This window comes from Leptonotus elevatus, chromosome 2, assembly GCF_054856555.1.
Source record: "Leptonotus elevatus isolate MCC_2025b chromosome 2, RoL_Lele_1.0, whole genome shotgun sequence".
Classification (NCBI taxonomy): domain Eukaryota; kingdom Metazoa; phylum Chordata; class Actinopteri; order Syngnathiformes; family Syngnathidae; genus Leptonotus; species Leptonotus elevatus.
The window spans coordinates 42271926-42340214 of record NC_141240.1 but is presented as its reverse complement, the minus strand read 5'-3'; the positions used below and the strand labels follow the sequence as shown (position 1 = coordinate 42340214).

Genomic DNA, 68289 nt, shown 5'->3' with positions numbered 1-68289 from the left:
CGTATTTGGCTTCCAGAAGCGCCAAATCGATTTTCTCCGCCCTCAGCACAGTGATGACCTCATCTCTGGCCTGCCGAGAACATCATGTACGTTATTGTTTTTGTTGCTGGGGAAAAAGGTGTCCTTGTGTTCGCGCCCACTGACCTGCAGCTCTCCCTCCAGCAAGCTCAGCAGGAAGACCATGTCGTCACGCGAAAGGTCTCTGGCCTTGTCTTTGCGGTCCCCCTTTGCAGCAGCGCTGCCGGCGTTCTTGCTGCTCTTGTGGTTCCGCTGGACGGTGCCGGTGTCGTCGGGCGGCTCGCGGTGGCGGCCGCGGCGCTCGGGACGGCCGCAGGCTTCTTCTTTGGCCAGCTCGACCTCGGTGACGTCCTCCAGGCTGCTGCTGCGCGAGCGCATGTTGCTTCCTTGAAAGGACAGCGTTGGGATGTCACACTTGGACGTGCGCGTGTGCGTGTGCAGCATCTCGCAAAGGTGAGTGGACATTTTTTGTAAATCATTGATTGCTGTACATCTTTTCATGGGAAAACACTGAAGACACGACATTTTGCGCCATTGTAGTCATTATGCAACTTGTATAATAGTGTCAATTTACCGTTCCCTCAAAATAGCTCCACACGTGGCAATTCATGTCTAAACTGCTGGTAACAAAAATGAGTACACCCACACAAGTGAAAATAAAAATAACGTTAACTCATTTGCTCCCAAAAACGTATAAATGCGTTCTATTTTAAATGTTTGAAGTGTCCCAAAGACGGGGGGTTATGCTAGAGCATACAGAAGGCTTTGATGCAACCTCTCAACTGCAAAGAACGGTTGAAGAAATGGTAGTCATTACAAAAACGGCCAGCAGGTGGCAGCAGAGTATAAGAGATCAACCAGGGCTATGTTGCAAAAAGCTCTTTCCTTACTGTGTTGAACAGATTTGTAAATAAACTATATTCTAATGCTGCAAAACAGAAACGGATACAAATATACTTTTTTCCTGATGAAAGAAGACACTCTAATCTTTCTTTTGGTAGCTTCCATGTTTTTATAGCAATAAACACAATAATCTGTGGGCCTTGCAAAATCAGTCCAAATTAATAATAATAATAAACATTATTTGTATAGCACCTTTAAAAACCAAGTGGTTAATGTGTGACAATAATTTGGCCAAGGGGCAGCATGTAAATGGAGAATAAAATTGGGCCTAAAACCACACCTGGCGGTACACCACAGGTAAGGGCGGAAGTTTCATAGCAGTGGAAAACGTCCATATTGTGCCTAAAGTGTGTCGTAAAATATATTCTTATCCAGCACTGCCTTAACCCGAGCTCCGCAGGTTCGACTCTTCATGCCACCTCCTCCATGACATTGCGCAGGTGGTGGATGTCTAACATGTCACAGTTCGTTTTCACTTAGGCATGTACTCGCTTTTGTTGTGTAGACGCATGCAAGCTTCACAGCGAAAAGAGCAAAATGCCATCATGTGAAGAACTCTCACAATGGATTGCAGCAAATCGTCCCGAGTGCATAAAGTTGGTAGCGTAATATGCGGCCCTGTTTTTGTGCACGCCGTCTTGCCGTCGCGGCCTTCCGAGCTCTTTTCAGCCTCGCGGCGGGACGGAGTCGTCAGAGGCCTAAAATGAGCCGACGCTTCAAATGACGAACGACATCCACAACGTTGTTGGACCGTCCAAACCAAACGCGCTTCTCGCTCCAGCCAATGACAAAAAACACAAAACAGTGGCCGTGTTTGATGCGTTTTGGCCGGCGAGTGTGAAAAATGAGCAACTTCAGCAAAAGACAACTGTGGAAAAAGAAAAAGCATTTTCTGGCGGGAAGATGTCGAACCCAGCTGTGATAAACGGATGGGACGAGTAAATGAAGCGTAAGCACACAATTTATAACATTTTTCTTAGCACAAACCAAATCTCAAGGATGCCAAAAGCATTGCATCATCTTTAAGGGGCGGAGTTGGGACCACATTTGCATGAAGGATTAGAAAACCATTAGTAGGCAATGAATCATCCTAATTGCTCAAGTGGGAGATTTCTTTGAATCCAAGTCATTTGATTCGATCCGACCGCCGGATGATCTCGCCAGACAAACGGCAGCGTTTTGGCGGCGTGCCGCTTATTGAGGCTTTCTGACGCTCGGTCACGTCAGACGAATGAAACCGGAGGTGAGACGTCACATGACCGCGAGCTGAGGTCACCCCAGCAGTCGGCGACAGACTCCGCCTCCGCCGACGCTTACGACTTGGCGGACGTGCGCGGCCGGCAGCTCGGCATGTGCAAGTTTCACATATCTGCCAAAACTGGGAGAGCGATCGCAAATATCGCACATGGTTAGAAGCTGAAAAGGGTCACGCGGGGGACAAGGAAGTCCATTGGTGGCGAGTTTAACGGATGCGAATGTCGCACATTGCTGAAAAAATGCGCTCGGGGAAATTCCGGGCCAATGCCAAATGCTCCGTTACCAGAAGTGAACCTGCAACTCATTTTCACATCATTAAGCCTCTGCGAAGACAATAATGAGAACTTTTGCTTCATGTTGTTTTTACCTGCAGAAGCCCGTTTCTGACGGGGGGTTTTTTTTGTTTTAAATTGTCACAACACCTCCATTTTGCACCCAACGGAAGTTGACCGTCGAGCACAGGGGTGGGCAAAGTCGGTCCTCGGGGGCCGGAGTCTTGCAGGTTTTCCAGGTTCCATTCCAATGAGCAGCATCGTTTGCTTGCTGATGAGCGGATCATTAATCGGCTGCGTTGGAGGAGGGAAACCTCCAAAACCTGCAGGACTCGGACCCTCGAGGACCGACTTTGCCCGCCCCTGCTCGCGCCCCTTTCCAAACATAGCGTTGGTGCTTTTTGTTTTTTTCTATTTATTTTCTTTTCCTAAACACACAGTTTGCGCCAGGAGGGAAACGGCAGAAACAGGCTTCTGACATCAAATCCAATAAATGGATGAATACATAAATAAATAAATAAATACATCCACTGGCAGAAGCGTGAAATTAAAAGAAAACACATGAATGGATGAATAATTAAACAAAATAAAAAATAAATAAATGAATTCAATTAAATAAATCAACAAATAAATAATACATCCACTGGTGGAAAAAAAATTGTTATACGAAAGATACAATGCAGTAAAAAGAGAAACGTCGTCGAAGAGGAGAACCCGGGCTAACGTTTACGCTCTTTTGACGGTCGTAACGGTCTCTGCGGCCAAAAGTGGCTGGAAACAGTTGTCAGTTTGAATCCTTTCTGTGACCGCTTTTGTCAAAATGTAGGACGTGGCAAGCCCGAGAGCCTCGCATGGGCACCATTGAACCCTGAACACTGAATGACCACAAATTGGGTTGGGAAAAATCAAATACCTCCACTTTTTCATTTGTCCGTTCAAGTTGCCAGGGTCAAAAGGTGAGGAAGCGGGTGCGACGCAGAGGAAATAAGGCCGGTCCGTCCCCCGCGCAAGGAGGACGTACGCTCGCAAACGCGCGTTAGCGAGGACATTCCGACCGGCTGACATCACGGCCCGCCGACGTGATTGAGGGTCGAGGGATGCGAGATCAAATGCGAGCGAGGAGCAGACGGAGGGCGACATCCGACGCTTTTCTGCCTTGTGTACACAAAAAAGTGGCTGCCAGGTCCAGATTGGCTTTGGACTTCGTCATTTCCTTATTTGGTTTCTTTCGTATTTTGACGATGCGGCTTCATAGAGGACGCTCGTGCCTGTAAAATACCGCAGGAACTTAACACTTGTTGTTTTGTTTGCTTTTTCCAACTGCAGCTAATAAGCCTGTAATAACAGCAGCCTTTCCTTCTGCGGTTGAAATGACGGAGCCAAAAAAAAGGAGTGGAGTGTTTACAAACAGGGCAGATAGTTGTCGTAGCAACAGGCGGCACCCTTAAGTTGAGGGTTCCATGTAAGAGGGACGCGCTTCCTGCCAGCGTTAGCGAGCGCATGCAAAATTGGGAACGTCATGAAGTTGCCGCCAACAACTCAGAAAAAATACATACATCAAATTTAAAAAAAAAAGTTGTCCCCAGCACGGGATACAGGAACTTAAAAACGCATGCTGATGTTGACGTATTGTTTGGGATTGGTGCGTGACGTGACAGCGCTTTAGAAAGGATGCATTATGGGAAATTAAGTCTTGAATTGTCTGTTTCGACGAATCCAGTTCTCTGAAGTGCCGTCTCATCCATCACAAGTCTTAACCCGTGGGCGTTATTTGTCCATTTTCTGGCTTTTTTCTGTTTTTCAGTTTTTTTATCAAAGAAAAAGCATTTGAAAAAAATACACTAGGGACCTGACATTTTACCAGGATTGTTTAAAAATGCAGAAGTTCAAATTGGCGCCATGCTGTAATTTATAATTATTACCAAACAGGAGGGAGAGATTCACACTAAATTGTTGTAATAATGGCCGATTTTGGCTCATTGACTCCCATTATAAACAGTTTTTGATATGCAGTAAACCTGATGTGTTATAATGCATTTTCCGTGATTACTGATGCAATCGCTTCTTTGACGAGTCATAAACATGAAAATAGAGGAATTTGTGTGTTGAGAGTGTTAACACAAAAATCCACTAGGTGGCGCCAAAGGCTAATAAATGTATACAAAATGCATGCATAAAAAAATTCTATTGTTATGACTTATGGACTTGTTTGAGCCTCTAACTATGTCATATGAAATATTCAAATTATTATTTTATTTTATATATATACAGCATAGTTAGTCTTGCTATTAGCATAATACTGCTATTGTTGTCCATAGGGGGCATTAAAAAAAAAAAAAAAAAAATTATATATGTGTAGATAGGTCTGATGCCACTGAACATTTTGAGCGGTTGAAAGTGAAAAAAATATTCATAAATGACTAAGTTATCTCACTTCAAAGGAAATGCCTGATTTTGGCAAAATTACAAGAGTTTTGTGCTATTCAGAAAAAAGCCATTGTGAAAAACTGGGCATGCATAAAAAAATTATATTGTTATGACTTATGACCTTATTTTGAGCCTCTAACTATGTCATATGAAATATTCAAATTAGTATTTTATTTTATATATGTATACAGCATAGTTAATCTTTCTATTAGCATAATACTGCTATTATTGTCCATAGGGGGCATTAAAAAAAATTAATTAAATAAAAACTATATATGTATAGATAGGTCTGATGCCACTGAACATTTTGAGCGGTTGAAAGTGAAAAAAATATTCATAAATGACTAAGTTATCTCACTTCAAAGGAAATGCCTGATTTTGGCAAAATTACAAGAGTTTTGTGCTATTCAGAAAAAAGCCATTGTGAAAAACTGGGCATGCATAAAAAAATTATATTGTTATGACTTATGACCTTATTTTGAGCCTCTAACTATGTCATATGAAATATTCAAATTAGTATTTTATTTTATATATATATACAGCATAGTTAATCTTTCTATTAGCATAATACTGCTATTATTGTCCATAGGGGGCATTAAAAAAAATTAATTAAATAAAAACTATATATGTATAGATAGGTCTGATGCCACTGAACATTTTGAGCGGTTGAAAGTGAAAAAAATATTCATAAATGACTAAGTTATCTCACTTCAAAGAAAATGCCTGATTTTGGCAAAATTACAAGAGTTTTGAAAAATGCCATTGTGTAAAAACTGGGCATGCATAAAAAAATTATATTGTTATGACTTATGACCTTGTTTGAGCCTCTAACTATGTCATATGAAATATTCAAATTAGTCTTTTATTTTATATATATATACAGCATAGTTAGTCTTGCTATTAGCAAAATACTGCTATTATTGTCCATAGGGGGCATTAAAAAAATAAAATAAAATAAAAACTATATATGTATAGATAGGTCTATAATTTAATTCAAATTAGACCTTTATTTTACATATATATATATATATATATATATATATATATATATATATATATATATATATATATATATATATATATATATATATATATATATATATATATATATATATATACAGCATAGTTAATTTTGCTGTTAGTATAATACTGCTATTATTGTCCATAGAGGGCATTAAAAAAAATTTTTTGATGAAGATCGGTAACGGCCTTTTTCAAAATCTGGCGGAGGTTTAAGGTCAATCTAAAACCATTTTCATCTTAGGAAAGTATTTAAGTTTTGCGAACCTTCGGAACCTTTTTTTTTCTTTGACATTGAAACAAAGAAATGTGAACGTTTAAGATTTGGGCTACAATATTTTTAATATTTACTGCAGAAAACTATAGACAGCTATGGTATTTAAGTTTCCATTTAAATTTTTAAGACATACTGATGACATTTTGGTAGAGATTTAAAAAGATGTCTATTGTCTAAGATAACTTTTACATTTTGAAAAGTCTGAAAAGTTGTTCAATAAACATATTTTAAGACAATACAACAAACAGATGCATTTGTATTTTTCTTTTTTTTTAGGCCAATACAACCCGCCCCCTTTTTTTTATTGAAAATTAAGTTAAAGTACCACTGATTGTCACACACACACAAGTGAGGCGAAATTGGTTCTCCGCGGTGAGCAGCAGCAGGGATTGCGCTCGGAGATCATTTGGTGATCGAACCCCTTAATGCTGAGTGTCAAGCAGAACGCCAAATGGGTCCCAGCCTTTGGTATGACCCGGCCAGGGATTGAACCCACAACCTTCCAGCCTCAGGGCGGACACTCTACCACTAGGCCACTGAACTGGAAAAAGAATTTTGGCTCAAAATAAAGGTTGTGGGCTACTAATAATCGGTATCGACCCTGAAAACAACATGTCGGTCCATCTGCGGTGCGGCTAATTTGCATAATCCCGCCCCACACGCCAGACATTTTCCCGCCACGACTGACACCAGATTTGTTTGTTTTTCAAAATGTCGCCCGTCCTGCTGCATGAAGTCAAACGTCAACGAGCGGAACATGACGCACAAGAGGTCAACCTCCTCCGATTGCCGCGGGACTGTACGCGCTATGTTTAGCCCCGAGAATCCCCGTTCGGCGGTCAGCGCGTGTTCCAACACACAATTGCGTTGATGGTCCCGGCTGGCTTTTCCTCTCTTGGCGCGAGCTGCAGGCTGCAAACAGTTGCGCTGTAACCGGGTCTGTTTTGGAACAGCTGATTATGGGAACCAGAAGCCAGAAGTCCTGCTGGGTCGTAGTAATAATATCAGTGACGGACGGGGGTCATCGGGTTCAGACGCGCTGTGACACGGCAGGTCTTTCAAGACCAGATGATGTTTGTAAAGCCAGTGGTGGGCAGTCACTAGTTACGAGAAACGCATTACTCTGACTTAGTTACTTTTGACATTACTTTTTTAAAATACAGTAACTCAGTTACAGTTACAATATGGTGCGTTAGTCAGTTACTTGATAAATCATTTCCTTTAAGAATAGAATTGTGCGACACTCGTGAGGATAAACGGTTCAGAATCAAATAATGAACGGATGGCCGCTACTTCCTGTTTACAATGGATTGCCGCCGCCGTCCCGATGAAGAAGACGCATTGTGGGCGGGCGTCGGATTCGGAGTCGTGGAAATACGCTCGTTACTTTAGTTGAGCATAAAGAAACAGTTGCGTATGTTCTTTTAATAGTAACGCATTACTGTTTTGTTTAAATAATCATCCGAGGAATTGAGTTACTTTTCAAATGAAGTTACTGTAACTAGTTACTTTTTTAATTGAGTAACAAGCACAACACTGTGTCAATCATTGCTGTTGCTTTTTTAGGGGTTGTTGACCAAATGACTACCTGCCTGATCAAAATACGTGACAAGTGTCAGATTTTAGCACCAACACATGAAGTGGACCCGCCGTTTGCTTGATGGGCCCCATAAAAGGATGCGGCCGCTCGGATCCCGATCAGGCGCTAAACTTTCCCCTCCTTTGGTTCTGTTGAAGCAGCACCGCACAAATGAGACGGGAGGAAATTAGGAACGCGTGTGCAGATGGAAGCGCGCACCTCAGCCAACCGCCCAGCAGAGGGCAGCATATGATCAATTTAAGCCTGAAGTGGCCAGAACCTGTTGAACGGAGCGTGCTTGTTTCAAGCATACTTCAAGAGGAAGTCCAATCAAAAACCTTCTTTACAATAGCATTTGGTATGCGCCCCCACCAGTTTATGCGTAGAGCAATGAGTCGGGGTCCTTGTCGGGACCATAAGGACTCTTTGTGCGGATTAAATTGTACGCTTCCTACTTTATGGGCTTTAACCCCCAATTAAGGTCTGACAGTAGATTAGGCAGGACTTGGCTTTATGCGACAGTCAGCAATCTGTCACCTCATCTGCCGGACTTGCTTCCATGCGTGCGTGCGCGCGTGCGTGCGCAGGATGAGGATGACAAGGTCACGCCATCCTTGAGCCGCTCGCCATGAACACGTTTCATTTCACACAGGAAGTGTCTGGCTTGTTAGCGGCTGTTAGCTGTTAGCGATGTTCTGAAAGACTGCAGCTCAACTTCATGAAGGCGGCACCGCACGCCATCCCAAGCGGCACTGGTCATAGAGAAACAGCCCGGGGACCGTTTGTGGCCTGTCGTCCATTTTCTTTTAGCGGCCATTGCTATATATCAAAAATAAGTTGTAACGTTTGTCAATCCAACAACCCCCACAACTAATATCCATCTACAAAAGGTCACTGTGAGCCTGTCGGAGGCCGAATCTGAGCGCGCGGCGGCGTGCGCCCGGGACTGGTCGCCAGCCGGTTGGAGCTACGACTGATTCGGCGTTTACACAATCTGCGTTTTTTGTTGTTGTTTTTTTACTGACCGCCATTCTCCGAGGAACGAAAAAAAGATGTCATTTGACTGCTGCCCGAGCCGTAAACCACCCCAAAATGTTGACAAATTGCAAAGAAATTTTGCTTTATCATAAACTGTGATGCAGCAGCTCATCAAAATAGCCGCCATGTCGCTTGATGAATTGTTTTGAGTTCAATTTCGTCCAATTTGAGTCGAAGCTCATCTGAAAAGTCTTGGAACCAGAGGAGGGCGGCAGTTCATACCGCAGTGGACAAAATGGAAACAAAAATGGAAACAAAATGCTCATCTGCTTCATGGGGACTGCCGAGGCGCCCTTGAGCAAACTCCCTCCCAACTCAGGAGCGGCACTGTTGGCGCTTCCCATTCAAACTGACATCACTGAGTTGTTACATGTCGCCGTGTGTGTGATTTGTGATTTGTGATTTGTGATGTGCAACACAAAATATAAACAGCAGAATGAAAGTTGAAAATCTTTCTTGCACGGGAGATTAGAGTCCGTATAATAAATGCATTCATTCCTTCCAAAATGTAAAGTCTTAGTTGCCTCCAGTCAACTCTGCTCTATAAGAGAGACACGCGCACCTTTGGTCTTCGTCAGGGGCGTCTCCATGACAACCATCAACACACCGCGAGGCAACAATGCCAGTCCAAAAAAAGAGGAGTGGCCGCTCCCCCCCCCCACCCCCCCACCCCCCACTTGTGTGGTTGTAGCTAATCATGTTACATATGCTGGGAATTTCACGGGAAAAGTTGCATCGCTCTCGACTGCAAAAATAGCTGCCAGATACGGAATGTGGATCTCGCTGAGGATTTTATAGCCTTGACGATTTGTGCCGCATCATGGAAAGCCCCCCCCCCCCCCCCCACCCCCGTCAAGTTCAACCTGCCGCGCACGTACAAAAGCGAGTGAGGGCAAATGTGAGCCGTGCAGCTGATGGCCTCAATGGAAGGCCATTTTGAAAAAGACGTTGCCTTCAGCGTTGCCTTCAATTAGCGTTGACTTTATTCCTGTTCGAATGAAAGACGCTCATCGCGGCGTTTGCTCTTGCTTTGGTTCCATCTGATTAAATGTTCGATTTTTTTTTTTTTTACAAACGGTCGGCCATGATGTGTGTGAGAACGCAAACAACCCCAACATATTGCATACAATAATTGCCCGCATTTGGTTATTGACATTTTCACGGCTTGAATTGTGAGAATTCTCACTTTATAAAGTCCGAATCTTTTTTCTTTCTTTCTCTTCACTGATCTTAATCCTCTTCTGAAAATGACAAACACTTTTACGTCACAACATTTAGAATGGCTCTCTCACATTTTCACAAATTGACAGCAAAGAAAAGAAAAAATGGTTTGACATCATTCAAGATTTCCTCTCGCATTTCCTTATTAAAGCTGCAACTGACGACTTTTACAAATTGCGAATGAGCCACAAGTTGTCCGTGAACGCGATGACAACTTTGTGCGTTGGTAGCATTTCGACTCCAGTGTTGTTGTGGTGCCAATTGCGATTCCCGCCGACGACGCGGCCCGCCTTTCGCGAGTGCCGATCGCCGCGGAAGAAAAAGCGCGGACCGAAGCGGGTTTACGTGCGTTGATCGGGATGCGCGCAGACGACGGCCCTTCTCGTTGCGATTGACGCAACTTTCCCGCCTGGCAATCCCGGCATGCAAATTTGTTCATGCCTGCAATGCAAATATATGAAAATGTATTTTGCTGCTGGTTTGATCCTGCTTGAACTTCGTTCTTAAATCTGCCGTACTCTTTTGCCCTTTTCTAAACTGAAGCACAGAGCGTGAGCGCTTTTGTCACCTCTCGAAATAGCCCGCCCCTAATCCTGATTGGCTTGACTGCGAGATGCGTCTTATTATCGTTCGGCAACTACGATCCATTTGAACGTTGCCGAGTTGCATCCTGAAGTCCAGCGCGATGGCCGCTAACTTCATTGGACTTATTTGGACTGCTCGGACCGCAGGTCAAGTTGGGAGCAAAAGCTAATGTTGGACAACACCGGCCGGGTATAAATAGCGCTCTTTTCCCAGAGCTCCGAGTAGCAGCTATTTTGTGAGTGAAACCGGATCCGGGGAGGCCGAACACGTCGGCGTGTACCATCTGGCCCTCGCGCCGCACTCGGACTTGGACCGGTCGACCTCGCCGTCGCCTCATCGCCGTCGCCTCATCGCCTCAACAAATGAGTGTTTGTTTGGCAAATGTTGCGTCGCATGGTCTGACGAACGCAATCGTGCGCCCCAATCAGCAAATGCAATCTGAGAATTTTTTGGTCCGGGTCCACATTTCTATTGTCGCAAAATCAGCCGCAGCCCGAGCGCAACATTTTGACCATCCCATTCAATTGCTAAATCCAAGACAAAAGCTCTTAAGCAGGCAGGCCTTGTAATCCGCCGTCCAAGCACTCGAACGCAACCTGTGCCGCGCCACCCCCGAAGTGTCCCTCAGCAGCGAGGTGCGCTTTTGGCCCGCACGCCTTTCAGCACTTGACACGTCATCTCTTAAGAGCATTTCCTCCAAAGGACTCGAGTCCGTCTTCACGCGGCAGCGGCGTCCGCTCGGGGTCCGCCCGAATACGCAACGTTTCGTTATGACGGCGAGGCCGGGAGACGTTTGGCGCGCTGAGGCAATAAGTCATGCGTCGCTCATCGATGTGTCACACGTTGAAAACACGCCTCCAGCATTCAAATCGTCTTCGCGGCGATCCGTACAACTCGCCGGCGTTCACGTGTTAAAGTGACTCAATCCATCTGTTGCTGCAGATTCGAGGCACCAAAAGGCGCTGGCTCGCGTCCATTATCAGACGCGCTTCATTAGATCAAACCCTCACTTGTCGTCATCAAGCAAATGCACCCAAATATTGCTAACATTGCTTGCATGGTTTTCAAACCGTCACGACTGTAAAAAATGATGCTTATTTTTACTTATCATTTGATTACTTATACACATTTGTCGTTATTGGATATATGTTAATAAGAAATTGAGTTTGAGGTAAGAAATGAAAAATAGTGACACACAAATGAATACTATTGTTGGATTTGTTAAAAAAAAAATTTAAACAAAAATAAATTATTTGATCAAAATGATAGCAATAAATAAAAAAGCCAATGCAATTCATGTGCAGGTTTTCTGCCAAGATGAAAAGAACCAATCCATTTAGGAAAAACCACAACGTAGCCCCCCCCCAAAAAAAAAAAAATATGGTGGCCCCGAGTTTGACCCCAGTGCTTTAACGCTGCATCCCTTTTTATGCCTTTTCTTCTTTTTCTTTTTCAAGGAGTAAAGTTCTTGAACTGTAAAAGCACAAATGCCAATCGGGCTGCATAAAGAGAAGTTTGTTTGGGAAATGCAGCCTCACTGACTGCCTGCAATCATTTCAAAAAGCAAGCCGAACCTGTGCCGATCCGCATCACGCCAACATGGTCAAGAGGCCGCCGGCGGAAAAATACAAAGTGAAAGTTTGCTGGCGGGTGCAGCCGGCATCCGTCAGCTGCTTTGACGGGAGCTGCCAGTGCGAGATCTCCTTCCGCTGTCGTCGGCACCGCGAGTCCAAAGGTGACGATTTCATTCCCTCAATTTGGACCTCGCTGCGTTCTAATCTCATTACAGGACAACATTTTTAAAAAAATCTAATGTGTCTCTCGTGCGGCCCGCAATCCATCGAAGCGACTTAAGGTGTCCAGCAGTCAAAGCGTTTCCCGTGGCCGGATCCCGCGCGCGCGCGCACGCACGCCCCTCCGGTCTTACCTCTCGTAGCTAAGCGACCGAGCGCTAACTGTGCTGCTGTGATGCTGCAGAGGCGGATTCCCGGGCTGCGGCGCGTTTGCCCTCAATGTTGAAGGTGAGAGTCTCTCGTCCGCTACGTCCTCGGCCGCCCCCTTTGTACAATCCAGGTGGTCCCGAGGAGGAAGTCTGCCACTGAACGTGGCGTGCACGACGCTGTCCAAGGCGAAGTCTGTCTGTGAGCGCGATGCCGTCTGGGCATGTGTGTGCGTGTGTGCGTGCGTGTGTGCGTGTGTGTGTCCGCGTGAGAGCGGCAGAGGGAGAGGAGGACCGGCCATGCAGATATCAGCCAGTTAAATTTAAACCAGGCTGCCTTCTGACACCTTCAGCCATGGCTGCCCCCCCCCCCCCCCCCCTCAACACGCACACACTTGGGTGCTTGTGTGTCACACGCACGGCTATGACGCTACCAGATGGCTTTGACTGACTCTCAATGCCTCAGCAGTCCCCGAGGAGAGGCAAGACCTGGTCTGATGCTTGGGTCCGAGGGCATGGACGAGTATATTCAGTGGGGACGCGTTTTGGGGGGGAAAACGTAAATGAGCATTTTTCACTTCGAACATTGTGGCGTATCGATCACACGAGTGGCAAAACCATCCAGCTAAAAAGTTGAGTCGGGCCCACGGGATGAATTTGAAAGCGAAACACGTACGATAGTCCTCAGGCTGAAGGCAAAAAAAGTGGAAAACTGGAAAATAATAACAAGTCAATGATGTCATCAATGAAATGTCGTCGGTCACGAGAGCACTGAAGGCAGAAAACCTAAAGGCGTTCAACTCTTGGATTTTTGCTCGATGCCTTCCTTCTGTGCAGATCTTTTAGAACGATCTTTTGTATTTGGCGTGTTAATTATTCCCGTTAATATTTTGCCGTCATTTTTCCTTTAGTTTCTCACGTGACATTCTGTTTGATTGCGTTTTGAGGTTTGACCCATTTCAAGCTGGCGCCGACTTTCCTCAACGTCACAGCTGCGATGCCGAAACGCTAAAGCACCTCACCCTGTCCCAAACCCAATCAAACATCTCAGACCTCTCAAGGAGTCCGGACTTCGTGTCAACGCGTCTCCGTCCTTTCAGGGTTCGTGCGCGCGCTGCAGCGGCGGCCCTCGTGCACGATTGCGATGCTCGCGCGAAAACGTGATCACGGTCCGATTTTACGGAGTAGCGAGCACGAAGGAGGCGTTTCTCTCGTCCTCTCCGCTGCAGCGTGACGCGAGTGCGGAGTTTAAAAGCAGAAGTATTTACGACGCCGCGCTCGCCTTTCAAGTTCCTGGAGTGCCACAAAACACGCGGGACTGGCCGGTTAAAGATAGTTAGCGGGCCAACACCTGCGCTGCGCGGCGAGCAGGCTGCCTTTCGGGAAGTCAACTTGATGCACTCCCAGATTTGTATTTATTATTATTTTCTATTATTGTTCAGCTTGTTCCCAAAAAGTCATCAGTCACATCTTTTAAATGTGACGTCTACTCGCTGCATGATGACACGTTTGCGTTTTGGAACGCAACCTGAGTCATTCATAAATTGAATAGGAAAGACTTTTTTCTTGGGATGCTCGTTTCATTGCACATAGTATAGATTTCACAGTCAAATGATATTTGCAAAATGGTGTCCTTTTGAGTGTAAAATGTTAGTGATCTTTGTCTTATTCACGATGGCAGTGACGTCATCGTATGACCTTGGGCTCGATGTGCCTGCTTGCTTATGAGAGTGTTGACGTTAACGTGTGATGCAACGAGGAAGTGTCCTACGGGCCATATTTGGCCCGTATGCAGGTGGACACAAGATTCCGTGGCACCTCAGATCAGTTGAGTCAGCCGTGTCGGAGGAGAGAGACGTGGAAAACGGGCAGGACGGATGGACGGATGGACGGATGGACGGATGGACGGATGGCTTTTAAATGCAGAAATACAATAAAAATCCCAATTCCAGTGCAGTCCGGAAGACGGTGCATGCGAAAAGTTGTTGAGCGCACAGTATCAAGTTGATTGAGGAATGAATATGACATGAGTCATTTCTGCCGGCTCGGCATGAGGGAGGAGAGATTTCCTCAATCTGCCAGTGGCGCCTTGCAATGACAGCCGCCATTGAGATCTAACCGTTATTATGAATCTGTTAACATTCCAGTGTTTTTAACAGTTCACAATACCATGATACAAACAAGTGTGTCGTTTTTTGGGGTGCTTCTTAGCCACAGTACCTTTTAACAGTAACTTTTTTCTTCCATTGCTAATCATTTTTTTCTCCTGTCAGCAGAGGGCGCTCCCTCCCCCTTTTTTAAACTAAAATGGAGTTCTTCTCCATGTTGAGCAGAAAAGATCAAACTTGCCTCATTCATTTTCAACATTGGAGTTCAATAAGCCATTAAATCCTTCTTTTGGAAACTAAAAATACCACATGAAATTGCTCCAAATGTTGGAAATGAAAAAATACACAAAACATTCAAGCCACCCAACACGGAATGTTCCATTTTCAATCGCGACTTTTTCGTTCAAAAATGGTCAAAGCCTATCGTAAAGAATTCATTAGGCAAATTGTTACAGAGAGCAGCTTCCAGAACGATGCAAATTTCATCCACATTTTCAATCCCGTCAATATCAAGGATATTGAATTAACCAGCAGGAGTTGGCGGCAAAGTGTATCAACAAGCAAGCCATCGATCAGCTTTCAAAACGATACTTTGTTGCTTTATGGAGGTGAAAAAGAAAAAAGAAAAAGTTGAGTGTTTGCGCTGGCAAAATGTGAAACTGCTTAAAATGTCTTGTGACTGTCAGTTTTCCACCTGCTGAAGCTGCGCGTCCGCCCGGAGAAGAGAAGAGAAGAGATGTGCAGTGGATCCTTCTTGCAGCTGACAACGTCAAACAAACGTCTTCAATGCGGACGCGGAATGTCTTGCTTTTCTCAATCTCTTTCCGTTGTCTTCCTCCGTGTCACTTTGACCCTTTTCGGCCTGCGACCCTCAAACGCAAGCGGAACCATCGGGACCTTTTATTTTACGGAGAATGTTTGACAAAGTTGGAACGCAGTCCTCTCAAGCTTGGCAGTGGCCATCGGGTGACGTTTTGGTGCCTTTAATGGGAAGTGACATCACTTTATGCAAATATCATTTTCTTCTCTTTTATCTTGAGCTCACTGTTGCCAGCTCAAATGAATGGATTTGCACTTAAGGGGTCTGAATCAAATATTTGTCGTAACAAGCCTACTGTGCAGCGGACGGCGGCAAGTAAGGCAAGTCGTAGTCCGGAACGCACCCAAACATGCTCATGAGACGTTCCTGAAGCACAAAATGCCACAGCGGTGTCGCCCCCTAGTGGCCGGCAGGCAGAGTTGCGCCCCCCAGGTGCAGCCAATCGCGCCATTAGAGTGGCAGGAGGGGACGAGGCCAACTTTTAGCAGGAGGTCCAAAACGCCCTGAAACGTCCGTCATGGCTGCCGATGACTTGAAAATGTTGAGCGGGTCTTTGCACGTCATCCCAAGCGGCCGGCAACTGCCGAGGACGCCACCTTTGACCGCAGTGAAGAAACGCTTGGACTTCTCCATCAAGGAGGAAGAAAGTCCCGTTGCGGCATCCCGTCCGAACGCGGAGGTTCGTGCATTTCTGGCTCGGTTTGCAGCTCGGGCGGTGACCTCGTGACCTGTGTGTGACTTTGATCCCAAGGGGGACAGCGGGGATCCTTCTGCGACAAACTTGTTTACGTTCAACGCTTCGGACACAAAACCAGGTGCGTCGTTTTCGAGCACGCTCCTCAAGACGTGCGCGTTTGTCTTTGGCATCCCAAAAAATACAAAATACAAATAATCGTAAAACGACCAAACACAAATGTCATTGTAAATCGGGTTATTCCACAATTGGAGTACAGAAACATTTGCTGTTAAATTAATATTTCTTTGTTGTTAAAAATAATAATCGTAGTTGTTCTGAGAGCAAATTGACCACTTTGACTTGAAATGTGTTTTTTCCCAAAATGTTGACGTCCTCCAATTTTGGCACGAGGCAGCATCATTAATGATCTGGTCTCATTTTCAGACCTATTGGCGTAAATGACGTTGAATAACTTCCGGCAGAAGTTGCTCATGCTTGTAATAGTTCTAAGCACATTTTTCCAAAGGTGTCAAAGGTCACAACAACATGCGTCACGTTCAGTATTTTAATGTCTTTATTGTAATGCAGTCAATTGTTTTGATTAGTTGCTGCTTTTAATAGATACAATCATCCTTTTCTTTTTTACTAAATCATGCATGTTTCTTGAGGGTTTGTCCAAATAAGACAAATATGGATACCATGGAATTTGAACTTGATACTTATTGAGACGTTTATAAACTACAACTGTTGTTGCTGCGCTGACATTCTATTGTTATGTCAATTGTTTTATGTCTCGTGGTGCAGGTTTTTGTTTTACTTTACATTGTAAGGATGTAATTGTCCTTATTTCTTGTTTTAACTTGTTTTTAAAAAAAGGGGGCGGGGGCAGTGCGGGAAAAGCTGGCACCAAATGTGAGATTTCTGATTTTCCATTTCCAGTGATTAATATTATTATGAAATCTGTTGGATGCATGTTTGGACATCTTAGTGGGTGCGATGCTCAAACGCGGGCCTTCTTTCAAGGTTTTGCCGGTTACGCTGGCTCGCTGGTGAATGGCATGAAGGGCTATCGGTTAACAGAGGCTGACCTGGACTTCATGAGAATGATGCAAGTGGGAAAACGCGTCAAGCAGCTCCAGGTGGGTTTTCGGTCAAGCGGTTCCGGATGCACAAGTCGGGGAAAGCAATTTGTCTGTGCGCTCTTCAGGGAATGCTGGACGTCCTGCAAAAAGATGTCAAGGTCCTGGAGAACGTGCAAGCTGATCTTAAGGAGGTGAGCTGACCACACGCTATGCTAACTCGACATTGCATACAGATTGATTGATTGATTGATTGATTGATTGATTTTTTCCACACTGGCTGCTCTGAATACGTCGACTCGACCAAAAGCCTCGTTTAATTATGATTTTTATTATTATTTTTACTACAGCTTATTCATGACCATTTATGATTTTGGTTTGTTTCTCTCAAATTGCATAATATTTTTAACCATCACTTCTTGTCATAAAGATCAATCTAACCGTTATTATGAATCTGTTAACATTCCAGTGTTTTTAACAGTTCACAATACCATGATACAAACAAGTGTGTCGTTTTTTGGGGTGCTTCTTAGCCACAGTACCTTTTAACAGTAACTTTTTTCTTCCATTGCTAATCATTTTTTTCTCCTGTCAGCAGAGGGCGCTCCCTCCCCCTTTTTTAAACTAAAATGGAGTTCTTCTCCATGGTGAGCAGAAAATATCAAACTTGCCTCATTTTCAACATTGGAGTTCTATAAGCCATTAAATCCCTCTTTTGGAAACTAAAAATACAACATGAAATTGCTCCAAATGTTGGAAATGAAAAAATACACAAAACATTCAAGCCACCCAACACAGAATGTTCTATTTTCAATCGCGACTTTTTCGTTCAAAAATGGTCAAAGCCTATCGTAAAGAATTTATTAGGCAAATTGTTACAGAGAGCAGCTTCCAGAACGATGCAAATTTTCAATCCCGTCAATATCAAGGATATTGAATTAACCAGCAGGAGTTGGCGGCAAAGTGTATCAACAAGCAAGCCATCGATCAGCTTTCAAAACGATACTTTGTTGCTTTATGGAGGTGAAAAAGAAAAAAGAAAAAGTTGAGTGTTTGTGCTGGGAAAATGTGAAACTGCTTAAAATGTCTTGTGACTGTCAGTTTTCCACATGCTTGGAGCTTATAAAGCACCAACAGCAGTTGTTTGGAGCGCTGACGTCTTCGGTCAAAGGGTTTGAGCTGGAGTTCAAGTCGCTGCTGGCCGCGGTGACCGAAGACGCAGATAAGCAGCAGGCAGCCAATCGTAAGAAGACGACGAAGACGACCCATCGGTATGTTTGGACCTCATCTCGTGCTGCGCTCGTTACATGTCATTATTTATGGGAAATTCCCTCCGTTGGTGTCGCTCAGGAAAAAGGTGGACACAAAGGAGAGCGAACAGCTGGCGGAACAATTTGGTGGTGGCCAGGTGAGGGCAAAAACAAACGCTGGGTAGAATTTAGTGCCATCTGGTGGTTCACTAATAGAATGCAACAATTTTGAAACGCTCGTGTGCGCACACACACGCACACACACTATGGCGCCTCAGACAGACCACAATTTGCAAGCCAACTAGCAATTATTTAGAGTGGGAGAGCAACCAACCTGGCGAGCAGGAGCGGCTGGCAGGCAACAACACTAGCAAGAATTAGCTGGCGCGGCTAGTGCGAAAAAGCTAGCAAAACGCTAGCGATGAGGCAAAACGGAGCCAGACGAACTGCGTGACCCCGACTCGGTGGGCTCGGCCAAGACCACCCGCAGGTCCCGACTGAGGAAGGTGAGCGGCAGTTAACCCATCGGGTTCGACACAAACTGCAACTACTTATCGGGCGACGCAGAAAGATGGCGGTGAAACATGTCAGCCTCCTGTAGTGCCGTGAGTACTAGACCTACAATTATTTATATATATATATAAATTATGTTTTCTTGTCATAGCATATAATTTTCCTATTATTGAAATGAATAGTAGGCCTTTTAAAGTAGTTCACCAGATGGCGCTAAATAATACACATTGTTGATGAACAAATAAAGCTTTTTTAATTCCGTTTTTTTAATTTTTTTATTTAGGTTCAGGAAATAATGAGAGAGTGGTCCGAACTGAAATGTAAAGTGGCTCAACTGGAGGTGAGTAGCCATCTTGGCTTCAAGTCTTGATTTTCGTTTTCACTCTAACATCCAAACGCTTGAAATAGTTGGCCAGAGGAAAGGCGGTTCCGCCCGTAGCGGCGTCGAAGGCGGATCTGCCCGCCGGCAGGAAAGCAGCCGACAAGGACGCAAGAGCGAGCAAAGCCAAAAGCAAAAAATCACCTTCCAAGTCCACCAAGGCGACGATTCCCGAAGCAGCGGCAGGACCGCAGATTGTGTCCGACGAGTCCAAACCTGCGGGGGGCGCCCCAGGGCGACCGAAGGCCGGCAGACGTGCGAAGGCCGCCGCGTCGCAGGCGCAAAGCGCCAAAGAGCAAGACCGCGCCAAACGGCCTCAGCCAATCGGGACGAGCGTCACGCGGCGGCAGCAGCGGCAGGGAGAGGAAATTGTTCTGCGGCGCTCCAAGAGGATTGCCGACCGGCACGTGAAGTAGACTTCAATTCCAACGTTTTTATTTATTTGTACAAACAAACTTCCAATAAACTCGCTGTGGCGCTTTTAAAGAGCAGGAGCAGTTGATGAGGATTGTCTCGAACCTTTAATGATGATCACGCGCCACGATGCTCTTTTCTTTTGCATAGGAAGGCAATCGAATTACGAGTTTGATTTCTGATGCCCAAATAAATGCCGAGGCAGACATTTTTATTCTGCACGTGTAAAAAGCCACTTTAACTTGACACCTAACCTGCCAATAACATTATTTCTGACGCTAATATCGGACTTTGCATGCGGCGTCTTGCGCAACATTCACTGATGTGTGACGCGTTCACTGCCAAGATGTCCGATTGGCCCTGAGCCAATGGCAGGGCAGCTTTTCCATGCGGGGGGGAAAAAAAACAACTTGGGTTTGGGTACGGTATCGACATCGGCCGATACTGCGAGACTGGGTATCGGGGCCCAACAACCGGTATCGGAACAACACTAGTCCAAATTGAACGTGTGTGTGTGCAAAACAATTTAGGACGGCCAATAACGGCTTTACCAACTGCGCAGTGCGACCCGGGACACGCTGGAGAGACGTCCGTCTCCCGGCTGGCCTGGGACCGAACGCCTTGGGATCCCGTCAGAGGAGCTGGTTGAAGTGGCTGGGGAGAAGGAAGTCCGGGCTTCCCTCCTCGTGACCCGATCCCGGATCAGCGCTAGTAAAAGGGTGGAGGCTTCCGTACCATCTGAGAAGAATGTGAAGCATAATCCAATTCCTCACATTTCCGGATTGTGTTTTTCTAAGCGTTCCTTGTGATTTCGACTTGGACTCAGTAATCACTCGGATGGGAATGGCGCATCGTGATTTTATTTGTGAGCAGCGGGTTTTGCACCTTCAGTCTGTCAGGCTGATGTTTAAACCTTGAGCTTCTCCTGTTTGTTTGTTTTTCTTCCGGTAAGCCAAATGCTCACAATGAGTGCAATTATGCTCCCGGGCCGCTTCGTGGCGTTTGTTGGCTCGATGTCCCGTTGTTAAGCGTAATGACCTTTCAGCAGTCTGACATGTTTGGAACAATGAGTTTATTTGGAAAAAGGTTTTCCAAAAACTGGACTGCCCCGTTCCCGCTTGCCAAAGCTGGAACCTCTTGCAGGGAGAAGCGGAACGCGAATTCTCCGATTGTTTCCCTGACAGGCGGCGCAGAGCGCCGGGACCCGGGCCCAAGCCGTACATTCTTGATGTCTGGCTGCAGGTCCCACCGTCACCTTGTGAGATCACAACCATCGCCACACATTCCAAAGGTCCTGGCAAGACTTCTAATTCCGGTTACGTTTCTTGGGGTTGCTATCGGTTCATTTTGTCACTGAGGCGGTTTAAATGCGCGGGAGTGGAAAGTGGCAATCTCGCCATTGTGAGCCAAAATGCGCACGCAGCGTTCTGATTGGTCCTCATTCAGCCTCCGCAAACCGCAGCAATCCTGCGTCATGAGTTGATGGCTGCCGACGTTGCGCCGTCAATGGAATCCGCCGCCGCCGGTCCAAACGGGCTCTGCTGGCAAAGGAAGAGAGAGCGGCGGCGGTTGATCAAACAATGACCCCTGACCCTTAATTTCCTGTCGGCCTCGCGTTGCCTAATTCACCGTCTACGTTGCCAAGATTTGAAAGTGCAAATGCTCATCATGGGACTTGCGGCGGGCGAATATGGATGCTAAACATGCAAACTCTTTTACTGGAATTTTCGTCATGTTGACCGTCGGTGACGTTGCGTCACGTGCGGCAACTCATCTCATGACTTACTTTTTGCGGTCAAGTAATCAGACTACAGTTACTAGCGATTTGTTGCTCATATTTACTTCCACTTGCAGGTAACATCACTCTTTCTGATAGTAGCACTGAAAATGAATAGTTTATGAAAAATAAAACGCCCAACGAGCTGTTGAATTGTGTGTTACCTTGAAAGCGTCTCGACTGCTTGCCGTCATTCATTTCGTCAATCATTTTTTGGGTTGATCCAAGTTTGATTGCTTTCGGTCCCCTTTCATTTCTTTAGTTGAAAGAATGAAATCAAATAAAAAATTATTGAATTGAATTGAAAGTCCATCCATTTTCTGTACCGCTTGTCCTCACAAGGGTCGCGGGGTTGCTGGAGCCTATCCCAGCTGGCTTCGGGCAGTAGGCGGGGTACACCCTGAACTGGTTGCCAGCCAATCGCAGGGCACACAGAGACGAACAACCATACTCACAATCGCACCTGTGGACAATTTGGAGTGTCCAATTCACCTGCCATGCATGTTTTTGGAATGTGGGAGGAAACCGGAGTACCCGCAGAAAACCCACGCAAGCACGGGGAGAACATGCAAACTCCACCCAGGAAGGCCGAAGCCCGGACTTGATCTCACAACCTTTGCACTGGGAGGCGGACGTGCTAACCAGACAGCCACCGTGCCGCTGAATTGAAAGTGACTAAACAAATAAGTCTACGTTAGGGAACACAAACGAAAATAGAAATTACCGGCAAAAAAGTTGCCTGCTAATTCTTGTCAAATTTCTCAATGACTGTGAAAATATTTTACTGAATATAAATCACAGTTACTGTTTTTACTTTTGCAGCCATTCACTGTAATCTACTTCTTGTATTCAGTTTCTAATTGGCAGGAAAACAGTATGTCGTCGTCAAATCCATCCATTTTCTTTACCGCGTATTCCTCAAAAGGGTCGCTGGACCTATTCCAGCTGGCTTGAGGTCGTAGGCGGGGTTTACCCTGACCGGGCTGCCAGCCAATCGCACGGCACACCGAGACCAACGCCTCGGGACCATTTCGAGTGTTCAATTAACCTGACGTGCGTGTTTTTGGAATGTGGGAGGAGACCGCAGACCCACACGGGTACGGGGAGAACATGCAAACGCCACCCCGGAACTCGGAAAGGCCGAAGCCCGGTCCAGACTGGATGTCGCGCCCTCAGCGCCGAGCGGCGGACGCGCTAACCAGTCATCCTCTCGTTGCAAAGTCCATCTTCGTTGTGCAGCCGAGCGCAAAAATTAATGTTAGCTGTAATGTTTATCGGAGATTTGCGATGTGAAGACGATGCCGACTGCCGTCGCGCTAAAATATTACTCGCCAATTGTGACGGTGACATTACAGGCTCCGCTATTTGCTTCGTCTCCTACGGAGATGCCCGCCAAAACCTGACAGTCGTCGCAGTATTTACCTGTAATGCAGGAATACATGCCAAAACCACTATATACAGCAAAGTACTGTACCTTATTATTATTTTTACCCATAATGCATTGCAGTATGCTGTTGAATACTGTAAAATGTAAAAAACAAAACAAGATATTGCTTTATTTTTCTGTAAATTGTACAGAAATGTGTTACAGTGAAGGTAACGGAAAGTGTTGAAATTCATCCTGGCCGTATTGAAATTCACTTTCCCACCTGACGGAGCGACATCCGCGCATTGACGACTCGGGTGGCGACTTCGGAGAAAGCAAGGGAGAGATTAGTCTGCTCCAGCTGGCGTCAATATTTTTGACTTTGTGTCCGCTAAAAACAAACATCGTAAGGTTTGTTGCACATGATGTTCTGTCCTCAATAACACAACGTCCCAAACAAAAACAACAAAAAAAACACACACAGATCGCAGCACAGTTTTAAATACAGTATAAGGAAGAAACCTCCTTTTTGGCAAAAACTTGGGTCAACTATGCTAACATTGGTCATTAAGCTAAGTTTTTTGAACGTGGAACTTGGTGTTAAAAGTGTGATAACCAATAAAATGAGGTGTGACAATCCAATATTTGGTGCAATTAAATAATAGTTTTGTCATAAATGGGAAACGAGGAGAAAGTAGGCAGAAACACGAGGAGGAGGATTCGAGACAACGTTGTGAGTCTTGCACTCGAGTCATATCAAATGCTAACAGTTATTAATAGTGTCTCACCTCTGGCTTCGTACAGCTCAGGGTGTCGTCTGAAGTCCGTTTCCTTCTCACCACCTTTTATTAGCGGCTTGTGACACCCACAAAATAAAGCTCGATTTGCACCGCATGCTTGACGCGCTCTCAACATCATGCAAGTGCAACATTTGTTTTCTTTTCTCTTCGACTTCCATGACACACGTGGAATTAACTGGATACCCTCAGAGCGGAATCTGGCGTCTTCCAAATGAAGAAGCCCCCCCCACCCCCTCCCAGCACGTATCGGATCTCCGACAATGTGAGCCCAGCGTAGGCTTAAAGATCAATGTCACCTTGTCCAGTCAAGTAGAATCAGGTCGGACAAATTGGTAGCGAAACGAACCACCGAAATGGACCGATGACGTGAGAGGTTGAGCGAAGAAATTGCGCATCGCTGACTGAAATGGAGACAAAAGCACGTCACGTCACGTCACGTCTTACCCGGGTTCGGGTTTGGGTTTGAAGCCATACAGGTCAGTCATGCTGAGAGGAAGAGAAATGTCAGGAAGTGACAGCGCATCCGTCTGGGGAAAGCTATCAAGTCACCTAAAGAAAAACAAAATGGAGCTTCATCATTCCACGGTGAAGCAGATCATCTGCAACTCGACAACACTGAAAATGACACAATCCAGCCTGCAAGTGGACCACCTTCTGAAATATCAGCAAATGTTGTTGTGTTTCATCATTTGTTATTGTGTTTCTGGGTTTTGTGTTTGCGCACTTCCCTTTTTGTGCTCGTGTTTTGTTTTGTTTTTTGTTTCATATTTTGTGTTTGTGTTTTTAGATTTGTGTTTACCTTGTCAATGATTTCATTTTTGTGTTTGATGTTTTTTCCATTTTTTGTTTGTATTTGTGATTACGTTTTTTTTATTTTTTGTGTTTGTGATTACATTTTGTTTTCGTGATTTTCTTATTTTTTGTTTTCGTGATTTTCTTATTTTATTTGCTGTTGTGTTTCATTTGAGATAAATTTTTTGTTTTTTGTTTGTGATTTTTTTTTTGTTTCATTTGTGGTTTTTGGGATTATATATATATATATTTTTTTTATTTTTTTTTATTTGTGTTTGCGATTAATTTTTGTTTTTTGTGTTTGTAATTATTTTTTGTTTCAGTTTTTTGTGTTTGTGTTTTTTTAGTTTTGTTTCATTTGTGTTTTGGATTTGATTTTAGTTTGCGATTCATTTTTTGTTTTGTATGTTTATTATTTTTATTTTTTTCATTTGTGTTTTTTGTTTTATGTTTGTTATTATTTTTATTTTTTTCATTTGTGTTTTTTGTTTTATTTTTTATGTTTGTTATTATTTTTATTTTTTTCATTTGTGTTTTTTGTTTTATTTTTGTTATTATTTTCATTTGTGTTTTTTGTTTTATTTTTGCGTTTATTTTTTGTTCCAGTTTTTGTGTTTTTCCTTTCGTTTATTGTGTTTGTGATTTTTTATTTGCTGTTGTTTCATTTGTGTTTTTTGGTTTGCAGACAAGTTCACGTTTTTGTTTATTGCACTGCAGGGCCACCGTAGAGGCCCAAAGACTGTGAGAGACTTCCCTTCCCGCACTCATTCTATTATATACAAGAAAGTCTTACCTTGTCATGAGAGTCAGTTCCGAGGCGGGGAAGCGAACCCGCGCCATTCTGCTTGGCAGGCAAGTGACCATAGCACTCCGCCACCGGAATCCCCGGAAGAGTCATCAACTTGGTGGCGAGTTGTCCAGGCCCCTCCTCTCCCTCTCCAGGCCCCTCCTCTCCCTCTCCCCCACCCCCACGTGTTTGCTCTGCCAATCGTGATTTGTTGTGTTCAAACTTATGCCATGGCGCTAAAGCTTGCACGTGTCCTCTTCTTTTTTTTTTGTCTTTTTTGCTTGTTTCAGATCTTAACGAGCCACTTACAAGTCAATTGTTTGATTGACAGCTCCTTCCAAAACAGAGCGGTGTGATCGCGCAGGGAGTGAGGGAGATGGAACATACCAAATGTCAAAAAGGGGTGTCCGGGCTAAACTACTACATACAGTAGTGTATTGTTTCCTTCTTTTTTTAAAATGCTTTATTGAACAACCTGCACTTACAGCAACAATTTGTCAATGGATCGTGAATGCTTGGGTGAACGCAAAAGCCGGTACCGTGCGTCAGTACCAGATGCGATCGGGCTGCCAGATCCTATCGGGGTCGCCTACCGATGACGTCACGCTACAGGATTGGCTGCAAATGATCCAGTTGACGTCAAACATTGGAAAGAAAATATGAAAGATGTCATGTTAAGTGACTGAAATTGTAAAAACGTAATAAAAAAAAACAAGAATATAAAAGCTATAATATGAAAAAATAATAAAATAGATTGAATAAATGATAAATACACAAATTAATTGCCTGAGATGAGAGAACTATTGTCAGTTTAGATTGCTAATGTGTTCCTATTATCATGAAGACTACTTTTGTGATGTATTGTGATTTGTGAACTGCAAAAAAAGAAAGAAAAAGAAACCAAACCGAAGTGAACATGAATCGCACATTTTGTTAGCGCCGCTGCAATGACGTTATTGGCAAACTCGAAGTCGCTTCAATCTATTTTTTTATTTCTTCAATCTTAAAGTTACCTGCTTTTATATCCTTAGGTTTATTTACGTTTTGACAATTTCAGTCCATATATTTTGTTATTTAAATGACAGTTGTAATATTTTCTACAGCCGACAGCCACATCCTCAAAGATCACCAAAAACCCACTTTGAATTGGAAACTGCAATGTGAGGCATTCCTACTGTTTTGCTTGCGTAGTCTGCTGGAATTGTCTTATTGTTTGCTTTGCAAAGCTTTAACCAATGATTCCTAATGTGGCTATAATCCGACAACACCGATCCTGTTCTGTTAATAGATGTTTTCCCACTTGATACCGCCCCGCTTATTAAAAAGGAGAGAGAGAGAGAGAAAAAAAAATCATCTGCTGGGCTGAGCGATGATTCTTTTCGCACTGCGGAAGTTCATTCCAATGCAGAGACTGGAAAGATTTTCTAAGGTTTGGTACGGTTAAGGTTCTTTTCCATCGGCCCGTCCCGAATACGCGTCCTGTTTGGATTTTTCAGGTAAATGGGAAGAGAACGTTTCAGACAAAAGAGCAGTGAGAAGACGTCATGACTGTGAAACACTAGCTGATGATTTCCTCACTGACCTTGTCGCTAAATTCCTCCACATGTTTTCTTTTAGAGTTAACCATCTGAAATTTCTCTGACGTCGTCATTTCCCTTCCTTCCCCGATTGAACGGCCAGAAAAATTAATCCTTTCATTTTTTTTCCATAAGGGGAAATTCATTCCATTTCAAGGAGAGACGTCCACGGGAGGGTTTTGTGCCTTGCTCAAGGGTTTGAGGACTGGTCTGCAGCAATCACTCCCAATTTTGCCCTTACAAGGTCTCAATGTAGTTTGTCATGTGCAGTACAGTATACCGCCCTCTTGTGGAGGCTGCTGTTCACTGCAAAAGAGAGCGCAGCACCTTTTCTGTTTTGTTTGAAATGCTGCTATTAGGTTTCATGGCTCATAACACCAAAAAGATGATTTCGAATATATGTGAGGTACACTGAGAAAATATTTAGATGTTGTTCTGAGGTGTCGTTCTGTTATAGTGGCCATTTTGGAAGCATAAGGCAGAGCGGAACCATTAAGAGGTGTCAAAACGAAATCTTCAAATGTTAACGTACTTAACCGGAAACCAATGGAGAGACTTTATAACAGTTGCGATGTGCTTGTGCTTGTTTGTTTTGGAAAACAAATCTTGCTGCAGTGTTTTGAATAAGTTGACGTTTGCTCAGAGCTGGATTTGTTTTAATGGGGGGGGGGGGGGGGGGGGATTAAATGCATAAAGATGAATGCATCAGCCATTTTTTCAGTGATCTATCTTTAGATATGTTCCTTATTTTTTTCTGAAACGAGACTGGGTAGCACACGGACAAAAAAAAAGACGACTTAAATGTGAAGCAGCTGTTCCGAGTGGGAATAGACACTTTGAAATGAGCAGAAGTTGAGCAAAAGTTCAAACCCTCAGAAAAATTGCACAAGGATGCAAAAGTGAGTCATGAGAATACATCTGGCTTTCCATGTCCTATTTCCTTCACGTTTGTTAGTTTTCACTGTTGTGCCATTCAAATGCATCAAAGCCTATTGTCGAGGCAGGCCTTCTTGTGTCTCGGCAGAGATTTGCATCTGCAGTGGCCGGCGATTGTGCAAGAATAAACAACTTGATGGCAAGTTGATCGAAATCGAGGCGGAGCAAAGTATGATTGCCTTTCTTTCCGCAGTTGGCCGCCGTCTGTGCTTTCCTCCTTTAGCAAATCCTGTGGCTCTTTTTGGTACAGAACCTAGGCTCCGCCCTCCGCTTGTGCGGCTCCTCCCTCTCCCACATAAAAGCTTCGCCACTGTCAAAGTCGTGCGCTACGTCCGCCCTGCAGGATAGCAGCAACACATCGAGGTAAGCGGTGCCTTCAGGTTGCTTTTGCTTTTTTGCGCCTGTCGCTCGGCATGTCTGGCTGCAGCATCCCATTTTCTGCGTTTCTGTCTCCTGGCAGCAAAATGGGAATTTCCAAACGGCAAGAAAAGAGACCGACTGACGGACTCAAAAGTGTCTTGTCAAGAATTGTTTGATGGCTTCCTGGTGCATGAGAAGAATTCTTTCTGAATCCAGAATGTGAAGTGATCATCAAAGCTGCCAAAGTCAGCAGCGCTTGCGTCCGCCTGCCTGTCTGCCTGCCTGTCTGCCTGTCTGTCTGTCTGTCTGTCTGTCTGTCTGTGCACCTGCCATCTTATTGTCCAAGCTTGACATGAGCGTATGCATTCATTGTTTGTGATGAATTGTTGTTCGGATCAGAGACAAACTCGCATGCAAGAATATCCAAAGAAAGCTGACGATGGTTGGCTGCCGCCACCTTTTTTGCTGGAGCATGCCGAACCTCTTGTCGTGGACGGGTGCGAGCAAGCGGGACCGGACGCTTCCCGAGCAGGCCCAGGTTTTTGCTGCCTTGTCCGTGTCTTTGCGCTTCGTGCCCCACACGGGCTCCTGCCCGCTGGACAGGAAGCGCTGATGTCGCACGGAGAGAATGTGCTTCTTGATCCCAGCTCTGCTGCTGCCTCCTTTCACGAATTGTCGTCTCCTGCAAGCTGGCTTTGGAAATATGTTTCAGTCGTCATCTCAGGCTTGGATGTTGCAGATATCGCTCTCTAATGGAAGTATTTTACTGTAGGAACATCCGGCCTTTAAAAGCACACAGCGTTGGCGCGTCTGGTGCTCAAGCGGACCTAAAAGAAATCTGAGCATCCCCACAATATGAAAATGTGCTTCCTTTTTTAACGAGCTAGACAAGGTTTAAAAATATGCAGTACTTGGTCGAAATGTAACATTTTATCAGCAAAAACGCAGTACGCCGCCCCCACCTGACTTTTTTTGCCTGACAAATAGTTCGATCCACACGACTCCACCCACTTCTTCTCACTGAGGCGAGCCGAGCGCAAGCGAGTCGCCTTACCTTACTTTAAAGAAGAATATGTGGCGCATGTCTTCACTCGTACCACAATTCGGGTTTGTTGAGTCCAGTGGCCGATCATGCGTCACATATGTGAGCGTCGCAACAATCGTGTCGCAATTGTAGAAAACATTGATGGTATGCAAATGGCGACGTATTATTAACATGCAAGCGTCCTATGTAAAACATCGGAAACAATTGACATCTAAAAAAACATGCCAAAAAAAAACAGCAACAAGTTCATCATTGAAATAAAATATAGCATTACTCACGACCGATGCTGATATTTAAATGTATTCATGTGCGCAGACACATTTTGACAGTCGAAGCTAAATCTTACAAGTTGCGCTCTGGCCAAGAAATCAGAGGACAGAAAAATGTTGTCATCGCAGGCTTGAAGTGGGATACAAAACATTCTCATTTCGAACAAAGTTCAAGTTACATCGGGAAGCACTCGAGATTCTAAAGGCCCTGAGCAGATTAGATTAGATGAGCAACACATACAGACTGAAATCTGATTGGACAAAAAATAATCCAACTTTCACATCCACATATTGGAAGCAGCGCCGCGACGACAAATGTAGAGAATAAAGTGTTAGGAATAAATTCATACGATTTCATGAAACAAACATTCGAGTTGCGTTTGTAAATGTGGATGATTGCTTGTGATGGTGTTGAGGCCCGCGGATTGTGATCATTCTTATTCTTATAGCAACCGGTAAGATGTCGCTAATTGGACATGTCACAAAGATTGACGTCTCAGGAAATGTTCTATTTTTTAAAAGCACTTGCAGCGTTCACATCTGGAGTCTCTCGACACGCAGTAGAAAAACAAATAAACGCCGTTTCTTCAAATGTTCTTAGTTGATGGATACAATGAAAAGATTGAAATTAGTGTCGCTGGAAGAGGGTCAAAACTTTAGACTTTTTGCAATTTGTCTTTCTCCATTTTTGCATGACAAGTACGGTGACCGGTTCTGTGTGGGAAATGATCAGTAACTTCTGGACAATGGCTCCTTTGTACAGTAGATTGGAATCGCCTTTGACGATCTTGAATGGAACTGTTGCAGCTGTGAACTTGCAAATTTCCCATCGTCTCACTGATCGCATGTTATTCTTGGCCCATCGAATCCATAAAAGACGGCGGAGTGCCTTTGGGAGCCAACGTCAACATGAGACAAAGCAACCGCATGAGGTTCTGGCAATAAATTAGGGGTGCGAAACCTGCGGTGAAATGAATCCGTTTGTTGACATTTGTCTGAAATCAAAACGGTGGCGAGACGTCAGGTGACCTGCGTTTCCTGGCACTTCCAGCGCATTCTCTTCATGAGTCTGACAACCCACGTGTGTCTATTGGAGTGCAATTATCTGCATGTGCGTGTATTTACGCACCGAAGGTTGAAGGAGCTGGAGTAAGATGCGTGCTATCGAGGAGACCGGGGCTAGTTGTATCACTTTTGATACTTTGATCGATTTCTTGGAATCAATACATCATATGTCAACAAAATGCATACCAGATGAAAGACAAAGTGTTGGGTCTATTTTTTGGTATGTCATTTTCATACTTTGTGTCAGTTAAGCCATCAAATACAGGGAGTGAACATGTGACATGTTGCCCCACCAATGGACAAGTTGTCACACTATATGGGGTAAGATGTCACACTGATTTTTTTAATAAAACAAGGACAAAATTATCCCTTCTGTTTTTTTACATCCAGAGAAATTGTTTGAAAATGTACAATAGTCAATGAGCAAACATAAAAATGAAATAGATGAAAGTCCTTAGGAACTGCTTTCATGTAGGTCTCAGCCTCAAATGCCCGTTTTGCTTCCCTTAAACTGGAAATTTGAGATTCAATTGAATAAAAAACTAATAAAGCATTTCGGTTAGTGGATGGAAGGTTCATCGTGAAATTTAAACCACTCCTGACTTGTGAGCATACTGTAGTTCCAACAACAGCAAAATCCATTTTTAAACAATGAAAGTAATTTCCTCACTCTTCAGACTCATCATCTGAAGAACAATTCTGGCATACGTAAACCGAGTTGCCAGAGGTGCAATTTTTCATTGGCCCATTCTTTGCATATGTGACAACAAACCCCAAAATGACTGAGACAAGTTGCCCCAAACTATCATCTTGGCTAATACTTGCTCTAGTTTAAAGCTAGCTTAAAACAGAGCAGTGACTGAGACATGACAAGATGCCTGAATCGCTCTACTAACGAGGCCACATGATTTGCTGCTAGAATTTGTTTATCTACGACACCTGAAGTTGAATTTTTTTACTTTGCGTTGTGCAAAAACAAATAACTGGCACTCATCTCAGCTCACAATGTGCTAAACTCTTCTCAGATCAGTACACAACCTCTGACTGTTTATACGAAGAACATTAGTATTGCACTTTTTTCGTTGTGCCCTCTGGTGGAGAGGAAAATTGCAACATAACAACTTACCCGTGATACAACGAGCCCCGGTCTCCCCTACTTGGATCGTCAATTTGTAAAACCATCACAATTGAAGTGAGCCATTTCGCATTATATGACAAGCTTTCGGTATGCTACCGTTTTGAATGCAATTTGTGAGAGTCACATTAAGCACTGCTCCGATACAAGATCTATCAGTTGTTTCCACATGGAATGCTCTTGTATCATAAAAGATGTGTACGATTGGTGGAAATACTGATTGGAATTTCCTTAGTGTTTTTTCACTCAAATGCAAACACGCACACACACACAGGTGCGCATCCCAGATGTCTTGGCCCGGCTTCTCGTTCGCATCAGCTCAGCGCTGCGAGTCAAACATAGTCCGGGCGCTTCAAAGAATGTGCTGGGAAAGTCGGCCCATCTGGAAGCGGTCAGGAGCGCCGCATCAGGTGCGGCTTCCGCAACTTCTTTGGCAAATGTGACCGCTCATCAACACCATGCGAGGAGCTGCCACATTTATGCTGGACTCTGGCTCGACAAATGAGCAAATGTGAAACGCGTGTCTGCTTTTCCTGAACCCTAAAACGATGTTGCGACAAGATGCGAGCCGGTATGGACTTCTGTCCGCGGCGCTGGATCTTTACGTTGCAAATCAGAGATTCCTCAAATGCTTGTGACGATGTTCGACATTCCACACATGCCAAATGGTTAAGCCAACATCCACATCCAAAACATTGACAGGCTGCAACATCAAACATTTGCACAACCCACAAATGGGAGCCAATATGAGAAATTGCAAGAACGTTGTCCAGACGGTCGTTACAAAGGTACTCATTTGACGTGACGTGTTTATCGTCGAGGTTGTATATTGCAGTGTTAAGAAAGTACTTTTTTTTTTTTTTTACTGCCTTTCTTTCTACTTTGTAAGGTAAAGAAGGTACGAGTTGATCCTGACCTTGCCTTTCATTTTCTGGCTGACTGACTGGAGTCCATACATGGCCCCCTTTTCACTCAAACCTTGGAAACAAACCCGAGAAGCAACCTAATGTAAGGCGAGGCAGTGGACAAAGACGTTTACTTGGCAAGAACAACTCTGAAAGTAAGCAAAGGTGGCATTTGTAGCTGCTCGTTGATCAATGTTAGGTTTATTTTTGGATCGATGTTGACCGATTGTATCATCAAAAAAGAATACGGTTCTGCCATCAAGTTTTCACAGCACTTAATTTCTTCACGTTATGTTTCAGCCTTCTTTCTAAATGGAATCAATGATTTTCCACCTGAAAATTGGACACACCGCGTCCCTCATTTCCTTCAACTTGTCTCCCATTTCCTGCCGCTGGAAAACATCCCCACAGCATGATGATGCCTGGCACCGTCAAACGTCACCGTCTGTAGGAGTCACAGATGAAAGTTTTGGCCAGTCAAACCAAAAGTTGAATCTCTGACTCATCAGACGAGAGATTTTTGTCTGGCAGGCGCCATGTTCCCTTTTTACGAAGGGGTTGTCTTCGGTCTGGCAACTCTAGCAGAGCGGCTTGACTGTTGGCTGATGCAAAGATGGCCGTCCTTCTGGAAGGTTCTCCTCCTTCCGCAGAGAAATGCCGAAGCTGTAACATTTTAAGGGGAAAAGACATTTCAGCCATTTTGGAAGAAGGCTATGACGTAATGTGTCAAATGAGATGCGCTTTGCGGTCGCACGTTACTTGTTTTGTTTCCCCCCCACAGTAAAACATGGTTCCTCCGATCCTCCATCACATCCACATTCTCATCGCTGCGTTCCATCTGGCCTGCGGCGGCTCGTTCTCTCGAAGCAAAACAACGTCGCAGCAATACAACGACGGCGGCGGCGGCGGCGGCGGCGGCGGCCATCCGCAACAGCCCTTCTTGGGGAATGAGATGCCGTTACAGGCTCAGCACGGCATGGAGTTCCCTCAGCTCCCATTTGAGTTGGGCAAAGAGCGGCTGTTGACAGAAAGCAAAGGTCTCGCGGTTTTTGGTATTTTAAAAGGAAATACATTACTGGGGACTCTTTATTAATCTGTATTGAATCTTCGCCTCTCACAACCAAATGTTCATTTGTTTTAAGGACCAACATTCAGAGGAGCCAAAGGTCCACCTCCCCCTGGTTCTCGTGGAGAAGGTTTCCGCATTGGACCTCCTGGAGTTCAGGGCCCACCGGGACCTCAAGGACCACCAGGGCTGCCAGGACAGGGATCGCAAGGAATTCCAGGAAAATCAGGTGCTCCTGGTCCTCAAGGGTACCCGGGAATAGGTAAACCAGGACTGCCAGGTTTGCCTGGAAAACCAGGAGGACCTGGTTTGCCTGGGCCACAAGGTGAGCCAGGACTTGGTGGCCGTGAGGGACCAAATGGACTTCCTGGTCCTCAAGGACTTCCAGGTCCACCTGGCCTCCCTGCAATTTCAAAGGTAGGAGGTCAAGGTCTGCCAGGACAAGTGGGTCTTCAAGGGGAGCCAGGTCAAAGAGGTTCTCCAGGCCTTCCTGGCCAATCAGGCACCAGAGGGGAAAAAGGACTTGGTATACCTGGTTTTCCCGGGTTGAAAGGACCTAGTGGACCACCGGGTACACCTGGACATGCTGGGATGCCTGGGATTGGTAAACCCGGTGTGAATGGTCTTCCTGGGCAGCCAGGAATGCCAGGAAAAGCTGGCCCCCGTGGTGAAGCAGGACCATCAGGACCACCTGGTGATAGAGGCCAACCAGGACTACCGGGTTCATCTGGAATGGGAAAACCAGGGGCAAATGGCTTTACAGGCCAACCAGGTCTTCCTGGAGGCAAGGGTGAACCAGGCTCTCCAGGATTACCAGGAGGTCCAGGTTTGCCTGGTTATGGCAAACATGGCTTTCCAGGACCCAAGGGTCACAAAGGACACAACGGTTTTCCTGGATCACCGGGTCCGAAAGGAGAAAAGGGTCATGAAGGCCTTCCAGGTGTTATTGGGGATCCGGGTCATGGTGGTATACCTGGTCCACCAGGACCAATGGGGCCCTCGGGTAGCATTGGCTTCCCAGGGCAAAAGGGCGAAGATGGTGATAGTGGGCCAAAAGCAAATCCAGGACTAAAAGGGGATAGAGGGTTAACAGGCCTTCCGGGACAGCCAGGATTCATAGGCGGGGTAGGGCAACCTGGACTGAGAGGATTTCAAGGACCTACAGGCCCCAAAGGGGAACCAGGTAACAAGGGTTTAACTGGCTCCCCCGGTACAGCGGGATTACCTGGGCTGAGAGGAGAGGTAGGCCAAGCTGGTGATGAAGGCCATCAGGGACCACAGGGGATCCCGGGACTTTCAGGACCAGGTGGGCCAATTGGACCTCCTGGAATGCCTGGTCAAAAAGGAGAAACAGGCCCTCCTGGGCTAGCTGGCTATCCCGGTGAGGGAATAACTGGACCGGGTGGTCCGATTGGTCCTAAGGGTAACTCTGGCCCTAGTGGACCTCAAGGACTTCCTGGTCAACCGGGGAAACCCGGACCCCCCGGTGCTCCAGGACTCTCTGTGACAAATCCTGATCTTGGACAAACCCTCCCAGCGTCAGGTCCATACAGTGGTCAAAAACATGCTTACAAAAAGCCAAGGAATGGAGGCTACATTGGTGGAAATGCCTTGGAGATGCCAGCGTTCACGGCAAAGCTCACCGATCCATTTCCCCCTGTCGGTTCTCCCGTGATTTTCGACAAAATTCTCCAGAACAGCAATCAGGACTACGGGCCTGAAAATGGTGTTTTTACATGCAGCGTACCGGGGGTTTACTATTTTGCTTACCACGTCCACTGCAAAGGGAGCAACGTGTGGGTGGCGCTGATGAAGAACAACGAGGCCGTGCTGTACACGTACGACGAGTGCGCCAAGGGCTTGCTGGATCAGGCGTCGGGCAGCGCCGTGCTCCCTTTGCAGCAGGCCGACACTGTGCACGTGCAGCTGCCATCTGAGCAGGCAGCCGGACTTTATGCTAGTCAGTACGTGCACGCCACCTTTTCGGGATACTTATTGTACCCAATCTAAGTGAAAACATCTGTATTTAGAAATGCAATGATTGAAGCAGGAAATGTCAAAATGAAGTCAAGTTTGGATGTCCTCGGGCAACATAGTCACAATTTGTCTGATATTTCATTAAAATCATTCAAATCACGATGTCTGTATTTGCACATGAGCGAAACGTGTCATTGACATAAATGTGCTGATTGGTCTTACGTTCGTAGCAGTCTAAACATTTCCCTTTTTCGGAATATTATACTTGATGGCCTTGAGGCAGCATATGTATTTCTGTCACATGACCGAGAGGACGGATGAAATGCCAATCACTGAGCTATTGTTGACGTTTTCTTGCAGCTGCTCATAATGACACAATACGCAGCAACATTCGAATTCATGCTGCAGACTCAATTACTAATTTTTTTTGTATACAAATATATCGTTTATAGGACATATACTATAAATGCATACACAACATACAGCATATGCCAAGTGTTAAATTGCTGCAATTTTGTTACATAGCACTGTTTGAGTCTTCACCTTCCACACAGCAGTGTGAGTAGCAACACATTGGTGTGTCAAGTGCCTTGCCCAAGGACACAACGACACTCGGGGGGGAGCGGGGATCGAACAGCCGACCTTCTGGTTGCTGGACGGCCGTCTCTGCACCCTGAGCCACGGCCTTGTATGTGCAAATGATTGAACTGAATCATTATTGGACCCACTTTTCCTATATTTAAGCAGAGTTCAATCTGTGTATGATGTTACAGTGGCATGCAATAATATATACGTTCTTTGGGGGGGAGCTTCTGCATGTTCTTTCTTTCTTTTTGGGGTAGGGGTCCGGTCTACTGATATAATTATTATTATTATTATTATTATTATTATTGCTCAATTGTGGTGGTTGCACAAATTAGTTGTCGTTTGTTTTTGTAGCAGTTGGTGTCTGTAACGCAGTAAACCTTCCAGATCACTAGATGTCAGTAATTCGCTATTATAGTTAGAAACCGCCATTAAAAACGATGAAGAAGTCTGCTTGGAAATGTCAACCGACTTCCGCAGTCCGCACACCGACGACGTTGGCGTCTTCAGTCCTTTCACACACCGAGCAATTGAGCAACATCTGCAAATAACATGTAAGTCGTATATCATCTTATCGAAACGTTGGCATCATTTTCATAGCACCGTCTCCTCCAGGCTAAGCTAGATGTTAGCTAGTCAGCTCCGTTGCTTTGTGATGCACGTGCCTGCTGTGGCTCGGTAAGACGCACAAGATAATAAATGAACCCGTTTATTAAAAGTCTTGTTTAACAGCACGCGTGTTGACACGATGACCTTCAAAACACGATGTCTGTGGACTCATTTGATGACGTTGCTAATTGCTGAAATGTTCTCAAATAATACCAGCTATTCTACTGAAGTACAGTAATTGTAGTTTCGCCTGCTTTACTACGGAAGCAATTGATCGGACACTTTTTTTTTAAAACATTTTTTTAACATTTGTAATATGAATATGAAGTTACAGCAAGGTATTGTATTAAATGATAACGAAAAATGATCTCATTATATTCCCAGTGTAGTTTAGTTTTCGACTGGTGAAAAATGTGTGTTGACGAAAATGTTTTTATTTAGTTTTTATTGACGAAATAAACACATTTTGACATTTTGTCGCCTAAAATTTAAGACAATGTGTGTCTATTTTCCTGTACTCAAGCAGTAAATTTCCCATGTTTCCCCCTCTTCTTTTTATTAAATATTTGTTGTTACGCAACACTTTAGCCTATTTATCATTGGAGTGAAAGAATGAAATGAAGAACTGACCTGTGGTCTGTTTTGTTTTGCGGCGCAGAAAGAAGTGAGCCATGGCTTCCCGAGCCGGACCGCGTGCGACGGGCACGGACGGCAGCGACTTTCAACACAGGGAGCGCGTGGCCTCACACTACCAAATGAGGTAGGACGCGCTATCGGCCATTTTCTGCTCAATCCGTCAGCGCCGCCGGGAATTCACTGTCAAGAATTGGTGGAAATGAAAGTCATCTACTGTCAAACACTTAAACAGCAAATGAAAAGTGTGCTCGTGTCATGTTGACCCGATGACAACGTGTGCCAACTTCTCGTATTGGGGAGAGTGGGCTCATTTGTGCCAAGGGGCAAGTCCGTCCAACCCGTTATTTAGAAAAACATAAAAGAAGTCGGTCATGTGACCACATCTTTTTCAAAAGACGTCCATTTCGCTCATCCGGTAAAAAAAAATGTCGACACAGGTTTGAGGATTGAGATGCACATATACGTTCAAAAAACATGTTTTTGCCCTCCAAAGTACAGAAAATGTCTTAAGGTTCTTTGACGGCTGTGTTTGAACAATTATTGACAACTTAGAAAACAGTTCACACGTGCTTTCGTAAGCGACATCATGAGTTGATATGGTTAGCATGATGCTAGCTCAAAACAGCTGCACGCGTTTTTATTTTCCAAAATGGTGGTCTTGGGTTCCCCTAAATTATGATTATTTACTCTATAATACTTAATAGTATTTTATTGTTGTTGTAAACTATTCTTACATTTGATCACTAAAAGTATGTGCCATTCTTAACCCAAATTCATCACCAGATCCAAAAGGGAGACAGACAGGATTTCAACTCCTCCTGAGGAGTTGGAAAGAGCAGTGAAAGAAAACATACGTCCGGTCGGAAAGGAGTGAAAAATCTGCAGGATGGCCATAAGAAAAGAAAATAGGCCAAGGCGTACCCTCCCGAGCACTCGCCAAGTGACAAATGTGCTTGTTCTGCTCACTCGGGTTACGCGTCTTCAGGTCAAATCTCAACGACATCCCCGAATCGAACCACAAGAGGGCAAGGAAAAACTCCACAAACCTCAACATGCCAAACCTTGAGAAAGGACCGCAAATCCAGGATGATTAGGCTGCAAAAATGTACATAGTTTGTGATCCGAAACATTATGAACAAGAATAGTGCCATTGAAGCACAGCAAGAAGACGTGAGGGAGGGAAGCGGGTCCTCGTCAAGGGCGCAATTTGGCACAACCTAACCCGCGCCAGGGGCAAGTTGTGCCACAAAAACACTTTTTTTTTTTTTATAGTTCTCCACCAGTTGATTGAAAATCCAAAGTGATTGCGCAACCTCCTAATCTATATGCGCATATTTTAGTTGGAGGCATTCCTGTAATCTTGCGTAAAAGACACTTGACGTCAACATTGGCACTGCTTACTTACCCCACTCTCGCCAACACTTTCTAAACTCCTGATCCTTGTTTTGTGACCTCTTGTGTCGTGCGCAGCGTGGCCCTTAAGTCTGAAATCCGGAAACTCAACATGGTCCACTTGCTGCTCTGGATGCTGATGGCGGCTCAGGTCAAACTTGATCGGCTTGTCCTTTTTTTCCCGTCGCGATGTCAACTGTGCTCTTCTTCAAGCGTCTTTTGTGCTTCCGCAGGTGACGGTGAGCCAGTTGAGTCTGGTGTCCCACAAAACGGTGGCGTCGCCGTACCAGTGGGAGTACCCGTACCTCCTGAGTGTTCTTCCCACCCTTTTTAGCTTCATGGCGTTGCCGCGCAACAACATCAGCTACCTGGTCATCTCCATGATCAGCGCCGGCCTTTTCTCGGTGGCGCCGCTCATCTACGGCAGCATGGAGATGTTCCCCCTCGCTCAGCAGCTCTATCGCCACGGCAAAGCTTACCGTTTCCTTTTTGGCTTCTCGGCCGTCACCGTCATGTATCTGGTGATCGTGATTTGCGTGCAGGTGCACGGCTGGCAGATCTACTACAGCAAGAAGCTGCTGGACCAGTGGTTCACCAGCACGCAGGACAAGAAGAAGAAATGAGCCGAGCCGAGCGGGATTGCCCGCGTGTCCAAAAATGAACTGCGGCCGGGCCAAAGATCGGTCCACTGACGCAGACCAAATTCGGAGGCCAGAGTCCGCAAAACATTTTTCTGCCTTCCGATTTGAGTATTTTGCACCGTTTTCATCAAAGCGTTCATTCCCTCAAGTCTGCGTCCGTCGCTGCGTACTTTACATGAAAGGCATTTCACTTTTAAACTGTAAACATTTGAGTCAATAAAAACAGCTTTTTTCCCCATTCAATGCAATACAGCATATTATTTTCAAACAAAATATGCATATTTGCATATTTGGACATTCTTCTTCGTCCCATCACTCGTCAGCTGTGACCGTTGCATCCTGCTCCTGCTGCTAATTTTTGTCAAAATTCTTCTTCTGAGACCTCAACGTGTACGAAAACTCACCAAATCTTGCACACTCTTCAGGCCCGGCGAAAATTTTTATATTAAGTTGCCATAAACAACATAGCACCCCCTAGCATGGAAAAATGTCAAGCAATCACTGCACGTTGTTTGACCGAGCGCTACGTGGTTTTTCAAAATAAAATGGAATTGACGAACATTTTAAAAAATGCTTTAGTACAATACTGCACCAATTCACCTTTCACTCTGAAAAAGAGAAGAAAAAAAATCTTAAAAAGAAACAAATATTAAAAGGAAAAAAATATTACTAAAATGAGTGCTAAAATGAAAAAATAAAAGGTGTGAGTGTCATCCAGCCAACATGCCACTATGAGCCAGCCTTGATTTGGGGTCACATGACCTGGAAGCTCTTGAGCAAAAGTGCTCATATTTACTGGATTTTTTAAAATTAATAAATGGAGAGGTAAAATGAAACGATAAAAAGTGTGCTTCATCTACCCCAGTGGTCCCCAACCACCAGGCTGGGGGCCACTTTGGACCGGGCCGCACAGTTGAAAGAATAAAAAACTTTCTTTACTACCGGTTAATTAATTAGTTGAGGCTTATAAATATTTTATTTTAAAAAGTGACCAAGCTAAAATAAAAATAAAAGAGGTGTGTCATCGAGCTCACTAAGATGCAGCACTGATTTGGGGGTCAATAGGTCACATGACCTGGAAGCTAAAAAAAATGCTAATATGAAAAAAGTAAGGCGTGCACCATTTATTTTGAATTGTTTCCTGTAAATATTAGCATTTTTGCTCAATAGCTTCCAGGTCATGTGACCTATTGACCCCAAATCAGTGCTGGCTCATTAACATTACAGCTCTAAAATGACCTCTTTGTTAAGCTTTGGGTAAATAAAAACATTTTTACATTGAATACAATATATTATTTTTAAACAAAATCTAGAATATTTAAGTGCAGAAGATGTAGAAGTTGAACATTCTTAATATGTACCAGTTTCCCATCACTGCTGGGCTATTTTTTTGTCCGCGGGCTGCTCATGCTCTCCTTGGGGCTAATTGTTGCAACGATTTCAATTCAAAAATCTGTCGGCTCGAAAAAATGAAAAGTTCTGTCTTCCAATTAGGATGACATCATTTTGTACGTCAGCAGCCAGCTGACACACACACATACACAAATACACAGCGGTGCTAAAAATAGGAAAAAGTGAAGGCGAGTATGCGTCTCCGGGATTTCTGCTGTCCAAACACCTCCTAATGGCGAAAAGCCACGTCCATCGAGCACATTCAAACCCGAGCGTATTCTGATGACACCGACGCGTGCCGATGGTCCGCCCGCGCTTTGTAGTTGAGGCCAATGACGCAATCGCAGAAGCGGGCGGCGTCAACAAAGTCGCAGCAGATGATGTTGACGCCGGCCACCTGCGGTCCCGGCCGTTGCGTTCCCACCCAGCCCAGCAGCGCGGCCAGAGCTTTGGTGGTGATGCTCCTCATGTTTTGGAAGGGATGGAGGAGGACAAAGGCAACATTTTCAGTCAGGTTCAGGCCACTGACGTAAAAAGCAGCTGCAAAATACACAATAACCAAAAGTCATGATTTGTGATTAGCCACATTTTAGGCGACGCATTTTTTGTTGCCGTCATCAACAGATCCAAATTACTTGGTCTTCCTTTTTTCTTCTGAGCCTCCAAGTAGGAAATGACCTTGTTTGGATCGGGGCTGTCGGCATACCTGCGGAAAAAACATCACCACGTGATCCTTCGCAGTTGTGCTTGTGTGTAAACTTGTGAGCGCGGCGTATGGCGAGCAAACGCTTCCAAAAAAAAGTCCAAACGACTGTGGCAAGTGTTTTGATATTTTCAGAGGTTGAAGTTGACACGAGTAGAAATTGGCACGTGAACGTTGGTGTCCATTCATCACATTTTGCAGTCATGAAGTGACCTTTATCTTTTGTACATTTACAATTGTAAGCGTACATGTTGGCATGCATAGAAGTCTGCATTTTCATACCAGTAAGGTATTTCAGTCCACAGTTCCGGATGATGCTGGTTAATCTCCGGGTCGTCGTAGGAAACGATCACCTGTTGACGCTTGGACCAACATGCTCGCAAGGTGGGACAATCCTGCGGGAAAAGACCACAAAACACTCAACATTTTGGTTGCCCTTCTCGTTTGTTCAGACAAATGTCATTTTAAGATGTGATGTTGATTTGCCGTCTTTAATTTACGTCAATTCTTGGCATTAGCATAAAATATGCATTTGTTTGTGGAACCGCACAATGCGTAGGTTGAACCCTAAGCTGTATCAATTCTCATTTTTGCTCTTATGATTGCTAAAAGTGCCGTTTATCTCCAGCCAACAGAGCTCAAATGTAGATCCCGATGTTAAGGAATGACGTCCTTCACTTGCGTTGGTGGAACAAAAGTAAAACTTTGATGTCAAATTGCTCCATTGTGGATGACGTACTCTGGCAGGAAATAGAAAAGCAACAAACAAACTTTCAAGCATTGAGTCTAGAATGAAATGATTGATTTCGCTCAAATTGTTGGATTCAATGCAGTAAATGACAACAAATGTATTTCATTGACTGTTTTTTTTTGGCAATGTTTTTTGAAGAATTCTGTGGGTTTAAAGAATGCATTTATTATTTATCTATGCAGAGATTTTTGCTGCTAATCACAGGCCGTCCGAGTCCCGATCGCCTCCAGATGGGCCAGGGGTCAACGGTATTTAAAGGGCTTGACATTCCTAAGGTCATTCGAATGTCATTTCTACTTTCGAAACGACATTATCAGACCAAAGTCCACAGAACTCTTGTAAAGTTGCATGAACCACAGATGAAATGTTGTTTTTGTTGTTTTGTTTTGGACACAAATGACCAGCATGGAGGTGGCAACGAGCAGGTTACCTGTGCGGAGCAGAGCTTTGGTCCAAACCGTGATATGATGTCGTCCACCAGCTGCGTGTGGTCACTCCGGGTCAGACCGGCGAAATGTGAGCAGCAAACGATAAGAACCTCTTTAGGATGTTGATCCAGCCAGGTGGCCACTTCATCCAGCGCCTCCTGCTGACACGCACGCGCGCACGCACGCACACACACAGGACCTGTTTGACCAAGACATCCACTGCATCCTGAATATTAAAAGCACATCATTGATGACAAATGTGACACATGTTGTGGAGATGTTGTTGTGGTACGACGACGACGACGACGGCAAGATTGAACGTTTTGGCCATAATTCCAAAAGCGAGCACCGCTCATCACCAAAACAGCACCATAGCGACAGCGACGTAAGATGGTGGCCGCATCCTGCTTTGTGGCTTCAGTTGGCCTCACACAAATTGGATGGAATAATGAACCAAATCTCCAAACTTTATTTGAGCTTCATCACAGGCAGACGTGCGCCGACTTCTCGTTGACAATTTTTACTGACAAAAACCTGCCCTTTGAACAGGGGTGTGTAGACTTTTGACACCGGAAGCATTTCAGCAAATGTGCACAGTTCAACGAGAAGTCATGAAAACGTACAGTTGTCACCTGTAACTTGATGTTTTTGATGTATTTAATTTGCCTTTGAACGCACAGTACCTTGACAGTAATCCAAGTGTAGATGCCGTGAGCAAAGAATAACTTGCTGCCCTCTTTTGGCTTCCGAGCAATCCGCAGGTCCAAAAAGCGAATGCCGAGGTCACACTGATGACTCAGCACAGCTTGCTGTGCCGCAGAGGAAGAAGGCACGAAACGTCAAGTACCATTTGCACAGCCCATGTCACACATAAACACATGAATCGATTCGAGAGTCATCACATGGCTTTTTCAGGACCAAATATTTACCACTGATATTCAAATACAGTATCGATCATTGGGTTACCTGCGTGGTGGCCCAACGGAACACGCAGGGCCGGATCAAAGAAGGAGCAAGTCTGTCCATCGCTTTGAGGAACCACGACTCGGATTCCACCACAGGAGAGGACAAGTCCAAACAGAACGACATGCTGTCATGGCTCCCTGGAAGACAAATGCACACAAATTGATGGATGACGACGATCGTGAAGACAAATGGACGGATGACGAAGAAGTGAAGAGAATCATTTCCATTCATTCGATTCCGCCCTAAGCAGTAGAACATACTTAGTGCCGGAATGGCTTATGTTTACCAGGGATGGCCAAATTCCACAGCGACACATCAAGCAGCTCATCGGGTAAATGTGACATCCAATCCCGGTTTCCGTGTAGTTTGTCAGCCATGCTGTTTCCAACACGTTAATCAGTTTGAGTGAAACTACATCGTTGGGTTTTGTAATGTTTACATACGCAACTCCGGTCACATGAAACGACTTCACCCGTTCTTCTTCTATGACGTCTGCAGTGTGTAGTGGGCGCATTCTTTACTTTTACTGCCCTCTGTCGGTCAAAATGAACATTGTTTGGGTTTTGAACTTTGTGCAACGAGAACGACCGAGCATTAAAAAATATATATACTTTTCCGTTTTATTCCATTTTCGACGCATAGAAACTTACTGGTCAACTTGAGCTTTGCCAAGAATATCCTCATAATTCTCCATCAAATTATGAATTTCATATACCTGTTCCTTTCATTATGTTTCAGTCGTGACATAAACAAATAAAATAAAATAAAAAACTAGAAACATTTCCGCGGAAATTTTGAATGGGCCTGCTGACTCTTTTCAATGAGCTGAACAGTTAAAAATTTCAACCATTGAAATCGCTCAAGAAATGTGCAAGTTAACCATAATCAAGATCAAATAAAGTATCTTACTGTCCCTTTAAGAAATATGCACATTCACGCACACACATTTGATTTTAACCAACATTTCAATGAGCTGAACAGTTTAAAATTTAAACCATTGAAATCGCTCAAGAAATGTGGAAGTTATAATCAACTAAAAGTATTACTGCCCCTTTAAGAAACATGCACATTCACGCACCAACAGACGTCACGCAGCAACATTCCATTGATTTTGTATAGGATTACGCTCACCTCAAACAAAAGCCTCTCACGACTTAACGGTTGAAGATGCAGATTCCAGAAATGGCTCGTTAGAACGGCAAGGGTTTGGGGAACGCGAGCATGTTCTCAGTTTTTTAATCGGATGAAAAATTACCAAATGAGAGCAGGTTGAAAACTTATGATTGATCGAAAATGAAGAGGGAAAAAACGGCGAAATTAACATGGAGGAGATAGGCGCTCAAGTGCGATTTCTCCTCGCTTAAAGTGAAAATAAAGGTACTAAATGACACCTTAGCCAAATAAAACTTAGTTTTTCAGAAAGCAGAGGCTTGTGGCTACAAAATGTGCGAATTTGATGTCTAGTGAGCAAAGATTGTGGCCATGGTGACGAGTTGAAGTGAAACTTTTGGAAATATATTTTTTGGTTCCCAGCACTCTGTCCTTAATTAGTCACACTCTAAATAGGCGACTTTCACCCCTTTGCTCACTGTCTTTGAACCCGCACAGGGGGGAGAGCTTTCATTCCTTAATTTTTTTTTGGACACTGAGCTAAAGATGGGAACAATTCCCACAAAATGAGCTAAAATTCATATCGGTCGGCTAACGTATGCGCGCACAGCGTGTCTTTGAAAAAGGTGCTTGATATGTGATTTTGTCTTTCCTTTTCCCATTCATTCCTATGGGACTTATTTTGGGAGTTTTTTGGGAATAGCGTCGCCATGGTAACTGGGAATTCTTAGAAAAATAATGCTGCACCGAGTCAGATCGAGCCGCATCGTTTGATACCTCATTTGTCCCGGTGCGATCTACGGTACGGGCCGCATTTTAGCAGAAAAAAACGCGGAAGATTAAAAACTAATATTAAACCACTTTTTCTAGGATAGTAATATGGTTCGCAGCAGGCCCATAATAAAGCTAATCAGAGAAATGTAAAAGTGTTTGGGGTGTAAAAACATAAATAAAAAAGTGACGTCTAATTGATGTACTATAACGCAATTCCTTTTCACAGTTTTGAAATTCCTGTCGAAGGGAAACCTGAACACATCCATTAAAATATAGAGTTGAGTTCCAGCATTCGCCCTGATTTAACAAACACTGCCAAATCGAACATCTATCTCAGTAGACATTGGTTTAATTTCACCCAGAACAGCCTCAGCATACACAGAAATAAAAGAATGATAAAACATTTCCCTTTTTTTTTGTGTATTTTGGACCATTAGGAAAAAGGAAAAACATTTCAGGCTGACATTTAGAGATTCTTATTATTATTTGGCTGCAGGGTTAAAACCAAATCAAGAAGTTTGACATTCACGTTGAAATGTCACCATTAAAAATATGAAGTCATGAATTGTGATCAGCGTATTTTATTAAAAGTATTTGCTCATTTAGTACAGTATCAAATCATCAAATGAAATATGCCACCACGACAACACACATGAAAAACAAAGGGTGCTACTTTGTGCATTAAATATGACATTTGGGGTGAAAAACAAAATCACAACAATATCTGAATTCTTCTTTCGTGTGAACAAATGAAGTTTGCATTTGTGTGCGTCTTTTGTCTCTAATAATACCACACTGAGACACACATATTAAAAGACCAGTTAAATAAACTAACACCACTAATCATTGCAATTAAGTGAACAATAACATCTTAAATATATGAAAAGTGCATGAATGGCATATGTTGCCCAATTGATTAATGATCACACTTTTAAATAGCTTAAGCTTAAGAGGGTGTTTGTTGCACAGAAGCCGCAGTGACGACGGGCAGAAATTTGATTCAAATCAATACTTGATGCAACATATCATTTTTAAAAAGACGGCTTAGCCTTCGCTAACCCGAAGCGAACCCTTTGGCGGCGTCATCAAACTGAAAGCAGGACAACAACTGCAGTGACAAGGAACGCAACAACTGCACCTCCAACGTCACATGGAAAACAACCGCACAGTATTTCGGTACCCGAGCCCGGGCTGGGCGACCTGACAGCTTGTGGTATCATTGAAGTAGGCGGGCCATGGCAGGCTTGGACTCCACACACCGCGACCGGGGGAGGAGCATTTACTGAGCATTGGGATGCGACTGCCGCCGCCGCCGCCCGGCGACCGTGAGGAAAGCGCGCAGACCGAGCCGCCGATGGCAGGGCTGACATCGGCGGTGGCCTTCAGTGGTTGCCATGACGGTGAAGAGATGCTGCCCATATTCTGGACTTGGGCGCGCCGCAGGCTGGGGGAGGCCACTGCGGGAGATACTGTATTTATCACATGAGGGATATGAAATTGTCACATCAGCAATAGTCACACGCTCATTTATAATATGGTGAGGAAAAGAAGTAAAAGGTCATATTTAATTATTCCGAAAGCATCTTGCATTCCTCATCTCCATGAATCTTAAGGAAGCGTTCTTTAGTTTTGCTCAACTTGACATTTCCATCATTCAAATCAACTCTATATTTACAGTGCACTTTCAAACAACCGCTGCTGTTTTCTTAAGATGGAACCCCCTGGGTTCGACAGATAGAATGAAAACAGCAGAGGCCCCCAAATTGAACCCTGTGGAACACCATACCTTCCGTTATACATGCGAGTACATATTGCACGTGTCCCACCACTTTGCTTTGATTTTTTCCTCGACATTATATGAAATTGATCAATAATAATCATTATTAACTACAACAATAATAATAAAGAGAGTGACTCGCCATCGAACCCAGGTTAAGAACCACTGATATAGAATTGGACGAAAATCTCAGATAAGATAACTCACTGGAGGACTGCAGGCGAGTCGTCAAGCAGTCTGGAGAGTCAAAGTTGCGACAGTTAGGAAGTAAAGAAGCGACGGGAACGCCGGGAGCTCGGACGAGATTGGCCAAACTCCTCCGCATTTTATCTGAAGGACACAAAAAGAAAACACCTCATCCAGAACTTTTGAATACGAGTCCTCCCGACATTCTCTTTCATGCCGTTACATCTGAAGGTCACAGAAAAGACGCCGGCAAGTTGAAAGCTCCTTTAACAGTTCCCAGCACTCGCCGTGGGATCGATCTAATCCCATCAAACTGGGATCGCAAGCGCACGGCTTGAAGCGCACGGCAAGAGGCTTACAATGTTATTATTAAGCGACAGGGCCGCCGAAAGAAGAGCGGGTGACCCGGGTGCGGCCGCAGTTGCTCACCTGCTCCTGCTCTGAAAGGCGCTTGCGACGGGTGAGCCGGGGCGGACGGACGCACGGACAGGAAGCTGCTGCTTTGCCAGTCTGGGGCGCTGGAGAAGGTGCGAGCGCGGGGCAGCGGGCAGAGGCTGCGCTGCGGCCGCGCAGGGGCGTCGTCGTCGCCGCCCGCTTCGTCTCCCCGCTCCGGGGCGGGGCGGGCGCTGAGCGGGAAGGTGACGCTCTGGCTGCGTCGCTTGGCCGGGCCGGATGAAGTGCTGGCGTAATCCTGCCTGAGTTCTAAGCAAGCCGGTCGTGAGGAATGACGTGCCAACCACAAGCGCACGCACCCGAGGCGGGTGGGTTTTTTGAGATGAACTCCAAGATGCAAAACTTCTTCCACATACACAATATCAGCATTCTCTCAAATATGTCGGCACTTCTTTTTCGAGATAATCCATCCCATGTCACAGGTGTGCCGCCATATCAAGTGCACAGGTGTGCCTTAAACTGCCCACAATAAAAGGCCACTGGCAGTTTTGTTACATTTTCTGGGTTTTCTCAGTCCTTCACCCCCATAATACAAAACTCCACCTTACAGAGTAGCCTTTTATTGTATATATATCCATGTCAATCTTGGTATGGCACACCTGTGCGCTGGGAAGGCTGATCTCGGCAAAGGAGAAATGCTCACTGTCACAAATTTAGACTGGTTTGTGAACAATATTTGAGAGAAATGCTGGAAGAAGTTTTACATCTTTGACTTCAACTCATAAAAAATGGGAGTGTTGCATTCATAGTCATAAGTCAGTCTCAAAGTTACAGAGAGACTGGAGGTGTCACAGAAAGGCAAGTATTTTTGGAAGGAAAAAAAAACGTGTGAAACTCTTTGCTAGAGAACAGTAATTTAGGCAAATGGTGCTAACATATTCAAAATCTGAATACAAAAGCTATAAACATCAAAAGAGATTCACCTGAAAAAGTCAAAAGTGCCTTTTAGACTGCAGCCAAATTCCTTTTGCGAGAAGTATATGTCAGAAGTCGAAAAGGCACAAGTTACTGCGGCAAAAATTAAGTCCAAGTCCAGTCCAAAAAATGCAGACTTAAGTAGAACTCAAGTCACGTGACACGAGTTCCCACCTCTGATACGCGCGCGCACACACGCACGCGCACACACAATCACCTGGTGGGGTTAATGAAGCTAAAGTAGCGATGAGCTCTGAGGTCTACAGTTAGTGGAGACGAGGCATGATGACGATTAGACATCAACCCCGAGTGGGACGAAAAAATGCAATTGTTGACTTTGCTTTTGGACTTACTCTCCTCCTGCAGCCGCGCCATCACCTGCACATCCGTCAAATCCTGCAGTTTGTAGCTCTGAGGGATCAAATCGTCCTCGTCCCACACAGGAGCGATGACGTCGCGGTCCACCAGCGGCCCAAGGTCACACCGCCGCTCTCTGCTGCCTGGAAAACCGTCCGTGGCAGCCATTTGCCAGTACAAATACTTTATTATTATCGTCTTCAAGTTGTTTCACTTTTTTGACTCTTTTTATTTATTCATTTATTTTACCTCGGGTCAGATGGGGAATGAAGGTGGGAGTCCTTGCCCTCCCACCGGGGCTCTCGGAGTGAGGTTGGGAGGACACTAAAGGACGGTAAAATGTAAAAAAATAAAATAAACAAGCTAGGAAATTCAAGTTCTTCACCGTATTTTGGTGGCGCGTGAGAACCGTGCGTCTCAGGTGAGCAAGTTGTACCTGAAGTCCCGGTGGGGGGCACGACAGCAACTTGGCTGAGAGGTGATGGGCTGGAGGCGGGCCGGGGGCCGGACAGTAGTCGACGCCAGCAGGAGGCTGAAAATGTTGAAACCAAATCTTCAGAGTGATGACAAAACATCTCAAAGAAGAGAAAGAAGCAGAGAAAAAAAAATGACGTCTCCGTGATAGTCTTTAAAGTGTGATAGCGCCCTCTAGGGGTACACAAATAAAATCATTGCTAATGTAATGTTCAGTTATGTTCAATATATTTGCATTTCATCCTAACAAACAAGTTACATTTAACTTTTGTGCAATAGCGTTTAAGCAAGTAGTTGTATATGCTAGTTTTTAAATTTATTTTAATGCAACACAAGCTTACAATAATATTACATTTACTTGACTCTTGGTTTTGATGAACATACTGCCATTAGTGTATCTTCATATTGGCGCTAGTTGGAGAAAGAAGTATTTCTTGATGTCAAAAGTTGAACAACAACTTGAATAGACTATGATGTGAAAATAGGAGCGGGCCACTGTGCCGTTAGCCGTTAGCAGTTAGCCGTTAGCTCGTCTGCACTGCCTGTCACTGAATGAACAAAATGCCATTGTCTGAAAAGGAGCCGGGAAACAAAGTGATTTATTCATTCTCATCAATTCCTTTTAAACTCACAACCGTTTTGCAAACATTGTGGGAACACGTTGCATTGGTGACGTATATATATTTTGAATGAGATAAATCAATCAAAACAAGCAATCTCCCACCTGATTGAAGTTGGAGGAAGATGGAGCGCCTCGCTGGCTTCCACTCGGGATCCTCCAGAACGTGCCGGCACCATTGCAAGGGCGTTACAGACTTCTCACAATTCTTCTTTTTGAGTGGCATGTACAGCCTGTCAACACAAAAGTGTGTGATCACAGAATTCACATTTTTAAATATCAATGTGACCTTTTGTACAGAACCAACACTCATATTTGACATGTTTTGCTTGTCACCATGTGGTGAAAAGTGTAAAAAGCCCACGATAAAAACAAAACAAAACAAAACAAAACAAGGCGACATTTAGCATTGTTTTTTTTCCCACCAAGATGTTGTATCCAATTGTTAAATATGTTCGAACAGCATCCTATATTTAGCTGGAACAGACAAACAAACGAAGATACATTCAATTGGATAATGGCGTTATGTCAGCTCCCAGCAGGACGAATTAACAAAGCACGTGACATTTACTTGTACACCATTTCAAGAAAACAACATGACACGCACCACGTTTCATCATCAGAGGATCCAATCCCGTCCAGGTCCAAAAGTTCCACCTCGTCCATACCTACCGGTTCGCGCGTTTGGAAATACTGGAGCCGGTCGTCAGGTGGTCCCCGCTGACACGAAGGGTCGCGAGTGCGACCCTGACCCCGACCCGGGGTTCGAAGCGGCTGCTTGTTTTGGAGCTCCAGCTTGCCTACGAGCTCCTGCAGCCTCCTCAACCGCAGCTCTGCGTTCGCAAGGGTTCTCTTGCGCTCTCCGACGTGGACGGACTTCTCAACTGCAACCTCCATCTGAGCTTCACGTGGGACCGCACAAGCGTCCGTGACCCGGTCCGACTTACTTGTTGCCTCTTCTCGGTCCTCCTCCCACTTTAAGCTCCACCCCGCCGCCTCATCAGCGCACCTGCCACTGTCTGTAATCCTATTTTGTCACTGTCGAACTTGATGTCTGTTTTGACTGCATCTCTCTTTGATCCCAAATGAGCGCATCATTTGACTTTTGCTGCTAGGCGATGACAATTGGGCTTGTTCTTTTGTCGCCATCTAGTGGTTGCAGTACACCATTGCGAATGCTGTTTCAATCAGGCCGCGAAGAATAAACCCCACGAACTTAAAAAGGTTCACTAAATAACTTGGGAGCTCAAGCTGAAACTTTTTCATGTGGCACAAGAGCTGAAATTAAGTGAAAAAGCCAATATTGCTTTTCAAAAAATGATGAACAGTTATGGAGGTTTATTCATATTATGGTAATAAATAGAATACAACTTATTCAATTGAGTGCCAAATGTCTCATGTTGAGGCGTGGGGTTTTCATCCACCCATTTGTATTCAAATTTTCAAGAAATGCGAAAATAAAACTGAATGGAAATGCTAGAAATTCGAAAAAGGGTCAAAAATTTGCACTCCCCAAAAAGTTTTTACGCTTCGAGAGGGTAGATTTTGGCTATGAAAAAGATTTTGCGAATAAACACTGACAAGATCGGATACATGACACACATTTACACGTACGTTTGTAGTCACAAAGCAATGGCAGCTGATAAAGTTTTTTTATTTTTATAATGGCGGACGATAAAGTAAGGTATGTTTGGTGCGGGGCGAGGAAAGAGAAATATGTTTGGAATTAATTAAACAATCGAATAACAGCAAAGAAACACATCGCACAGTGCAGTCGCTTCCTGGTCGTCGTCTTCTTTTCAATTGCTGTTGGATCACATCTCTATGGTGTATAGCGCCACCTACAGCAGCGGCGTCCCCTCTCAAAATTCAAAAAAGAACAACCGATGGTTTTGCGCATTTTCAGTAAATTGAAACAATTGAATGCAAAAGCATGATAATTAACTGCCAAATGACAATATCCGTTCCATACGAAAAGAGGTCATCGTTTCATGAGTTCTGATGTTCATCCTCAACGTTTGTTCCAGGTGAATTTCTTCCTGGCACCTTCCTGACCTGGCTTCTTTCTCTCCCTCACCCTTGGATCAGGAGTGAGAAGGCCAGCTGGAAAACAAAGAAAGAAAAAAACCGATTCCCAACATCTGACAGCAATTTGAGGTCAATTGGTAATTGCGAAAAAGCATCTGCCTGACCTTGCCTCATGACCTCGACGTCTCTCTCGGAGAGAAAGCTGCACAAGGCGCACGAGATGGCGAGTCGCAGCGCCCCCGCCTGGCTGGAGCGCCCACCGCCGCTCACGCTGCTCTCCACGTCAAAGCGTCCCAGCATGCCCATGAACTGGAGCGGGAACATGAGCTGCTCTCTGGTCACGCAACAACCACAGGTTGGAGGACACAATGCAAGTTCAGGTCAAGCAGGGTTATTATAGTTTGGGAATTTTCCTTTCAGTTGGACTTTTCAGAGTGGTTCTGTTTTTTATTTTTTATAAATGCTTGGTTTTAGTTAGTTTCGGCATTTGTTTTTTTTTTGTGCGCGCAATATTTAATAAACACCATGGTAAAATGAAAAAAGTTAAATTTCCTCCGATGCGTTGCATTTCGTCCGAGTTAAATGAAAAAGCAGGCGAGATTTGTCGCCTGGGATCTGAAGGTCCTTTTCTATTGGCTGCTGCTCAAAATGACATCATTTTTGTGTGACACACTTTCATACGTCTGTATTCTCGTTAAGAGCGAAATAAATAGACTTAAAATCACATTTAAAATCCTCCCAAAAGGTTCATGTATTAAATTAATTTCCAAAGACTAAAACAGAGGACATTTTTGCTATAATGATAGTTTTGTAATCATAAAATTTCAGCTAAAAAGCATTTTTGTTATTTTATTTAGTGAATTAAATCGTTTTTTGAATTTGTTTGCATGAACTAAAAAAAACCTTGAAAAGGAGTGTCAAATTTCCTGGTTTGGGGAATTTATAAAGCAATAAATTGACATTGATCCATTTGGACCGTTTCCAAGCTTGAAAATGGGCAAAATGTTGCATCGCTAGTGAAGCGGTTGGCCGATTCCGCTTGCCACGACATATTGACTCAAACGTCCGACTCAGCAAGAGCGGAAGAATGCGAGCGCGTGCGGCTGCCGACGCGCTCGCTCTCTCGACTGTGTCATTAATTCACAACGAGGAGATAAAGACGCAGCAACGTGTGCCGAGAGCAGAAAAGGCTCGAATAAGAAAAATAATTAAGGCACTCGCCAACCTGTCTTGCAGCACAGAGAAGTACTGGAGGTAGTTCTGTCCGTTAATGTCGACGCTTCCGGAGCCGCCGTCTCTCAGAACCACGGAGGCGTTTGAAGACTTTCTCCGTCCTGTGCGTCAACACGCGGGACACATTTTTCTTGGTAAAAGCAACAAGAGAAGACAAATGGCCATGAAAATGCGGATGGACCTTGAGAGGTGCTAAAAGCCCGGCCCATCTCATCCTTCTCCAGGGACAAGAAGGTCTGCTTCATGGACTGAGCCTGAAGTTGCTGGCGGTAGCCGAGGACAAACGTCTCCTCCATTGCGCAATAAGGAAGAGACAGCAGCCGCTCCATGAGCTGGACAAAGCGAGTGTACTGAAAAGATACACGTGTCACACGTGAGCTTTGGGATCTTGCGCTCCAACAACATTTAGAACATCCGCCGCCCATCACAAGTCTTGAAAGAAAAAAGAAAAAAGAAAAAAAGACGTACTCGTCCGCTGTTATTGTGCGGACGCCAAAGCGATAAAAAGTACAGCTTTTTTTCTTCTTCCCGTACACGTTTGTGAGGTCCTGTTTTGTTTGTAGTTTTGAAACAAGTCAAACTTGAAAGTGAAAGCTCGGGTTTGCTTCTCTGCCGCTACCAACAGACCGCACTTTGCCGGTCCCAAACATCAAATTGTTCGACTGTTTGAACAAAAGGCAAATGGCCGCTCGCGCGGAATGGCTTACATCATGATGGGAAATGGGTTCGACCAGCAACTCCTCCAGTTCCCCCTTCAGGAGCCACCTGCTTGTGCTGAGGGCGCTGACGACAGGCAGAGATGGTCATCGGCGCTATTCGATTCACGACAAACCTCCAAAACATCTGGAGCACCCACATCCCCTTGACGTCCTGGGAAAAGAGTCCGTTGGCTCGCAGGCGATCCTGATGCTTCCCGATGTTGACAATCTTGCTCTGCGTGTCCTGAAAACAGAACAGAAACGTGAACAAGAGTTTCGATCCCGACCAACAACATGACTGGCGTCTTGTTTGTCACGATGATGTACAAAGTAAAGAGAAGAAGAAAATAAGGGCAATTCAATCCATTCAGTTCCTTTTGCTTCTTTATGGATGGCAACGGCGCTGTGATGATGTCACGCGACAGTTATGTCGTCATCCAGTCACAAGAAAGCCTCATTTTATCAAACGATATCATTCGCAGCGTCCCCACGAAATGCGCCAACATAACGAGGCATCGCACAACCAATAGAAAGGTCACGACCAACTCGTCGTAACGCTAAATCTGCAGAGCAGGACTCGTACGCGAGAATCAGTTGACACCGTAAATCCGTATTTTAAGTCGGTCTGTGAATGCACCTTCCTTTTTTCTTTTTTTTGTGGTCCCAGGCTTTTGTGTTGTCTCGTCACTGGGCCTTTCCCCGTTGCTAAGAAATTTTCCAAATATGTCTATAGATATATATTTGTTACTGCTTTTGCTAGCTTGTGGAATTAGCATCCGTGCTGCGCAAACAAGATAATTGGCATCCTGATAGGCATCAAGATCGCGTCATAGAAAAGTTGTAACAGAGAATAAAATAACATCTTTTTTTTAGTCTCGGATAATAAATCAACTGGAAGTAGAGTACGTTTTTTTTATTCCTTCAACTGTGCAGCGGCCTGCGGACCGCTACCCGGTGGTTGAGTACCGCGCTGTAGAGCATTTGACCTCCATTTGTAAAAAAAATCTTAACCATATTGTTGACTAACCAATAATCAATCATTGTGCAGCGGAGCAGGCCCGATCAGGATTTCTGAATGGTACCGAACGCCGGAAGGAAACGCAACTGATCACTGTGTGTTCAGCTGCAGTTGTTTTTAAAGCGCTTTATAAATAAAGTTGAGTTGAGTTACGACAAACTCACGTGCATCAAGTTGTAGTAAGTCTGTTTTCCCGTGTAAAACAGGAAGTGGAATGGCCGTCCGTCCTCACCCCATTGGACAGCTGCCAAGAGAGAAATGACGTTAATTCCAGAGAGCAAGCGGCAAAAAAAAAAAAAAAAATGTTATTGTCAACGTTATGTACCTCGCTGCTTTGGGAAGATTTCCTCGGGATGCTGACCACAAAAGGACAAAGTAACGAGCCCAAAATGAATTTCCAAAATGCACAACTACGTATTGTTCAGTCGCCGTCTTTACCTTCATGAGGGGTCGTGCCTTCTTCACAAACAAGCCAGAGGGGAAGAGGTAGGCGATGCTTTTCTACAGCGTGGCAGGAGGGCGAGAAAAAAGAAGAAGCAATTTAGAAGAAAATAAAAATGACAGGAAATGACAATGATGACACCTCAGAAAAGCAGAGGTCATGCCAACAGATGGCGTTTCGTGTTGAAGGAACACGCTTCGCTTCAAGGAAAGGTGAGCTTACGTTTGGCAACGCTGACGGCGAGCTGTCCGACAATTTAACCAAAGTTCAGCATGAGTGCATGCTTGGTCATGAAACAGATGGCGTCGCAAAAAATCTGCTCTTCTCTGCTTTTCCGGCTGCGGGGACGAGCGAACAGGTGGTGCGCGGGCGGGCGGGCTGCACGTTGACATTTCAGCCTGTCAACGCCGGTAGTCAAACCACCGCTCGCAAAGCAAAGAGAGGTCGAGCTGGGCGAGAGGGATGAAGTCACACCCGCGTCCCCTCGGCAAAACGCCAGCGACGCCCAAGAGAGCTACCTGAACAATTGACGCCCATCACGTGGCTTTCAAACCACGCAAATGACACAAGTTACAGAAGGCCACGAAAATGAGCGCCCGCGGCGTCACACCTGAAGAGCTTGGACACTTTGCTGCCTTCTACCGTGAAAACGTGGGCCACAGCCATCGTCTCACTTTTTACAGCGTAGCTCTTCTTTCTGAATGGATGGCGACATTGTTTGAGGAAACGTTGGAATCAAACGAGTGAACTCAAGTCTTCTGCTGCAAGACATCAGCTGGCGACATTGATGACTCAAAATAAAAAACAAATAATTTATTCCAGGCTAGGGATCCTTGATTATGAAGAAAATATGAATCACAATTAATTTGTTAATAATTGAAATCATGATTAGGGCGATCATTGTTTTTTTTGGAATACAAAACAAGAAAATGTTTAAACGTAAAAAATAATAACACAAATAAATGTCTGTAATTACGCAAGTTTCTTTTGCAACAAACAAGCTTTATTAAATGAGTTATTTTACAATTAAAGAAAAGGTGTACATATATACATTTTAACAAGTGCCAATTTTGTAATTGTGGAGTGTAATCATTGAAATGGTAATTGAATTTCAATGGATTGCACAGCCCTATTCCAGGCTGTGTTGGGCAGTTGTCAATAGTTTTAACCGCTAAGTAGACAATTTAACATCTAAAACGGAGAAAAAGCTTTTTGACGGGCTACTTTGTGTAAAAGTTTGGAAAACCGCGAATCGAAATGATAAATGCCCTCAAACGGAAGCTCCAATGTGCCCCAAAGCTTCAATTCTTACATCGATGTCCTCCTGAGTGAAATTTTCGGGGTCCTCTCCCATCATGTTGGCCAGGTGCCGTTTGCCGATTTGGAATTCCTCCACCTGTTTCTCGATAAATTCCATGGTGACCTTTTCGGTGCCGGCAGCCGCCAGGTTCTTCCTGTGCATGACAACACCTGTACATATTTGTCTCCTGACTACCTAGAGGAGGAGACAGCAGCAACACACTGAGGTTTAGTTTTACGATGTTCTGACACAAATATTGATTTGGCAGAAGAAAAAAATAAGCTGTAGAAGCATCCTGCTCAAGACAAAATGTATAGAAGAGTTAGATTTATTAATTTGACTGATAAGAACACGCACAGGCCAACCAAATGAATACTACAGAGCTTGACTGTAATTCTGTGTGACAGGAGTGCAACAACAAAAACAAATCTTTAACTTTCAAATTGCTAATGTATTTTGCTTTGGTTTCAGGTGCAAACGGACAATTACATTTTTGAAGAAAGAAACTTTGTCTAAGGGAAGTATAAACATGTCACGAAGGTGCATAGGCAACTTTGACGACTATTTCACAGCGATCCATGAATGTGATGTATCATTGATCGTTTGAAGCAGACGGAACTTTTTAGGATGTCCACAAGTAACGTTCTTGAAGACCTTGGACCTTCCCCACAAGAAAATAAATGATTTGTCAACTGGTCAAGAGATAGGAATCCCAAATTGAGCATCCTTGGCATGGTGAAGCAGTTCCAGCGTGATGTGGAATATCAACATCTTTTTAAAATATTATTTTCTTTCACGCAACTTGCTACACTTGCATTTATATCAATAAAAAAAGATTGACGCAATTTCCGAATCCGTAAATAACTATGCAGGGATTTCATACAGTGGACTGCATAATTCGCCGAGAACAGACATCCTATGTCCGTATCGGAGCAATGCATCATGGGATACCTTTGCATTTTAGTGAGCGTGTATTTTTCGATATGTATTACGATAGCTTGTTTTCACGACACAATCAAGCACCACCAGCAACTCGCACACTTACTATATCGGACGGGGCGTTATGTTGAGTACAAGGAGATATTTCAAACACAGCAACTATGACATGTGTTTAGATAGCAAGAAGATGCTAGCTGAAGGGCATCTACATTCTAATCTCGTTTCTATCTGTTTAAATTTGGTCAAGTGTGGAAATATCATAGCCGGACTCACCTGCCCACTCGCATGTGATGAGACTGCATGTATTCTTGCACAGGATGACCGACATTTTGTGGCAAAATACCCGAGTGTTCGCGTACACGGCGCCGCCATGATGGCTGGCTAACAATGACGTCACCGCGGAAGTTGTCAAGTGCTGTATTCAGGGAAAGTCGGAAATATTCCACTTGGAACCTCCCAGTTCCTCTTGCCCAGTTCCGTCCTCTGTGTGTCGAAATCACGTTAGATTACGTCGAATGAATAAATAAATTAATGTTATAAAAAAAGAACTAGATATGCATGTTTATAACCGTGTAAATTATGTTTTGCCATTCACGGTCTTTGTCTCTATGAGGTTCGCCATGTCTAATGAAGTGACGTCCGATTTGAACCGGTCGATGAAGTCGGGGTGCTGTTTTTTTTTCCGCCTTCACAACTCGGATTTTGGAGTTTATAAGGGTTCAAACGGGCGTTCCCGTGCATACTTCCTCGTATGTAGTCGGAGAACTCAAATTTCCCAACTTCCTCGAATGCAGCATTGTTCACCACAGATGAAATATTCCTATGTGGCGGCCACATTGGTGGGGGCAACGTTCCCCTCAAAAGCAACACATATACTTGGAAAATAAATCATAACTTCCTCATTTCTGAAGCAATTTTCATAAGGCTTACTTTATTAGCAATGTTAAAATATGTGTTATTATTAAAGAACAATTTGATTTAAAAACAGCAACAACCAACAAATGCAAAAATAGCCAGCAAATGGAGCTATTTTGTTCTTTAGGTCCAGAGGCTCAGGGCAGCCTCAGACATTTAGCCACAAATGTACATACTTAGATATATAGTTACTGTATATGTATATAAAAAAATGCAAAGTCATACATATATGTATAATGTATCTAACGTTCACGCCTTCCACAAATATGGAATGGCTGACACCTTGACCCCTCCATCTTAGCCTCACCATAGGCATGCAGCACAAAGGGTCATGTTGTAGCTGCTGTACCTGTTCATATCTATGGTTACAATTGAACAATAACAACACACTGGCCTTTATCATGGTTTGAAAACATTGAATACAATCTTTAATAAAGAGGTATTAGAAAGTTATATTTTGATGTTGTTTGTTTACAACGTTTGATATGTGTCAAAAGTTCATTCTACCAACAATCACCTCCATGTGGCTGGCATTCAACGTCCCATCAAAGTAATCGCATCTATTTTGTGTTTATCTATGACAAGATGTCCGTCTGGAGGAAAGCAAAGGGACATTTGTATCATTTATTCGTTAGATTAGAAGGAAAAGTGGTGCAGATGTTGATCAAAAATGTTTGAGGGTTACATGTAATTCGATCCCTCCAAACAAAAAGACAGAACAAGTATTGCACTGTCAATTGGATAACAACAGGCACATGATGGTATGCAGAGCACAATACAAAACTGCCAGAAATGACAAATGTACAACATTTTTCAACACGAGCGTAAGGCCACTTGAATATTGCCACTTTTTGAAATTGTGGAGCTCTCCAGTCCACATCAGAGCATGACAGCTTGTTCAAAAACAACAACAAAACAAAAACAAGATATGATCACGGTGGTACAAAGCAAAGCGGCCACATGATGCAGCAGAAAAAGGAAAAGCGTCCCTGTTTTATTTCAATCAATTCCAGCCATCATTCTAGTCTGTCATGCAAATGGCAAACTTCAAACGTCCCTCATAAGCTAACCGCTAGAAATCCCATGAAAAGATCTCTAACACATTGAAACGGAACGTTCCATTTTATGCAGCTCTGATACACATCATCTTTCTGTCACGTGCACTGACGACAGCCTCGACGTGTACGTGCAAAAGTATGTGCATTGTTTGTGCGCATGGTACAGAGCACTTTGTCTACGGATCAATGTTGTGAGTCTTCACTTAGATTACTTTGATAGAGTTGGAACAGGAACACGGGAAGATTAATCAAAGTGACTCCGGGCCGGTGCCAGTCGATTTGGCGGTGTGGTTAAATTGCCTGGAGGAGGCCTGTCGTCAGTTGGATGATAAACAGTGTTTGCCCTCTTCTTTTGCCACCAGCGTCCTCCTGCCCAGCGAGAGAAATGGTTTCCACCCGTCTTCTCTAATTCACAGCGGGGCCGAGGGTTGGGACATTAATCATCCCTCCTCATCTGACAGAAGAGTTGTCGTGGCTGGACTGGAAGGAGAGCTTCACGTTTCACTTTTTCTTAATGACAAGATACACCTCGTTAATAAATAGCGAGAAGCGGCGAGTGAAGGCCGCTGTGGCCAATAAAAATAACGGCACACGTCCAAGACTTGCAGCTGGTTTCCACACGGAAAGGCGGCATTCCACGATAGGCCGCACTTGTGTCACTTTCGTCAAACAAAACCGTTTCGTCAGTTTTCCCTGGACTAAAAATAGACTAGATGAGACTAAAACTCTCATTAATCAACAATAACAGGGACTAAATCAGTATGCATTTTCGTCATCAAATGAAGACGAGACAAAAATGTACTTCACTCGATAAAAACTGAGCTCAAATTTATGGACATTTTAGTTCATGAACAAAAATGAGATGAAAATGATATGATTTTGTCAAATCCATCCATTTTCTTAACCGCTTGCCCTCACAAGGTTCGCGGGGGTTGCTGGAGCCTATCCCAGCTGGCTTCGGGCAGTAGGCGGGGTGCACCCTCAACTGCTTGCCAACCAACCACACTCACAATCACACCTATGGACAATTTAAGGAACCTGCCATGCATGTCTTTGGAAATGTGGGAGGAAAGCGGAGTACCCGGAGAAAACCCACGCAAGCACGGGAAGAACATGCAAATTTTGTAAAATCCTGCATCTGCTAATCTGTTACTGTGACACCGCCATGTGACACAGTGACACCCCCCCCCCCCCCCCCTTCAAATCTGCTGCTAGCTTGTGCAACATGCACAAACGTGGAACAGACGGGAGGTGGATTCACGGAGAAAGGTAAAAACAAGAAGGAAAAAAAAGCACATTTTTGTTAGAACGTAACATTAATCCAACGATCCTACAATGATGCTAATCCGACCACTAACTAATGCTGGCTAACTTTATAGCACGTAGCCGCAGTAGCCACTTGATGATATACTCTAATTGTGTATCAAGTTGTTTTTCATCAAAAAGATGAAATGAAAATTTGATGTGAAATCGTTTTAGATCCAAAATGTTCAACATAAACTGCTGACAAAAAAAATACAGGGGTTAAATGATTGTCTTGACTACAACTTTTTGTTGACTAAAACGAGACAAGCACAATGATGTTTTCTTGGACTAAAATGCTCAATTTATAGACGACTAAAAATGGACGAAATAGAAACGGGATGAGGCTGACTAACACCATCAAAACTAGCCAGCGTGATTGAAACTGGACTAGAAGCGAGACTTTTTTTTAAAAATGGCCACCCTGACCGCCATCTCTCTTCAATTTGGCGGCCGCCTTTTAATTGCGCGCCTCTGAAAACAGCAATGGAACATCTGACAACGGAGGATATCACGCCGTGGAGCCGAGCCGAGCCGAGTGCTCCTTCCCCCACTTTCCCGAGGACGGCGGCTTTAATATTGGCAAGCTGAGGCTTTGCTCCCGTCATCATTTCCATGGCGCTTTACGCCGATTCCCTAATATCCTTAGCGCCTTGCGTAGGGATAAGCCCATCATGCTGAAACATGACTATAAACCGTTCACGGCTCTAAAGAATCCATTATGGTTCCTCCACAAACACGGAGACTCAAATGGCCACTTTGCTCGCGCTCATCTATTTACTCCCCTCAGTGCTGCGGCGCCGGCGATTCGCCACACTGCCAGGCAGCGACGCCGGATTCAATTACAAGTGGTCATTTATACCACAAATCACTTAGCAGACATCTTTAACACACTTAGCTACGCATACACTTGAAGTACTGTACAAAGTTAAGAGCTCGGGAAAAGACTCGGTGGCGTGGATCCAATTGCAGCAGGTGCGCGTGAGAACAAAGCCTCATCCGCTGAAATATCAATATCATGGCAACGCGCACACGCACACACGTGTGTGGAGATTACAGACAAGTGTCCCCGAGTGGAAATTAATTTGCCATCAGTAATAGATAAAGACATTTACTGAGATGCGTCAAGGCAGCTGAAGCGCCAGCGTTGACCTGTAGGAATCGGTCCTCATCCATATCAGGATAATTACGAAGCACTCGTGGCAGCGCGTGAAATGAACAGATTGGGCGCCGGCCATACTTGTCTGCAGGTATTAGAACGCCTTCTCCTCACAGCGCCTCCACGGGGGCACGTGATGCCTGAGTGGAGCGGAACTCTTGCTCCGTTTGGGTCCGCCGTGTCTGCAGCTTAATTGCCTTTGACAGTTTGGAGGGAAAAAAAGAGCGAACGTAGAGGGACAGCGTTCTTTTTCTTTTGGCAAATTGTTAAGAAATGCACTTTGCTCCATAAGTATTGGAACAGCGAGGTCAATGATGTTATCTTCGCTGACGACTGAAAACGAGAGATCGAGAGTTTTGCTTTTATTTCAAGGTATTTTCCATCCATGGATCAGATAGACAACTTATAGAAAACGTTGCATTTTAAGGTAAGCAAAAGTATCGGAACAAACTGAAGTGAATGATACCGAATATGCAGCACGGGTCCCCGACCCCCGACCCCCGATGCCAGTCAAATAATGATAATTTTCAAGAAAAAGAAAGAAACAAGGTCATCAGTCCGCAAGAAACAGCAGATTTTTACCAAACGGGACAATTACTGTAAAAATGATCACATTTCTCTAGAGAATGTTTTTTTTTTTAAATAAATAAATAAATATATAAAATCATTTAAACTCAGCATTCGTCACAGCTATGAAAAATTTGTGTCTATATAAGATATAGACACAAATTTGAGTTGACATATTCCTTATTATTTGCTAATGACAAATGTTACTTTTTTGGCAGAAAGGTTTTTTTTTCCCTTCCATTTAAGGACGTATAATTTGTTGGGCCCCAAACGTTTCTGCAGCCACGAGTCCAGCCAAAGCGTGCACCCATGTGACCTTCCACCCAAGTGCTTCCCAACATTCCCATCCATGTCTCACCTGGAAGCACTTTGTTGCCCTCTCACACGCAGTATTGAGTTTGCCCCAACAGCTGAAAGGTTACTTCAGTCCGTCTCTGGCTCGGAGAGACGACATGACGACTTTCCTTCCTCGTCTTCTCTCACAGTGTTTTGTTCATTTGAAGGCCCGGAGAGGAAGGAAACCATTTGAGACCGGGTCGAAGTGGGGCCGGGCCAGGAGACGGGGAGAAACCCGACACTTGTACAAATGTCTGGGAATGACTGAAGAAAAACATCCGGAACGAACCCCAGTGCCCTCCTCGTCCCCTCAACCTTTTCCCCATAATGGGCCCGGTCTGCTCCAAAGTCATGTCCCCAGGGGCCCAAACACTCAAACATTTCTACGCATTCTCATTCCTATTTGAGTTTAGAGAAGAACAAAAGGGTTCAACTGGAAAACCTGAATACAAGGGCAAAGGGTGTCTTGTTTTTTTGTAAGTCTTTTTTGGAGGGGAATGGAATTCAGCGAAGGAGGGCATCAGCCTCAAAGTCTGACGTCTTTTACTGGCACATACAAAAAACATGCATGCTAGGAGAGGCTCCAGCTCACCTGCGACCTTAAACGGAGTCAACCGTCGAAAATGCGTCAACGGATGGACCAGTGGAAGGAATATAGGAAATGACACTCTTCAAGGAACATTTCGCTTTTCTTCCCATCATCACGTGGACGTGCTTCCACGTCAATCACCGATGCAGAGAAAGATCTGGAATCATACGGTTCATAATGACTGGATACACGTTCACAAAACTCTGCACGTTTTTATATTTGTCGAGAAGTGAAGAAGAAAGTTGCATACAGTTTGCAGCATCAGACACTCCTGTGACACCAGAGAAATTGCATTTTCATTTCAAAATGGATGACTTTTTTTTTTTTTTACATTTGTATGACTACTAAGGATGTTAAAAAGAATCCCTGTGCAGTTAAAAAACAAAACAAAAAACAAAACGCTTCATGGCTTATTATGGCAATAGTTTTGTTTCTAGAAAATAATATTTCTACAGTATTTCTGTTACTTCATATAGGAATAAAATTGTTTAAAAAAAAAATCAACATGTCCAAGAAAAAAAGAATTTTTTTAGGCTGATGCCAATGCCTGGTCCTTATTCCCCGCGAATAGCTCATCTGTTACTAAAAATAACTTTCCTTTTCGGTTACAAGAACGCTTTGCGCGATGCAAAGTTCTTTATATATATATTTAAGGATATGATGTTATGGTATGGCTTGTAATGTGTAATGTGATATGAATAATGAGACCAGTGTGTGCAAGTGGCATCAAGTTTAAAAGCAAAGGTGGCCACTTCCGTCACTCCGTCAGCCTTTTGTTGACGGATGCCCGCCTTTTCGCTGCACAGAATGATCACGGAGTGAAGCAGGTTGTTGTCCGTCAAAGCGGGTCCGTAAAGATGGTCGCCCGGAGCATTTTGTGGAAGCTCTGCGTCCTAAAACATCAGTGAAACGGTGGGCATCCGTCAAGGTCGGGCCAACTGAGAGGCCAAATGACTTTGGCCAACGTTCGAAGGCCAAACGCTCCAATTCCTTTGACTTGTGTCGAAATGATGCGAAGAATCGCTGGCGTGGATTTGCACTTGAACAGCTGACAAACTGCAGCGCTAATTGGAAGGAGCGAGCGAACGAGCGACTGTTTGCAGGGTTAACAAGCGCAGTTGATCTCGCCATTGATCTCGCGGGCCCAGCTAACGACCGCAGCAATTTGAAATGATGCGCCCGGCCGGCTTGTGACTTGACATCAGGTGACGGGCGGCGCAAGAACTTCTCCGGGTTGTGAGAAATCAGCAGCGCCGACGCTAACGAGAAAAGCCGCAAGCTTTTTCTGCCCGCTGGTCAGAAGGCCGAGGACTCCTCAACATCTGGCCGCGCAATTTGGCAATGTGGAAAGGTTAAAGCGCTCAAATGAAATATTTGTCCCGAGGGAGGGGGTCAAGCCGCCGTAATTACAATCAGCCAATCGGCTAATAGCGCGTAGCGTGCAGGGGCCGGGTTGGCCCAGTAAACCTGCGCTGTTGACTTCTTAAACCTCGTTCCCATGTTTAAGGGCGCCTTGGCAGCCTGTGGCCCCGCACGGCCCGAGGCGACACGGAGCGCCATTTTGAAACGGGACCCCACCGCTTGGCACGGCCAGACGGCAGCCGTGGAGTTCATCGGCATCCGAGACCTTTGTTGCGGAATCTTCTCGAATGACTTTCTCCCCAATCTGGCAGGCATTAACACCTCGGGAAGCAGAGGGAGGAATTTGCACCCCGAGGTGGCAAACGCGCTACAGATGTGCGCGCGACAAAAGCCTACTTGGCATCTGTGATGATGTGTATGTTGTCAAAGTCACAAATTTGTATCAAGCGCGGGATTAGCGCGTAGCGTCTGGTGTGCAACACTTTTCAACGATGCTCGGGGAACAATTACCGCTAATGAAATATGTAGCGGTTACTGGAACAAGATAATGGCGTCCTGCGTGTGTAGCCGCAATTAATTACTTTTATTTCAGTGAGCAAAGCCTCGCAATGGAAGCGGAAGTCACTTGCGCAGCGTCGGTGTTTGAGTGCAAGCAACCTCCATGTTTGCTTTTCGGCATTCTGGATGCTAAAAGTGCACGCGTCTCCTTCCTCTTAAGCGGGAATCATTGACGCTTGAGAGGAGCTGCGTTTTCCGTTAAGAGGATTGGTCAGATCGCAGGAATGGCGTGGAGCCGGTTTCATCCTCGCGCGTCGCGTGCTTGCCGCTCGCTCCTCGCCGGCAGGCCCAGATTACCTGGAAACTCTTTCCGCATCGCGGCGCCATCCGCATGCTGGCGTCTTGCCGGAAACCGCATGTGGGGATTATCACACTCATTTGTGGCTGGCGAAGGTCTCTAATGTCGAACCTGCGAGTACCCGCGGCCCATCATTAGTCATCGATTCAATCCGCCGGCTAGGAACGGTTACGCCGGCAGATGTTTTCCAATCCGACTTTGACTTTTGGTTAATGAGATGCGGAGCGAGACGGCCCTTCGCCTCGACTGGCTTTTCTCACCAGCGTGGGTTTAATCCGCGCGCACACACCTCAGCCTGTCGCAAATGTTTTGTGTGCGTGGAAATGTGCCGTTCTTCTTGTCATGTCGGAGCTTGCGTGCGTGAACGGCCGCGACAAAACATTTCCTGCCTGCCTCAAATGTTTGTGACACCTTCTTAGCGCTTACGCCATCCGAAAAGTCGTCAGCCGACACAGGTTTGATGGAAATGAGAAAGATGGAAAACAATACAAAATACATCAACGATAGGTTACAACTGTGAAGAAGATTTGTTGCCTTTCGTCCTGCAAAGATTTTCCAAAGTGTTTGAAAATAATTGGATTGGTCAATTTAACTGCTTACTACTTTGCTGGTCGACTTTTTTTTTCTATTGTGATGATTGTATGAATTATTTCAGGAGTGGCCATAAATCCGGTCCTCGGGAGCCGCTATCCAGCCTGCTTTGTCTCCCTACGCCAGCGCAGCTGAATCTAATGATCAGCTCATCAGCGAGCTTTGCAGAAGCCCGATCACGATCCTGATCACGAATCCGGTGTGTTAGTGGAGAAAAACATGGACAAAAACAGGGGCCTTCCAGGACCCAACTTGGCCACCCCTGAATGATTATTTGTGAAGTGACTTAACTGATGCTTTGGAGGAAAACAACAAATACAGCCTGCAAGCAGTCCAGGGTGGATCCCCACATATGAACTTTGTTGCTCCCCAAAACGTATAATAACGTTCTATTTATAATATTGCCACAGTCCCAAAAAGGTATTAATACGTTTTTTAATGTTTTTTTTAAATGCTAGAACATCAGAAGGCTTTGATGCAGCCTGTGAACTGAAGAGAACGCTTAAAGCAATGGTAGTTATTACAAAAACGGACAGCAGGTGGCAGCAGAGTGTAAGAGATCAACCTGGGCCATGTTGCAAAAACAGCTCTTTTCCCAGTGTTTTAAAAGATTTGTGAATAATGATGAAACTTAGCTATATTCTAATGCTAACTGCTGCAAAACGGAAACCGATACAAAGAGACTAATCTTTCTTTTGGTCGGTTCCATGTTTTTATAGCAATAGAACACATAATGCTGTGGGCCTTGCAAAATCAGTCCAAATCCAGTCAAACAGCCGGGAGCGAAGGAGGTTGCTTCAGTCAAAATGGCTGCCAGTCAAAGAGGTAACCAAAGTCAACTCATCAGAATAAGCAAAATAGGAAATGAATGGTTGGAATAACTGGTTCTAACGAACTTCATCACATGATGTCTTGTGTCGCCGATTGAAGAAGTGTGTGTGTGTGTGTGTGTGTGGTGGTGGGGGGGGGGGGGGGTCGCAGCAGGTTGCGGCGGCTCCTGATCTAAGCAGTATTGACAAAGCCATCAGGTCATGGTGATGTATCCGCCTCTCTGCTCACTCCCCAATGACTCACCCTCCCTTCTGCCGTCACCAAGGTAACTGCCGTCTGGCCCGACAGTCTGCCGGGACAGTCCGTAGTCGGCCAGCTGGAGCATACGTGTCACTTTCAGAACCCCCATCGATGTCCCGCAAAAAAATAAACAAAACAACAACAACAACATTAAAGGATGAGAAGAAAAGCTTGGAAATGTATACTTGCTCGAATGGCATGCACAACTCCATCCAACGTTCTCTTACACTGCATGGGGTGGCAAACTGTTTTTTTTAAGTAAGTATTGTATATTGTAAAAAAAAAAATTACATTGAAAAAATGTAAATTGAATTAAAATAAATAAAAAATACGTTGAGTGAACTGATAAACGTCAACGCATCAAACCGATAAACTTTGAATTTGGCCAATTCAACTAAATGTTTGAAGTGTTTCTGTTGTAACAG

The 68289-nt window shown here is 44.6% G+C and overlaps 7 protein-coding genes across 18 annotated transcripts in view; 3 read left to right on the top strand and 4 right to left on the bottom strand.

Annotated features, from left to right (window-relative positions):
- Positions 1-12716, bottom strand: part of filip1l (filamin A interacting protein 1-like) — a 30061-nt gene extending 17345 nt beyond the window's left edge. The window contains exons 1-3 of one of the 4 annotated variants that reach the window (XM_086067783.1): positions 12525-12716; positions 145-404; positions 1-70 (exon numbers count right to left, since the gene is read on the bottom strand). The exon at positions 1-70 is cut by the window's left edge and continues 104 nt beyond it. In XM_086067783.1, the coding sequence (XP_085923909.1) occupies positions 1-70; positions 145-396 (322 nt within the window). In that variant the 5' untranslated portion in view covers positions 397-404; positions 12525-12716. Of the gene's footprint in view, positions 71-144; positions 860-3363; positions 3398-12171; positions 12278-12524 lie in introns of those variants that run through there. The other 3 variants (XM_086067782.1, XM_086067784.1, XM_086067781.1) reach the window with 3 other exon arrangements.
- A 3265-nt stretch (positions 12717-15981) lies between these two features.
- Positions 15982-21314, top strand: LOC147180098 (uncharacterized). The gene is made up of 8 exons (XM_086067109.1): positions 15982-16143; positions 16216-16279; positions 17164-17279; positions 17348-17413; positions 18321-18490; positions 18570-18627; positions 19266-19322; positions 19391-21314. The coding sequence occupies exons 1-8, from the start codon at positions 15982-15984 to the stop codon at positions 19775-19777; spliced, it is 1080 nt and encodes a 359-aa protein (XP_085923235.1). The 3' UTR covers positions 19778-21314.
- A 6810-nt stretch (positions 21315-28124) lies between these two features.
- LOC147180097 (uncharacterized) lies at positions 28125-36477 on the top strand. Its single transcript, XM_086068486.1, has 4 exons — positions 28125-28173; positions 32574-32744; positions 33371-33626; positions 33732-36477. Exons 3-4 carry the CDS (start codon positions 33377-33379, stop codon positions 35663-35665), a joined length of 2184 nt encoding a protein of 727 aa, XP_085924612.1. The 5' UTR covers positions 28125-28173; positions 32574-32744; positions 33371-33376; the 3' UTR covers positions 35666-36477.
- A 155-nt stretch (positions 36478-36632) lies between these two features.
- On the top strand, positions 36633-39733 carry LOC147180096 (protein jagunal homolog 1-B). Its single transcript, XM_086068491.1, has 4 exons — positions 36633-36771; positions 37485-37586; positions 38933-39005; positions 39088-39733. Exons 2-4 carry the CDS (start codon positions 37498-37500, stop codon positions 39475-39477), a joined length of 552 nt encoding a protein of 183 aa, XP_085924617.1. The 5' UTR covers positions 36633-36771; positions 37485-37497; the 3' UTR covers positions 39478-39733.
- A 20-nt stretch (positions 39734-39753) lies between these two features.
- Positions 39754-44233, bottom strand: LOC147180095 (PI-PLC X domain-containing protein 1-like). 3 transcript variants are annotated; one of them, XM_086068489.1, is made up of 7 exons: positions 43996-44181; positions 43736-43872; positions 43453-43578; positions 42772-42930; positions 41873-41985; positions 41523-41593; positions 39754-41427 (listed from the first exon to the last, which is right to left on the bottom strand). In XM_086068489.1, exons 2-7 carry the CDS (start codon positions 43856-43858, stop codon positions 41150-41152), a joined length of 870 nt encoding a protein of 289 aa, XP_085924615.1. In that variant the 5' UTR covers positions 43859-43872; positions 43996-44181; the 3' UTR covers positions 39754-41149. The 3 variants fall into 3 exon arrangements, with proteins under 3 accessions (XP_085924615.1, XP_085924616.1, XP_085924614.1); XM_086068490.1 differs by having other exon boundaries at positions 39759-41427; positions 42772-42927; positions 44022-44121; XM_086068488.1 differs by having other exon boundaries at positions 39793-41427; positions 44022-44233.
- A 1951-nt stretch (positions 44234-46184) lies between these two features.
- On the bottom strand, positions 46185-51480 carry LOC147180094 (SLAIN motif-containing protein 1-like). Of its 7 annotated transcripts, none has more exons than XM_086066876.1 (8): positions 51008-51479; positions 50506-50633; positions 49717-49839; positions 49557-49631; positions 49304-49450; positions 48012-48284; positions 47604-47726; positions 46185-47088 (listed from the first exon to the last, which is right to left on the bottom strand). In XM_086066876.1, the coding sequence occupies exons 1-8, from the start codon at positions 51295-51297 to the stop codon at positions 46766-46768; spliced, it is 1482 nt and encodes a 493-aa protein (XP_085923002.1). In that variant the 5' UTR covers positions 51298-51479; the 3' UTR covers positions 46185-46765. The 7 variants fall into 7 exon arrangements, 5 of the variants coding, with proteins under 5 accessions (XP_085923002.1, XP_085923004.1, XP_085923003.1 ...); XM_086066878.1 differs by having other exon boundaries at positions 49744-49839; positions 51008-51478; XM_086066877.1 differs by having other exon boundaries at positions 46185-47076; positions 51008-51477.
- Positions 51481-52037: 557 nt separating this feature from the next.
- mrps9 (mitochondrial ribosomal protein S9) lies at positions 52038-58477 on the bottom strand. The gene is made up of 11 exons (XM_086068822.1): positions 58332-58477; positions 57132-57314; positions 55816-55878; positions 55703-55733; positions 55542-55621; positions 54518-54603; positions 54369-54444; positions 53843-54011; positions 53654-53762; positions 52593-52762; positions 52038-52503 (listed from the first exon to the last, which is right to left on the bottom strand). Exons 1-11 carry the CDS (start codon positions 58428-58430, stop codon positions 52412-52414), a joined length of 1158 nt encoding a protein of 385 aa, XP_085924948.1. The 5' UTR covers positions 58431-58477; the 3' UTR covers positions 52038-52411.
- Between the last annotated feature and the right edge of the window lie 9812 nt (positions 58478-68289).

Excerpts from the sequence above, each read along its gene's own strand:
- LOC147180098 (XM_086067109.1), top strand. The coding sequence starts at position 15,982 with ATGGCTGCCGATGACTTGAAAATGTTGAGCGGGTCTTTGCACGTCATC. Across the intron at positions 16,280-17,163 it reads CGCTTCGGACACAAAACCAG|GTTTTGCCGGTTACGCTGGC; the intron begins GTGCGTCGTTTT and ends CCTTCTTTCAAG. Across the intron at positions 19,323-19,390 it reads GTAAAGTGGCTCAACTGGAG|TTGGCCAGAGGAAAGGCGGT; the intron begins GTGAGTAGCCAT and ends CGCTTGAAATAG.
- LOC147180097 (XM_086068486.1), top strand. The coding sequence starts at position 33,377 with ATGGTTCCTCCGATCCTCCATCACATCCACATTCTCATCGCTGCGTTC. Across the intron at positions 33,627-33,731 it reads GCTGTTGACAGAAAGCAAAG|GACCAACATTCAGAGGAGCC; the intron begins GTCTCGCGGTTT and ends ATTTGTTTTAAG.
- LOC147180096 (XM_086068491.1), top strand. The coding sequence starts at position 37,498 with ATGGCTTCCCGAGCCGGACCGCGTGCGACGGGCACGGACGGCAGCGAC. Across the intron at positions 37,587-38,932 it reads GCCTCACACTACCAAATGAG|CGTGGCCCTTAAGTCTGAAA; the intron begins GTAGGACGCGCT and ends TGTCGTGCGCAG. Across the intron at positions 39,006-39,087 it reads GGATGCTGATGGCGGCTCAG|GTGACGGTGAGCCAGTTGAG; the intron begins GTCAAACTTGAT and ends GTGCTTCCGCAG.
- LOC147180095 (XM_086068488.1), bottom strand. The coding sequence starts at position 44,112 with ATGGCTGACAAACTACACGGAAACCGGGATTGGATGTCACATTTACCC. Across the intron at positions 41,594-41,872 it reads TGGACTGAAATACCTTACTG|GTATGCCGACAGCCCCGATC; the intron begins GTATGAAAATGC and ends TTTTTTCCGCAG. Across the intron at positions 41,428-41,522 it reads GAAGAAAAAAGGAAGACCAA|CTGCTTTTTACGTCAGTGGC; the intron begins GTAATTTGGATC and ends TGTATTTTGCAG.
- LOC147180094 (XM_086066876.1), bottom strand. The coding sequence starts at position 51,297 with ATGGAGGTTGCAGTTGAGAAGTCCGTCCACGTCGGAGAGCGCAAGAGA. Across the intron at positions 49,632-49,716 it reads TTGCTCACCTGAGACGCACG|TGTCCTCCCAACCTCACTCC; the intron begins GTTCTCACGCGC and ends ACCGTCCTTTAG. Across the intron at positions 49,451-49,556 it reads CATTCCCCATCTGACCCGAG|GCAGCAGAGAGCGGCGGTGT; the intron begins GTAAAATAAATG and ends ACGGTTTTCCAG.
- mrps9 (XM_086068822.1), bottom strand. The coding sequence starts at position 58,430 with ATGGCGGCGCCGTGTACGCGAACACTCGGGTATTTTGCCACAAAATGT. Across the intron at positions 55,879-57,131 it reads TCACTCAGGAGGACATCGAT|AAAAGCATCGCCTACCTCTT; the intron begins GTAAGAATTGAA and ends GCCACGCTGTAG. Across the intron at positions 54,445-54,517 it reads TCCCAGGACGTCAAGGGGAT|CGCCCTCAGCACAAGCAGGT; the intron begins GTGGGTGCTCCA and ends GCCTGTCGTCAG.